Below are 60,948 nucleotides of genomic sequence, written 5' to 3'. Positions count from 1 at the left end.
TGCAGGTTTAGAGCCACACTTCAGCCAATCCTCCTCCTCGTGTAGTGCTTATGATTGAAAGCATGATTTTAAGATGATTGGGGTGGGGGGAAGAAGGTTTGCACTATTATTGCTTGGGTTAAAACACCGTGATTGATCCCACACCAGCTTCCGCTGGCCACCACACATTCAAATGCAGATGCAAGTGCTTGAGCATCTCTGAGTTATAAAAAGGGAGTTTCAGAAGCACTGCTGTCTACAGCATTTCTCAAATGCGGCCATTGTGGCTACATGCAGCCACCAGGGGCTTTTTGGGCAGCCACAGCCTCCTGGGCAGTGATGGGGGCAAAGCAGTGGACCCTCCCCCAGGGACTGCCAGCAGTGATTGGGCCCTGCCCCCTTCTGGAGACACAAAAGCCGGAGGAGCAGGTAGTAGGTGTGAATTCCCCATCTTCCCTGGGGCAAGGTCCGGCTTCAGCCCTGAGGAGGCATGGGAGGGAGGACGGGCTACCTCAGTGGTTTGAGCATTGTCCTGCTAAACCCAGAGTTGTAAGTTTAGTCCTTGAGGGGTGCATTTAGGGATCTGGGGCAAAAACTGGGGCAGACTCCAGGCACAGGGATTTGGGCTTCATTCCCCTGCCACACGGTGACAGGCTCTGGCCCCGAGCACACCCTATCAACCCTGGCCCCCAGTGACCCTTGGCCCCCACTGCCTCCGTACCAACCTCCACATCCAGGACTTAGTTTGTCCCCAGTGTAAGCCTGCTGTGAAAGTAATATTTGCATGGTTTCAGAGGAACAGCCGTGTTAGTCTGTATTCGCAAAAAGAAAAGGAGTACTTGTGGCACCTTAGAGACTAACCAATTTATTTGAGCATGAGCTTTCGTGAGCTACAGCTCACTTCATCAGATGTTTACCGTGGAAACTGCAGCAGACTTTATATACACACAGAAATCATGAAACAATACCTCCTCCCACCCCACTGTCCTGCTGGTAATAGCTTATCTAAAGTGATCAACAGGTGGGCCATTTCCAGCACAAATCCAGGTTTTCTCACCCTCCACCCCCCCACACAAATTCACTCTCCTGCTGGTGCTGGAAATGGCCCACCTGTTGATCACTTTAGATAAGCTATTACCAGCAGGACAGTGGGGTGGGAGGAGGTATTGTTTCATGATTTCTGTGTGTATATAAAGTCTGCTGCAGTTTCCACGGTAAACATCTGATGAAGTGAGCTGTAGCTCACGAAAGCTCATGCTCAAATAAATTGGTTAGTCTCTAAGGTGCCACAAGTACTCCTTTTCTTTTTGTTAATATTTGCATGTTTGTTAATATCACTTTTTTTTTAAAGCAACCAAAAAAGCAAACGAAACAACAAGAAAAAAGACAAGAATGTGTAAAAGAACCTTATTTGTGTTTCTATTTTGTTAGGTCCAGTAAAGAATAGAAACAGCTGTATCTTATTTTTATTATTGAGTCTGCAAAAATAATCCTACAGAAATAAATAATGATTTGGACATGTGCATATTTATTTGTTTTTCCTAACGTTAATTAAGTATTTTAGGAAATATGTCCCAACGGTCACCAGCAAGAGTTGGTGGCCACACTCTGAGGCCACCAAAAAGTTTGTCATGAGAAGTAAACTGCATTGTTCTGGGTGCTCCTAGCGCTTTCCCACTGCTCCAGGTGGGTCTGGCCCACTCAGCACCCCACAGAGCGGCAGGCCCCAATTTACAGCTGGGGGAGCAGAAGAGAGGCCAAGCCACTTGCCCAGGGTCACGCAGCGAGCCAGGCGCTGGCATCACTGGCACTGCCTGGCCCCGTGTGGGCTCTGGCTGAGGCTGCCCCTACCCCTGCCCTTGGACATGGGGGGAGGCGACGCTGGGCAGCCCCTGGACTCCCTGCCTCGCTGGGTCCGGCAGGCCCCGCCCGGCTGCCCAGTCCCGCCCGGCAGGAGGCGCTGTCTCAGGCCGGGCTCTCCGCGTGGCCGAGGCCGGGGGAGCGGAGCCGCGGCCTCGCTTCTCTCATGCACCGACTGAGCCGCGCGCTGCTGGGGGCCCTGGCCCGGGGCTTACCGGGCCGGCAGCCCCCGGGCCCCGGCCGGCTCCTGCCCGCTGCCCTGCGGCCGGGGAGACCGGGCGGCCTCTCCACCCGACCCTGGCGGGACCCTGCGGCCCAGGGGCCGGGCGGCGAGGAGGAGCAGTTCGTCTTCCCCGAGTACGTGCCCGAGCCGGGCCCGGCGCCGGCCGGAGAGCCGCCCGCCGCGCCGGGCCGCCCGCCGGGGAGGCCGCGGGAGAAGCGGCAGCACCGGGTGACGGGGCGGCCGGACCCGTCGGTGCCGCCCAGCGGGGTGAGCTGCTCGGGTTGCGGGGCGGAGCTGCACTGCCGAGACCCCGCCGTGCCCGGCTACCTGCCCAGCGAGAAGTACCTCCGCCTGATGGGCGGGCAGCCGGAGGGCCCCGGGGTGCCGGGGGGCTCGGAGAGGACGGGGGCCCTGGGGAGCTCGGAAGGATTGGGCGGGCAGGGGGCCCTGGGGAGGACGGGGGCACAGGGGGCCGTGGGGGGTTCGGAGGGGCAGGGGGCCCTGGGGAGCTCGGAAGGATTGGGGGCACAGGGGGCCGTGGGGGGTTCGGAGGGGCAGGGGGCCTTGGGGAGGACGGGGGCACAGGGGGCCCTGGGGGGTTCGGAGGCACAGGGGGCCCTGGGGAGCTCGGAAGGATTGGGGGCACAGGGGGCCGTGGGGGGTTCGGAGGGGCAGGGGGCCTTGGGGAGGACGGGGGCACAGGGGGCCGTGGGGGGTTCGGAGGGGCAGGGGGCCTTGGGGAGCTCGGAAGGATTGGGGGCCCTGGGGGGTTCAGAGGGGCAGGGGGCCCTGGGGAGCTCAGAAGGATTGGGGGCACAGGGGGCCCTGGGGGGTTCGGAGGTGCACCGGGCCCTGCAAGGTGTGCTGTGTCAGCGCTGCTGGCTCCTGATCCATCATCAGCAGGCGCTGCACATGCATGTGTCCCGGGAGCAATACCGCAATCTGGTGAGCGCTGCCTTGCGCAGCCCCCCACGCCACGGTCGCCCCCCCCTGGTGCTATACATGGTGGACATGCTAGACCTGCCCGACTCGGTGCTACCGGATCTGCCTCAGCTGGTGGATGCAGGGTCCAACATCCTGGTGGTGGGCAACAAGGTGGACCTGTTGCCTGGGGACTCTCCAGACTATCTGAAGCGCTTCCGAAAACAGCTGTTGACGAACTGTGCCCGCGTGGGCATCCTCCCTGCAGCCCAGGGCACTGGGGGCCAGGTTGGTAGGACTGGGAGCCAGAACTTGGTGGATGTGCACCTGATCAGTGCCAAGACAGGCTATGGAGTGGAGAAGCTGATCTCCAAGCTGCAACGCTCCTGGAAGTGCAATGGCGATGTGTATCTTGTGGGAGCTACCAATTCCGGCAAATCCACACTGTTCAATACTCTGCTGCAGTCTGACTATTGCAAGTCCAAAGCGCCGGAGGTGATCAACAGAGCAACAATCTCGCCCTGGCCAGGTGAGGGGCATGGATGGGGACTTTTATCAGTATCTGTTTGGACTATGCTTTTCAGGGCAAGGAGTGTCTCTTAGGCTTTTATATAGGAGCCTATTTCTGATTGTGGTCTCCTGGGTGTTATGTAGAAATAACTGTTCCCCAAAAAAGTTGGTAAAAGAACTTTTAAGGTTGAAAAATCAAGCACTCCAAAGTTAACAAATGTCAGCGTTAGGCTTTCCCTTAATATGGTCTCCTTGTGCATTTGCATTCTGATACAGGCATATTAAATGGCACAAACCTTTGTTAACATCGAGTTAAGGTTGTCCAGTGGTAGCTTGGGCCTTTCCAGAACTTCAAGTTCAGCAAAACTCAAAACTTCTGAAAACCAAGAAATCCAACCTTAACTCAGCCCTGTGAAGCTGGCAATAGCCACTGGGAATCATCTGCATACACTCTAAGCATTTGGTGTAGCTGTATTTAATGGGGGATGAATAAGCTGGGACAGCTTGGAAGAGCTGTGATTGTGATATGAGGAGATTTGCTGCTGAGTACCCCCAAAAGAAAGAGATGCGGGTTCCAGTCTGCATCCATTCAGTTCAGCATTGTGTAGGTTGTAGCAGGGCAGTGGAAGCTTCTTGACATGGGCATTGTCAGTAGTGAGATGGTGTATGAGAGCAGCTGTGTGTGGATTTAATGATGGGTAGGGGAAAGTGCAGGTTTGGGAAATATCCTGTGTGCAAGTGTCAAGGGATTGTAAAAGGATATGAAGCAGTTGTTAAATTTCACAAGTGTGATATTCTGTCCAGGGAGTAGGCTCATCTTTGAGCATAGGGAAAGTGCAGATAACACTTGTCCATTACAGAGGAGAGGCAAAGTGCCAGTATTTGTGTTACTGGTGTGTTTGGGCAGAGTTAAGGTTGTGTGGGGTTTTACCTTAACTCTGTATTTCTTGATTATCAGAAGTTTGAGTTTGCTGAACTCAGCGTTCTGGAGGGATGCAAGCTGTCACCAGATAATCTTAATTCTGAAGTTTTTTGCCAGTGAATTTCTTAGTTTTTTAAACAGAAATGTTTGTTGGTAAGAGGCAGTGATCATTCGGACAGTTGTCGTTCTCACTTAGGTTTGCAGTTGATATGCTACTGTGGCTAACTAATAATCAAAAGACTTAGCTTTTATCTCGTGGTTTCATCAATAGATCTCAAAGAACTTTCCATATTCCCATTTCACAGATGGGAAACTGAGGCATGGAGGTGAAGTGACTTTCCCAAGATCACCCAGCCAGCTATGGACAGAGCTAGGAATAGTCCCAGTCCAGTGGTCTTTCCACTAGGTCACTCAGTTGCTATGTGATTCCTCAGTACTCCTCCCTGCTCCTGTACGTTTTGTTATAGTGGAATGGGAAGAATGGTCATGCTTTGAAACATTTGCAGTGTGTAGCCACTAACAGGGCCGGCGAGAGAGATCTCATCCGTGTTCTAGGTCCCAAAACCTTGACAGTTTTATGACATGGTTGTAATAGTAATTTTAAGCATGTGAGGGAAGACTCGTGTGTCTCTCTCCTTCTCTGCCCTCTGCCACACCATTCCCTGCTACATACAATGCCCCCCCTCAACATTTCCAGCTCCCCCTCCCATTCCCATCCCATCCCATGAAGCCAGCATTTGGCACCAGGCATGCCAGTTCTCAGGTCCTCACCTTGGTCTCATCAGTGTCTTCTTGGTGCATGCACCCAGCATGCCTTTTTAAAAGCTCTCCATCCAGAGGGGCAGGGGGGCTTCCACAGATCCTGGCTCACATGGAAGGGGCAGAGGGCAAGAGAAAGGGGCTAGACACCCCCAGAAAGTTAAGAGGTCTCTAGAACCTGGTTCATATGGGGAGGCAAGGAGAGGGGTCAGACCACCATAGATGAGCTGGGCCCCCAGATCCTGGTGCACACACACAGGAGTAGGGAGAGGGGCTCAGGCACCATTGTGGATACAGGACATCCAGGTACCAACTCACATAGAATCATAGAAGATTAGGGTTGGAAGAGACCTCAGGAGGTCATCTAGTCCAACCCCCTGCTCAAAGCAGGACCAACCCCAACTAAATCATAGGGGGTAGACCCTCACATCCTGGTGTTCAGACATGGAAGGGGACAAACCTCTGCCCCTATTCTTCCTGTGCCTCTGCTACTCATTCTCATGTCCCCTTCCCATTGTCCCTCTCCTGAGCTCCCTCAATCCCCCTCAACTCTTGTATCACCCATCCCCATTTATCCCACCCCCCTTGCTGCAGCCCCAAGCCCCTCACTCTTATTCCCCCTTAAATGCCCTTCTCCTGCCTGCAACCATTCACATTTCCATTATTTTTTTTTAACAAAACTGCTTTGATTACATTCCCCTGATATAAAAAACAACCAATTGTGCCTCTCTGGTGTCACAAAGCAGCTATTAGACCTGGTTCAACTGTCCAGTTAAGTTAGCTTTGCATCTAGTTTGCTTCACCAGAGTGAAGCAAAATAGCTGGAGTGGGCTAGCGAATTTACCTTTCTTGATTTCCATTGGTATGTTGTCGTGGTGCTCAGAGCTGTTTACCTTACAGTGAGAATTATGTCAGTCTTCAAGGAGTGGCACATCTGTTAGTTGTAGTCCAGTGCAGAACTTTTACGCTTCTAAAGGCTTTCTTGACAAACTGAAAAACCAAAAATTAGCTCCTCTCTGCACCCAGCATGGGTGGCTCATGGGTTTCTCTGCTCTCAGTTTGACCATTATCAAATTTGCAGGCATCATCAAAATTAGACAAGGGTTAAGCAGTCAGGCAGCAGGACAGAACCAAACTCCAAAGTGACCTGGAGAGAGCGTAGTATTGGCGTCATGTATCTTACTGCTAGCCCTGGTGGTTTGCAAAATATCAGTCTTTAAACCTCTTCCCGATCCTTCAGTCTAATGGGGCTCTTTTTGGCACTGGCCTAGGGCTGAATATAGCAAGTCCTGTGTCAGTGTTATTTTCAGTTTCTCAATATATACATAACTCTTAAACTCCAGTTCACATAATTTGGCCAAATATGTGTCTCAAAATCTCTTTGGGAAAAATAATGTTTAGCAATCTTGTCCAATACTGAATAATATTCATTGAAACAGAGCTGTCTAGCTTTCAGTGTCATTATTCAGTGAATCTGGCACCTCTGGAAGGTTACCTTAGTGGTGGTGGGAGCCTCCTGTTGAGATGCTAGAGGCATAGAAGTAACAACTCTTGACCCTCGTATATTGACACTCCTCAAGGGGTGAAGTTAGTTCAGTCTCCATGCTCATTGATGCCTTTGCCTCGCTGCTAAGACCCGCAACAGGAGTTAGAATTTGTTAGAAAAGAATTTGGCTGACCTTCCATTCCCCCATAAGCTTCACCTTGGCAGACTAACACATTATAAATTATACAATTGCACAGTCTATACTAAGGTTATAAAATGCATTCCAGTGTTTTGGCTAACACATTTTAAAAAAACATCTTCCTTCCTAGCCTCAACAAGGCCATGGTGTCTTCCAGGAAAAAAACTGTAAAAAACCCATGAATTTCTAAGGTGTCGTGGAGTGTGGGGGAGTCCGGGCCCTGCACCCCTCTTCCTGGGATTCACCGTGACTCTCAGCCGGCCAGTAAAACGGAAGGTTTATTGGACAATAGGAACACAGTCTAAAACAGAGCTTGTGGGTACAACCAGGACCCCTCAGTCAAGTCCTTTTGGGGGGCAGGGAGCTTAGACCCCAGCCTTGGGGTTCCCTGCGTTAAACCACTCAGCCGAAAACTGAAACCAACCCCCCACCCCCACCCCCCCACTCCTCCTTCCCCCAGCTCCTCCTTGAGCCTTTGTCCAGTTTCCTGGGCAAAGATGTCACCTGGGTCCAACCCCCCCCCCCCCCCAGCTCAGGTTACAGGCTCAGGTCTCCTCACTCCAGTGGAGTCACCCCCTGCTCTCCCATCCCCCATGCAGACAGTCCCAGCAGAACTAGATGACATTCCCTGGTCAATCCGCCCCGCTCCCTGCTGCGTCACATAAAGTTTAGAAAAAAAATCAAATTTAAATGGCCACAGCCCTATTGTTTTCTTTGTACATCACCTTTAAAGGGCAAATTGAAAGAAACACCAAGTTTTGCTCTTACAAAATTCTTTTTGCTTTCAATAGTCTTTAAAGACATTTTTCACATATAGTTTTTGTTTTTTCAGTAAATGGAGAGCCATAAATAAGAATCATAATAGCAAAATGGGATAGGTCTTAATTGTGAAGTAAATATCACTGCAGAATTCTGCTGGTTTTCATGCAATTATGCCACAAGTAAAGTTTCTTTACAAAAGAATGTGTTCATAGGCGTAACCCTTTCATATCATGCTCAGCACTCTCTCTTCCTAGAACTCCTGTTGTTCCAATCCCGTCCTTCATTCCTTTCTTCAGTCCACCTATCACGATGGTCAGTGGTCTGATACTAACAGAAAGGTAATGCTGTAAGGATGTGGCTGAGCCAACACCAATGTGCACTGCACTTGTGGCAGCAAGAAAAATGTGAATCACTTTGCTGCAGTTGTTGAGAAAGACTTTCATTTCTAACCAGCTGTTCAGCCCAAATGCTGCTGACCTAATTCTGGGCCTTTAAAATCAAGAAGAGTTTTGCCCTTGGCTTTGATGAGACCAGGATTTGGTCTCCAGTGGCCTAGTCTACACTACACAAATGTACTATACCTGAGTACAGTTGCCAAAAATTCATGTTTTGGCAATTTTTAATCACAGTGAGCTGATGCAGCGCTGAATGTGGTTTGCTCTGCATGCTAAGTAGTGTTCAACCTCAGTTCAGCTAACATGACTGCTGACAAGATCACAGGGTGGTCATAGAATAGCAGGGTTGGAAGGGACCTCAGGAGATCATCTAGTCCAACCCCCTGCTCAAAGCAGGACCAATCCCCAATTTTTGCCCCAGATCCCTAAATGACCCCCTCAAGGATTGAGCTAACAACCCTGGGTTTAGCAGGCCAATGCTCAAACTACTGAGCTATCTCTCCCCCACCACTGTGGCGGATAGTTTCTGAGAAGAGCCATTAGCTTAGCAGTTGACTTTAGTTTTGTTGTTGTGATTGCTTTTCTGTTTCATAAAGAAGAATAGGAGTACTTGTGGCACCTTAGAGACTAACCAATTTATTAGAGCATAAGCTTTCGTGAGCTACAGCTCACTTCATCAGATGCATATCGTGGAAACTGCAGCAGACTTTATATATACACAGAGAATATGAAACAATACCTCCTCCCACCCCACTGTCCTGCTGGTAATAGCTTATCTAAAGTGATCATCAGGTGGGCCATTTCCAGCACAAATCCAGGTTTTCTCACCCTCCACCCCCCCACACAAATTCACTCTCCTGCTGGTGATAGCCCATCCAAAGTGACAACTCTTTACACAATGTGCATGACAATCAAGTTGGGCTATTTCCTGCACAAATCCAGGTTTTCTCACATCCTCCCCACCCCCATACACACACAAACTCACTCTCCTGCTGGTAATAGCTCATCCAAACTGACCACTCTTCAAGTTAAAATCCAAGTTAAACCAGAACATCTGGGGGGGAGGGGGTAGGAAAAAACAAGAGGAAACAGGCTACCTTGCATAATGACTTAGCCACTCCCAGTCTCTATTTAAGTGGCTAAGTCATTATGCAAGGTAGCCTGTTTCCTCTTGTTTTTCCTCCCCCCCCCCGCCCCCCAGATGTTCTGGTTTAACTTGGATTTAAACTTGAAGAGTGGTCAGTTTGGATGAGCTATTACCAGCAGGAGAGTGAGTTTGTGTGTGTATGGGGGTGGGGGGGATGTGAGAAAACCTGGATTTGTGCTGGAAATGGCCCACCTGATGATCACTTTAGATAAGCTATTACCAGCAGGACAGTGGGGTGGGAGGAGGTATTGTTTCATATTCTCTGTGTATATATAAAGTCTGCTGCAGTTTCCACGATATGCATCTGATGAAGTGAGCTGTAGCTCACGAAAGCTTATGCTCTAATAAATTGGTTAGTCTCTAAGGTGCCACAAGTACTCCTTTTCTTTTTGCGAATACAGACTAACACGGCTGTTACTCTGAAACCTGTCATAAAGAAGAATGAGGCCATCATACAGCCTGCGAACTTTCTTCTGTGTGTGGTTTTTTTCATTGTTTGAACCTTAACATTTAATTGATTTTATATATACTGTGTTCAGTTTGCACAGTCACAGACCTGGATAATGTTGGAATTTGTTTTACAGGCACAACTTTAAACCTCCTGAAATTTCCAATTATTAACCCTACATCTGACAGACTGTTCAGGAGACAGGAGAGACTAAAAGCAGATGCAGAAAAAACTGAAGAACAACTTAGTGATGATGAACAAAAGTATCTTAAATGCCTTAAAAAGCAAGGTTATTTAATAGGTGAGTATTATCTGAGGAAGAGTATCACCATTTGTTCTCAGATGCAAATATTGCATTATACAAAAGACTCAGTTAAGCTTTACTGTATGATAAGTCAGTGTCTAAAGTGAACTCTTCATTGGTAAACGTTGCTAGCCAACATACATTTATGATACATTCTAATTTGGGTTACTAGCAACAGCATATCAGAATAAAAATTCTTCAAATATATATTAATAATCTTCTGTAAATCCTTATTCTTGATCTTATTAACAAAAAGCTATCTTAACAAAAAGGAGGTTAAGGGGCGGCTTGATTACAGTCTATAAGTGCCTACATGAGGAACACACATTTAATAATAGGCTCTTCAATCTAGCAAAGAAACATATAACATTATCCAATGGCTGGAAGTTGAAACTAGACAAATTCAGACTGGAAAACAGGCATCATTTTTTTGACAATGAAAGTAATTAACCATAGGAACAATTTACCAAGGGTCATGGTGGATTCTCCATCAATGGCAATTTTTAAATCAAGATTGGATGTTTTTCTAAAATATCTGCTCTAGAAATTATTTAGGAGAAGTTCTTTGGCCTGTTATAAAGGAAGCCAGACTAGATGATCACAATGGTACCGTCTGTCCTTGGAATATGTGAAAATCTAATATGCAGGATCTCTAACTTTCTACAAGTCATAACTTAAGATGTTTTTTGTGTCACCAGTTTTCATTCTACCCGATAAGAGGTGTGTGTGTGTGTGTGTATATATATATATATATATATATATATATATATATAATGTTTCTTCTGGACACCACACCAATGCATCAATTCAGTCCTTGTCCTTCTGGTGTAGGTGATTTAATGGATTTCCACAATTGCATCGCAGCTCTTTCGCCTTTTCCAAAATAAAAAAGACTAATACACTTAATTGTATTGGCTGTTCATTGGTAGTGTGCAAACTGATAGTGTGTCTTGTAGAAATGGGCTAAAAGATTACAATTACCTTCAAAGAGAATGCCATCCAAAGACACTTTAATATAGCTGGAGATAGGCCCAGCTACTGAGTTAGGTTTTAGATTTCCAGCAAGTTCAGAAATGTTCAGATCTGGAGTTTTTGTTCAGGCATATTCCTCTGTGACTGGGGTCCCAGGGGGGCCATACTAGATCACTCAATCAGGGCAAACTGCACAGAAGGGGGCAGACAATTCCCCAAACTGGTAGTTATTTCTAATACTTAGATTCACCAAGCCAGCAACAAAACAGCTTCTACGATACCTAACTGGTTACCCAGAAGCCAAAACACAGCTCCCTTAAAGCAACCCAGCCTTGAGCTCCCACCCAGACAGCCAGTTCAAATATTATGAAGATTACTGAAAATCTTCTTCATCTTATAAAAAGTTATTCCAATCCCAAAGGATCAGATACATCGCCCACCAGGTCAGTGAATATTTCAGATCTTACCCAAATACACGCTTACCACCAATTCTTATGAATTAAACTAAGATTTATTAAAGAAGTGAGAGTGGGTATTGGTTAAAAGATCATTCTACACACAAACTTGAATAAAAATCTTAGGTCAGTTTCATTGTAGGGATGGTGAGCTTTAAAGTTGCAAAGAGTTCTTTCAGAATTAGTCCATAGGTTACAGTCCAATGTCCAATATCAGGGTGATCCAGATGGGACTGGAGATCTCAGTCTTGGGACTCAAACTTCCCCTGGCAAGCTTAAGCAAATCTGAGATAACAGGGTCAGGGCCCAATAGTTCTTTTTATAGTTTTTTGGCAGCCTCTTGACAGCGTGCAGTCTTTGGGTGAACAATAGTAGCTTTGAAGTAACCTCCTATTTCTTAAGCATCACCAGTAATTAGCTACATGGATTAACGTAAGGCAGCTGTCCATCTCCCCCCAGTTACAGGTAGTTTACTACATACTTCAAAGAGAAATGAAGATAGTAATATTACTACATTCACAGTTCATCTAAATGTTAATATCTTCTTTTGATCTCTGAATTAACAGAATACAGCAATGGGAACCATTCGGTTACATTGTTAATTGCTAATGATGTATTTGTAAACATACACAAAACCACAACTATTATCTACTAATTTATCTCTAAAGGTTGAATCTGGGTCAGTTAGCCTGCTAGTTGTGTAATCCTTTCTGGCCCTGTGTCACACCATAATTAAAACACTTCTTATTAACACTATGTATAGAGCGAAGACTTAGAAAGCATAAAAGAAACCGTTATGTGTAAATGGATGTATACTATATATAATGTGGGCTTTCTTGATTGTGAGTCTGAACTAACAGTTATAAAAAAGAAAAGGAGTATTTGTGGCACCTTAGAGACTAACACATTTATTTAAGCATAAGCTTTCGTGAGCTACAGCTCACTTCATCGGATGCATGCAGTCGAAAATACAGTGGGGAGATTTATATACACAGAGAACATGAAACAATGGGTGTTACCATACACACTGTAATGAGAGTGATCAGGTAAGGTGGGCTATTACCAGCAGGGGAGAGAGAAAAAAATAAAAAAAACCTTTTGTAGTGATAATCAAGGTGGGCCATTTCCAGCAGTTGACAAGAACGTGTGAGGAACAGTGGGGGGGGGGGGGGGGAATAAACATGGAGAAATAGTTTTACTTTGTGTAAAGACTGGGAGTGGATGTGCTCATAGCTTTGTGCAGTTGTAAGCTTTGCAGGCCATTTTCCCCTTGCGGAGACTGAAATTGCCACAAATCAAGGGCCTTATGCTGCAAAGATGCACATGCTTACATTTATACAAGCAGTTCCATCCAAGTCAATACTCTCACAAGTAGAGTTAAGCACATGTATAAGTGTTTGAAAGATCAAGGTCTTAAATATATATAAAAAAAAGTCTAATTTACAAAGTGTTTTGTGCAATGCCTAGAACAATGGGAACATGATTGGGGTCCTTAGGGTTATTGTAATACAATAATAATAATAGCACATTATAGCGGGTCCATGATCTGGGGGACTGCTAATAGCACTGGATTTCTCGTTTTTTGTTGGACAAGAAGGAAAATTAAAATACAGAAACATAAGTCATTTTTTAACATCCTGACTTTTGAGCATTTAAATTTGTAAGCATAAATCACATTTATATTACTTTATCATGTGTTTTTTATTTATTTTTCGGTTGTAAGGAAGAAAAATTTCCAGTTGAAGAAAATGTAAAGTAACATAAATTATTAAAAATACTTTTCTTTTTTAATGTAGGAAGAGTTGGAAGAACATTTCAACAACAGAAGTCAAAAGCTGTCATTGACTTTGATCCTGATGAGCTCTCTTTTAACATGGAAGAGGAGCCTGTCTTTTCATCTGACAAGCCTAAAGAGAGAGTGGAATTTACACACAATGAACTGAAAGATGCTCGCTGGTTTTTTGACACGCCGGGGATTGTAAAAGAAAATTGTGTAGGTGCTCTGTCTGTCTGCATTTGAGAAGATAGGTATTTGGGAGAGGGAGTACTGTCTTAGTTAACTGTCAGTGCAGGAAAAGAGATTTTTTATATCCTTATGAAATAAGACTCTAGCATCCAGGTAATCATTTACTGCCTCCCAGTGTATCAGAGTATTGTGTAATAAGTAGAGCTGAGCGAATAATGGATTTTATTTTACCTTTTTTTTTTTTTTTTTTTTTTTTTCTTCGGCGCTGAACCAAAATTTGTTGGGGGGGAAGAAGCCATTTTGAATCTCGTTTTATTCAAAAAATTTTATTGAATCAAAAAACTTTACATAAATTTGTTTCTAATTGACTGAAGTGTTTTGGTCAACTTGAAACAAATTTTTCCTAGTTTTTCAATTTAGCCATTTTTAGGGGGTTTTCACTCATTTTGAAATGGTCAGAATGAACTTTTTTAACTTTTTTGATATTTTTTTTTCTTTTTTCAGCCAAAACTATTCATCAAATTCAATCTGAATTTGCAAATTGTTTTAGAGCCTCTAATACTGCATTGTTTAGGATAAATTTCTATTTCCCCAAAATAATTTGCCCACTTTTAGTACTAAGGCCTGTCTTATATAGCAAAATTTATCACGCTGGGTGGTTCGCTGTACCTAGTAGTGCCATAACCACCTTCCAACATGGGTATTTACCAATGGAGATTGAACCAAGCGCTATTTATAAGCATGTTAGTGAACTTTTTACAGACCAGTTTTTTGTAGATGAGCCCTGAATGTGTCTCTCTGTAGTAGTACATTTCTGTAGGAGGAATGAATGGCTCGGAGTATTAAAAACAGGATCTGGTGGCAGGATATAGGATTATATCTTTAGGTCTGGTTTTGAGTGAGAATCAGATCACAAGAGACTTGTCTGTTCTAAAAAAAATTATATTGGTTTAACTGAATTGATTTAAAATCCATCTAGTAAAACCAGTGCAACCCCCTAATGTATAACCATTGCTTAAATAAGTTTGCTTTGCATTGGTCGTTTACCAAATAGAGCTAATCCCATTTAAATCTACATTGGGTTTTATTTAACTAGATCAATTTTTAAATAGATTTTAATGTTTAAACAGATACGATTTTTAGTCTAAGAGTACCTAGGACTGAGACTTTCAAAGCTGCTTAAAGGGTTTGAATGATAAATTCATGGGAATAAGAAGTCCAAATTCCCTAGATGGATTTTAAAATTTTGGCCTTAAAATTAATAGAGCCACTGGAAATATGCTCTGTAGAAATCCTGCACAGTTACATGGACTTAGGATCTGTCTATGGTGTGACAGGGTCAGGCCAGGTGGCTACAGGAGAGTGATGGAAGGCAGATATATTAGCCCCAGGTTAAGCAGGTCCCCTTTCCATGGGTAAGGAAACAGGGGCGGTTCCAGAACAATCAGGAACTTGCTGGAACCAATTAAGGCAGACAGGCTAATTAGGACACCTGGAGCCAATTAAGAAGCTGCTAGAATCAGTTAAGACAGTCAGGCTAATCCAAGGCTAAGCCTTGGAAACAAGCAGGGAGAACTGGAGGTCCTGGTGATGTCAAGGAACTATGACGTGATCGGAATAACAGAGACTTGGTGGGATAACTCACATGACTGGAGTACTGTCATGGATGGTTATAAACTGTTCAGGAAGGACAGGCGGGGCAGAAAAGGTGGGGGAGTAGCACTGTATGTAAGGGAGCAGTATGACTGCTCAGAGCTCCGGTACGAAACTGCAGAAAAACCTGAGTGTCTCTGGATTAAGTTTAGAAGTGTGTGCAACAAGAGTGATGTAGTGGTGGGAGTCTGCTATAGACCACTGGACTAGGGGGATGAGGTAGATGAGGCTTTCTTCCGGCAGCTCACGGAAGCTACTAGATCGCATGCCCTGATTCTCATGGGTGACTTTAATTTTCCTGATATCTGCTGGGAGAGCAATACAGCGGTGCATAGACAATCCAGGAAGTTTTTGGAAAGCGTAGGGGACAATTTCCTGGCGCAAGTGCTAGAGGAGCCAACTAGGGGGGGCGCTTTTCTTGACCTGCTGCTCACAAACCGGATAGAATTAGTGGGGGAAGCAAAAGTGGATGGGAATCTGGGAGGCAGTGACCATGAGTTGGTTGAGTTCAGGATCCTGACGCAGGGAAGAAAGGTAAGCAGCAGGATACGGACCCTCGACTTCAGGAAAGCAGACTTCGACTCCCTCAGGGAACGGATGACCAGGATCCCCTGGGGGACTAACTTGAAGGGGAAAGGAGTCCAGGAGAGCTGGCTGTATTTCAAGGAATCCCTGTTGAGGTTACAGGGACAAACCATCCCAATGAGTCGAAAGAATAGTAAATATGGCAGGCGACCAGCTTGGCTTAATGGTGAAATCCTAGCGGATCTTAAACATAAAAAAGAAGCTTACAAGAAGTGGAAGGTTGGACTTATGACCAGGGAAGAGTATAAAAATATTGCTCGGGCATGTAGGAATGATATCAGGAGGGCCAAATCGCACCTGGAGGTGCAGCTAGCCAGAGATGTCAAGAATAACAAGAAGGGTTTCTTCAGGTATGTTGGCAACAAGAAGAAAACCAAGGAATGTGTGGGCCCCTTACTGAATGAGGGAGGCAACCTAGTGACAGAGGATGTGGAAAAAGCTAATGTACTCAATGCTTTTTTTGCCTCTGTTTTCACTAACAAGGTCAGCTCCCAGACTGCTGCGCTGGGCATCACAAAATGGGGAAGAGATGGCCAGCCGTCTGTGGAGATAGAGGTGGTTAGGGACTATTTAGAAAAGCTGGACGTGCACAAGTCCATGGGGCCGGACGAGTTGCATCCGAGAGTGCTGAAGGAATTGGCGGCTGTGATTGCAGAGCCATTGGCCATTATCTTTGAAAACTCGTGGCGAACCGGGGAAGTCCCGGATGACTGGAAAAAGGCTAATGTAGTGCCAATCTTTAAAAAAGGGAAGGAGGATCCTGGGAACTACAGGCCAGTCAGCCTCACCTCAGTTCCTGGAAAAATCATGGAGAAGGTCCTCAAAGAATCAATCCTGAAGCACTTGCATGAGAGGAAAGTGATCAGGAACAGCCAGCATGGATTCACCAAGGGAAGGTCATGCCTGACTAATCTAATCGCCTTTTATGATGAGATTACTGGTTCTGTGGATGAAGGGAAAGCAGTGGATGTATTGTTTCTTGACTTTAGCAAAGCTTTTGACACGGTCTCCCACAGTATTCTTGTCAGCAAGTTAAGGAAGTATGGGCTGGATGAATGCACTATAAGGTGGGTAGAAAGCTGGCTAGATTGTCGGGCTCAACGGGTAGTGATCAATGGCTCCATGTCTAGTTGGCAGCCGGTATCAAGTGGAGTGCCCCAAGGGTCGGTCCTGGGGCCGGTTTTGTTCAATATCTTCATAAATGATCTGGAGGATGGTGTGGATTGCACTCTCAGCAAATTTGCGGATGATACTAAACTGGGAGGAGTGGTAGATACGCTGGAGGGGAGGGATAGGATACAGAAGGACCTAGACAAATTGGAGGATTGGGCCAAAAGAAATCTGATGAGGTTCAATAAGGATAAGTGCAGGGTCCTGCACTTAGGACGGAAGAACCCAATGCACAGCTACAGACTAGGGACCGAATGGCTAGGCAGCAGTTCTGCGGAAAAGGACCTAGGGGTGACAGTGGACGAGAAGCTGGATATGAGTCAGCAGTGTGCCCTTGTTGCCAAGAAGGCCAATGGCATTTTGGGATGTATAAGTAGGGGCATTGCCAGCAGATCGAGGGACGTGATCGTTCCCCTCTATTCGACACTGGTGAGGCCTCATCTGGAGTACTGTGTCCAGTTTTGGGCCCCACACTTCAAGAAGGATGTGGATAAATTGGAGAGAGTCCAGCGAAGGGCAACAAAAATGATTAGGGGACTGGAACACATGAGTTATGAGGAGAGGCTGAGGGAGCTGGGATTGTTGAGTCTGCAGAAGAGAAGAATGAGGGGGGATTTGATAGCTGCTTTCAACTACCTGAAAGGGGGTTCCAAAGAGGATGGCTCTAGACTGTTCTCAATGGTAGCAGATGACAGAACGAGGAGTAATGGTCTCAACTTGCAGTGGGGGAGGTTTAGATTGGATATTAGGAAAAACTTTTTCACTAAGAGGGTGGTGAAACACTGGAATGCGTTACCTAGGGAGGTGGTAGAATCTCCTTCCTTAGAGGTTTTTAAGGTCAGGCTTGACAAAGCCCTGGCTGGGATGATTTAACTGGGAATTGGTCCTGCTTCGAGCAGGGAGTTGGACTAGATGACCTTCTGGGGTCCCTTCCAACCCTGATATTCTATGATTCTATGATAATCAGGGCACCTGGTTTAAAAAGGACCTCACTAGTGAGAGAGCGTGTTGCTAGAGGACTGAGGAGTACAAATGCTATCTGGCATTAGGAAGAAGGTCCTGTGGTGGGAAGGTGTTGGGAGGAGGCCATGGGGAAGTAGCCCAAGGAGTTGTAGCTGTCACACAGGTGTTACACGAAACACTGTAGACAGCTGTGATCCACAGGCCTCTGGCTGGAAGCCGGAGTAGAGGGCGGGCCCGGGTTCCCCCCATCTCCCCAACTCCCTATTGGATACAGGAGGAGTTGACCTGGACTGTGGGTCCCACCAGAGGGGAAGGTCCCTGGCCTGTCCCCCGACTCACTGGGTGGACCAGCAGAGACGGCGAGGATTGTTCTCCTTCCTTTTCCCCATGCTGGCCAGTGATGAGGTTAGCCGAATGAACGGCAAGTTTGAGCTACTAGCAAAAAGTGGCCAAACTGAGGGCTGCCGTGAATCTCTGAGGCGAGCAAATCCGCCAATAAGTGCAGGACCCACCAAGGCAGAGGAGGAACTTTGTCACAATGGATATAACTGTTTTCTACAGAATTGAAGTTAACCTTTTTTTAAAAAAAATTAGTAGTAGTAGTTTGACTTTCTACCCGCATATTTTGTACCAGTAGAATTCTTTTGGTTAGAGGGATAATAATTATTATTTTTTTACCAAATTAGTTAAACCAGTACAAACCCTAGTGTAGACACAGCTATATCAATAGAAAGGAGTCTTATACTGTTATAGCTTATTCCCCAACATATAGGGGAATGAGTGTTACTGGACGAAGCACCTTTATACCAAGATAACTACAGCCACACTAGGCAGCTGGTACTGCTTTAACTATACCACTATAATTAAAGTGGTTCAACTTCTGTGTAGAGACACGGCCTAATTATGACGATAGACTTTCAAATAATGTTAGACTGGCTGATCCAAAAAACTTGAGAGGTGTGAACTGCCCCATTCATCTCAGTAGCATCCTCAGTCAGACTTCAAAATGATTGCCCTGTTGAGATGTATAAAGGAGCTCACACCTTATTATTACTCTCAGCTTCAGTCAGGCTCCAGGACTGTAATAACTTGGATAGGCATCTCCTGCCTCAGCCATCTCAACAGGGTAAATATTCTGACACCTACTGCAGATTTACTGTTAACATCAATTTCACTGCTGGTCAGTTTAGTATATACATCTAGCTCAATCACAAATTATGGGCTTGATGCTGGAATTTTATAGAGGAGCTCAGAATAGATGGTTACAATGCTTCCTTCTGGCCTTAATATCTTTTAATTGAGTAGAAGCACCTAGCTAATGTGTGTGGTTTGGATTCACTTGAAACGATGTTTGATATGAGTAAGTTTTATAGACACAAATGATTAATTGTACTGCATCTAGCACAATGGGGACTCGATCATGATTCAGGCCTCAGGAAGTTAGTTAATAATGGCACACAAAATACTACATTGAAAGAGTGTTAGGGTTGCAAAGTCAACCATTCAAAAGTTTGGAAATGCTAGATTTAAGATTGCCCATGTAAACTTAATCCAGTCCCCTGGTGCGTATGCATTATAAACTGTTTTTTTAATTACATGATCACACTTCTGTCCACAGGACCCCGCCTTATTCAGCATGTAAATTGGATGGTGCTCAATGAATGAGCAGCTTTTCAATTTTCATTTTACCTTTGATGAATAACGTGTGGCCCCAGGCACACTATACCAATCCTGCTCTGAAGACAGGATTATTAATTATGTCATGGGCCTTTTCGTCTTGCTCCTATAGTATCTGACTACTTCAACAAACATAAATTAATCTTCACAATGCCCCTGTGACATGATGGGGGGGCATTATTCTAATTTTACAGAAGGGAGAACTGAGAGACAGAGACATTAACATGAAAAATACACACTAAGTGGGATCCTCACTTTGAGATATCTAGGACCTGACTTTTCAGAGAACTTAGGGCTTGGCTATACTTACATTTTATAGCGCTCTAACTTGCTGGCTCAGGGGGGTGAAAAATCACCCCCCTGAGCACAGCAAGTCAGAGCACTTTAAAGCACTAGTGTAAACAGGCTCGGAGTGCTGGGAGACACGCTCCCAGCGCTCGGAGCTAATCCCCTCGTGGAGGTGGATTACCAGGAGCGCTGGGAGAGCTCTCTCCCAGCGCTCAGGCGCGTGACCACACCCGCACTTCAAGGCATTGCCACAGGAGCGCTTTGAAGTTTCCAGGGTAGCCATGCCCTTAGTATTTTGTAGCACTTTATATGTTGGGAGAACAGTTGCAGATGTGACCATTCAGCACGCCTGGAAATCAGACACCAGTAGTCTCACATTGGGCACCCAGAACATGAACCTACAGGTTTAGTGACCCCCTGTGAAAAGTTTGGATTAAATGACTTGCCCGGTATCTCATAGGACCTGTGTGCCCAAGACGGGGAGAAAATCCGTTCTCCAGGGTGCTGTTCAGCTGCCGAAGCTATGACACCATCCTTACTCTTTCTGTAGTCCATTGCCTCATGCACCTTCCAACTTCTGCAACATATGAGGCAGGGGTCATACAGACAACAGCTTCCTTCACTACACAGCTGTGATCATCCCTAACCACCGGGATGATCCTGTGCACTAAATGAGTCAGGGGTCCTGTGGAAAAACTAGTATGTGATCATGTGATTAAATATTGCATCACAGTGCATAGGTACAGGGGAGTCAAATTAAGGCTACATGAGCAATCTAAATTCTGACATTTCTTAATTTTTGAGTACTTGACTTAGCAACCTTAACATTCTTTTAATATAGTTCTTGTGTGTAATTTCCTAGGTTTTTAATATCAAACTGGGGGGGTGGGGGGCGGGAATGTCTATCATGTGGAACCCTATTGGTTCCCATGTAGTTCATCAGCAGGGTTCAGACCTTTAGTGCTACAGCACAGACGTCTGTGACTTGAGCTAATGAAGTAATTGATAGATGATGACACCCTACTACTGCTATGTGCACCATTTACAAGAGCAGGGGATGAGACATGTTTTTCCAGTAGGACTCGCAACTATTTGCTGACAGCAGAGGAACATGGAGACTCAGAAATCCTAGATTATTATATGCCAAGTTCCAGGAGAAGTGTGCTTTAGTGGTTATAGACTCTTCTGTTTCTGACCTAGCTCCTCGCCTCTCTGCATCCAGTCATGCTGACTGGGCCTCCTCATTACTGCCAGGGTGCCAGCAGCAGGAGCATTGGGAGCACAGAAGAATCTCCCAGCTCTCAGTTCCAGCACCACAGTGGCCCCTGGCTGTCAGGAATTGAATGAGCACAGAAAGTGAATGGACTTGTGTTCAGTAACTTCCTATAGATATTTCTAATTTTGATTAAGCTTGGAGTGCCTGTAACGTGGGGAGGTATGAGACATGCCAGAGTTCGGATAGAATTTCCTCTTGTCATGCTGTTCTTTTTGGCTGGAGAGGAGGAGGGTTGTCTGGGCACCAATTTTGGGGTGGGGAGCAGGAATTTTCAGTCTTTGCTTTCTGTACATTTTTGTGAGGGTTAGCTGATGTAGATAGATTTGCCAGTAGGCTAGTTCACTCTATGAATTATTAAAGATGTTCAGTTTTATAAGGGAGCAAGAGAAAACACCTAAACTTCTAGAAACAGAAACAAAGGGTTTTCGATAACTGTCAAATTTAGCACTAGGTATTATCTAATACTCTGGAATATTATCTGCGGAGCTTGCAGTCTAGAAGGCTCCTACTATTTCAGAACTGTTGCAAAAGTTGCCAAGATTTTCAGACTAAAGTTGGCTCCATCTACACTACAAAAAGAGTGTGTAGAGACCCAGTCACACCATAGTAGTTGCTGACAAAACGGTTCTGTCTTTTAATGTAGAGTCAAGACCTAACCATGTTGCCACACTGTGGTACACACTTGAATGTTAGCGAGGCTGTGGCATGATTAGGTGCATGGTTATAAGAGTATGGTTCTGTTTGTGCTGAAAATTCCAAGTGTGTGAGAAAGGGATGCTGTCAATATGGAATCTAGTCAGTGCTTTAAAGTTAAAAGTAATGTTGGGTACTGCACCTGGGCCTGGATCCCACTGCCACATTTTGTGCTTTTCTAGTCACTTTTTTCTCTTTTTAACATTTTTTTTCTCTCTCTACTGTTCCTGTGTGCGAAAGACCCACACAGACCGGGGAAGCTGACTGTGCGGGGTTGGTGGGGAGGTGAAACTGACTGCACACATAGTCTCATTAAATGTACAAAGTATGCCGGAAAGTACCTTTCAGTTATAGTCACCATAAGCATTACTTATAACAATAGTGGGAAAAACATTTCAGGCAGAGGTTTATTTTTTAAGCTGGAGTCTCTTGCTGTGCCTGGCCCATCAGACACAGTAGTTCCTGCTTTTTAAGTTGGAACTCTATTGCACGTAAACCTATGCTGAGGAGCTAATCTCTCAGTTACATTTCCAGAGAATTTATTCTCAAAGTATTTTTCGCTGGTAGAGATGGGGACAAGAGATCTCTGAAACCTTAGTCAGTTTAAAACGATTTACAGTTTTATAGCAGAAAGCTTGCTAATACCTGAAATAGCCTCCTTGAACCCAGAATCGCCATAACGCTAACTGTAAGAAATATTGATCCAAAATTCTGTTTAACGTACCTTGAACTGCTGGCATATTAAGCTTAACAAAATCTGCTGTGGTAGAGCAGGAAACAATTGGCTGATTATTATTAGTGGCTTCATAATAAAAGTGATAAAGAGTAATTCCTGAGTGGAGACAGTGAGAGTTCCGCACAATGCAATGTGTTTCTACTCTGGGGATCTCAATCTCATTTCAGGTTGTTCCACAAATAAATAGTATTTGTGTGGAAGCATAGCAGGAACCATCCACAATCTTCGATGTAACACAAAGTAGCAGTAAGCTGATTCTGTGAACATTGCAGAGGACAAATTGGCTTGAGCTCTTTAGACTGTAAAGCCTTAGACTCATATTGTTAGTTTGGAGTGTCCATGTTACAAGCCACTTTAAGTCACTATGTGTGAATTGTTAAAAAAGATGAGCACTTTCTTGCCGTGGCTGAACTGAATATGCAGTCCTACTTGTCTGTAATTTCTGTATGAGATCATTTGAGACAGATGTTCTCCATTCAAGTATATTTGGTCATCTTTCTTTTTCCCCATAAAGCAAGAGCATTGGTTTCATCATTTTTGTAAAGGCATCCAAAATGAGTTATGGTCATACAATTTGCTTTTCAGGTTTTAAATCTTCTAACAGAGAAAGAAGTAAAGCTTGTCTTGCCAACACATGCCATTGTTCCACGGACCTTTGTACTTAAGCCTGGAATGGTTTTGTTTCTAGGTGCTTTGGGACGCATAGACTATCTGCAGGTAAGGGAGAGTGGATTTTGTAATGTTCTGTGAATAAGATCTTGTTTGTGCTTTGTAGTGTTATAACAAGTTACAAAACACCTTCACCAGCAGGCTGTTTGTGTAGCTTTCTTCACCATTTCTTTGGTAGCTGCTGCGCTTAAGATTTCCACTAATGAAACACAAACCTTGTTGTGTAAAGTAAAAAATGCTTTAGAAAAAGGCTGTGCCATATGATAGCCCAAAGTGAAGATTTCTGTACTGTAGAGGAGCACCTTGCAGCATGCTCCAAAGAGGTCCTGAGCTTTGTTCTAAATGAAATCGGAGAATTGCTTTGGGACTGACGTGTCACTAAAAGAACAAGGGTACAAATCCTTGCAAGGTGGCTAACAGTGCTAGCATGTAGCCAAAATGAATCAACTTTAAAGGGACACTGTCCAGTGGTTACATGAAAGAGCTACATAGGTAGGGAAATTGATTAAGGGCATTTCTGCTTTTCCTTCCACATTTATAAGAATTGTTTAATCAAGGGAGAAGGGAAAGATGATGACACCAAACACTATTCAATGAACAAAGTAGAAAAAATAAACTGGAAAAATACTGTCCTTTGCTAATCCTTTTCACTCACAGCAGTTCTAGGTAAAACCTCCTTCATATAGACGTGTGATTGTTACTGGGATGATTTCCCTTAAAGTTATTTCTGTTAGATGGTGGTTCAGTCATGTTAAATACTTGTGCTAATTCCCCTTAGTGATGCTTTGCTTCATTTTGAAAAGAGAGGCTATTAGAATAGGGCAAGGAGTGAGCTTTTTCAAAAGTTATTGTAGAAATAAATTTGATTAGTGTTTCCTCCAGGTTTAAAGATATATCTAATAGTAAAGGGCAGAGCAGATGGGTGTATGTGTCTGGGGTCCATTCTCCCCTTTCTACACTTGCATTATTAATGAAAGTTTTATTTATTCCATTTCTAAAATGCAGCTGTCGATGCCCATCCAGTGCTCTGCATACCTATCACATAAATAAAGAATAAAAAAACCCACCAAGAACTGCCCATAAATAGATCCACCTCAGCCAACCCCTCCTCAACAGCCTTAGGCAAGGTCTACACTAGAGCGCTTTGCCTGTATAACTATACCAGTATACTATCCAGGCAAAGCGCTCCTTGTGTGGGTGTGGCATATACAGGCAAAACTGAATTTTTGCTGATATAGCCTATTCTAGGACCCACCATCTGCACCCCGAGTGAAATAAACTATTTTGGTAAAGGCTCAGTTTTGCTGGTATAAGTGCATCTGCGCTAGGGGCTTTTGCCAGCACAGCTATGTCAATCACAAATCTTTACACCCTTGATCAACATATCTGTGCTGGCAAAAGTGTGTAGTGTAGCGCTGGGCTTGTGGGGAGAGTTGTATGCATGTATCAGCAGGAGACTAGATTCCTTGGTTTGGATTTGATGTAATCCTCTTTTTCCACTGCAGTTTGGATGTACAATTCATTTTGGTAATTTTCATGCTTAAATTTGATATGGAGGTATTATTATTTAGAAGTGTGTGTGTGTGTGTGTGTATATATATATTTATATTTAAATCTGGTTCTTACACCTGTAGTCAGATTCGTTTCATATACAATGGTCACAGGGAAGCAGGGAAGAAATTGCATCTTATTTAGTCTTTGTAGAATTCTAGGTACCCCAAAGCAGAGTCTGGTAAACAAGAGGGGTCTGGGAAATGGTCTGAGAGGATCAGCTGGGCAGGAGAAGTCTGTCACACCATCCAGAAATTAGCCTGCCAGTTTTGTTCACATTGGCAGTACTTTCAGTATTGTGAACTAAGCTAGTGTAAAGATACACATTCTGTAACATTTGACTATCATTTTATTTGCATGACCTGAGTGGAGGATTGTTTTGTTTTTGTTTGTTTGTTTATTTAAGTGCCATTCCAATTATCCAAATTCCTTTTCTCTGAAAATCCTAGTTATCCATATCCACAGTGTGTCCCCCATGTAGCCATATGTTAGTTAATAGCACTTCCATTTATCTGAACACATAGTTAGAATCATAGACTTTAAGGTGAGAAGGGACCATTATGATTGTCTAGTCTGACCTCCTGCACAACACAGGCCAGGGAATCTCACCCACCAACTCCTGTAACAAACCCCTAACTTATGTCTGAGCTATTGAAGTCCTCAAATCGTGGTTTAAAGACTTCAAGGTGCAGAGAATCCTCCAGCAACTGACCCATGCCCCACTCTGCAGAGAAAGGCGAAAAACCCACAGGGCCTCTGCCAGTCTGCCCTGGAGGAAAATTCCTTCCCGACCCCAAATATGGCGATCAACTAAACCATGAGCATGTGGTCAAGACTCACCAGCGAGACACCCAGGAAAGAATTCTCTGTAGTAACTCAGATCCCACCCCATCTAATATCCCATCACAGGCCATTGGGCTTATCTACCACAAATAGTCGAAGATCAGTTAATTGCCAAAATTAGGCTATCCGATCATATCATCTCCTCCATAAACTTATCAAGCTTAGTCTTGAAGCCAGATATGTCTTTTGCCCCCACTGCTTCCCTTGGAAGGCTGTTCCAGAACTTCACTCCTCTGATGGTTAGAAACCTTATCCAAGCCATTCAGATAAATGTGAGTGCACTGTATTTGTATTAATGTAGCATGGAAGTATTGTGCGTGATTGCAGAAGTTCTAGAATCAGGAAGGTTCAGGGCTTGCTTTAGGACTAGAAGCTTTGAGGTGGCACAGCTGTTGTATTTTTGTATTGGACGCTCACTCCATTATTTGGAGAGAAGTCATTGTTTATCATAGAAACAATACAGATGCATTTCAAAGACTAAGACCCTGCCTATCTAGGTGAGAGAGAAGCGTGTAATGGAACTGCTTTTAAACAGAAGGTGTGGGAAGGGTGGACAGTAACTTGTAAATATCTTTACAGCATTGAGTGTGTTTAACAATCACCTCTCATTAATTTTAGGGAGCAAAATCCTCCTGGTTTTCTGTTGTGGCTTCTAACCTGTTGCCAGTCCATGTTACTACCCTGGAGAAAGCAGATGGCATCTATCAGAAGCATGCTGGAAAAACATTACTGAAGGTAAGAGGGCAGCTTGACACCTTCTATACCGTGTTCCGGTATGTGTAAGGAGTAAGGTCATGTAGCTTTTGTAGCTCAGCAGGCATCTGTTACTGGTTTCCCTATGCTTGACTCAACAGAGGCTTTGTTAAGTCCATGCTAGAACTCTGTGCATTGTCTTGTCAGTGATTCTTCCCCTTTCTGGGAAAACCAAATAAAAGAGTATATGCATTATTCCTCCCCTGACTGTGGGAAACAGATACAAGAATGAAAATCTTAATGCTAGTCACAACACACATTTGTCCTGTTTAGAATTAAACTAATTCATCAAGAGAACTCCCTCTGTGCATGGACAGAGGAACATGGCATGGGCAGAGCTTAGGACTTTAGTCTGGGGCTTTGGGAGACCTGGGTCACATTCCCTGCTCTGCTTGTGTACAAGGGACCATATTCGTACATTAGACAGACAGTCTTGGAGGTAGGGATATAACTTTTTTTTTTTTTTTCAGAAGCACACAAATTACTACTGAGCAGTCTTCATTAAAGTTAAAAAATGACTGGTGAGGTTTAGGCTTATACTTGCCAAGGCATCATATTCTGGCTCAGGGAGAAAGCCGCTCTTTCTACAGCGCTCATGAGGCAACATCTGGAATACTGTGTTCTGAGCTAGGTGCACTGATGCCAGAAAAACATGGACAAATTGGAGCTACTCAGGCAGGAGTTCAGAGACAAGCAACAAAAACTGAATGTCTGCTATGGAAAGATATAAATTGGCAAAACACAAAGGGAGAGAAATATAAAAGGCAGAGGGGTCAGGGACTACAAATAGGAGCAACAAGGTGGAATTAAGAAATAGAAATACTGTACCTGGAAGTGATGTAAATCCCATCATTTGGGACTTCTGAACCTAGATAGGGGAGAGATCAGAAAAAAACATTGTATGGAATTGTCCCGGGGATGGACTAGATTACTGAGACATTACTTGTAGCTTTGTTCTTCAAAGATTTCAAATTGACACCTAGTTCCATAGCCCTTCTGTAGCAAGACTTACATGTTTTTTAATATATTTACATTTTATTTTCTATATCTTGTTTGATAGTGTAATTTGAAGTGCTTTTAGACTAAAATACATTCTGATGCATGGCATAGAAATATTTGTTTTTTTAAAAAGCAATACTCTCATGATTTAGGCTTTATCTAGAAAGGTGTGGAGTTGGCACATTGGTTAATGTGCTGTGTAAAACATTCAGAAGTCTAGCATAGACAAGCTGTGTATACGTTAACATATATTAGCTGATTAAGTTAAAAGTCTGTGTTGCCCCCTTCTCCACTTCCCCCTGATTTGCCTCAACCAGCTAATGTGTTAATACTATAGCCTTGCCATTTCAACACTAGGATTTTAAAATGTGTTAGCTATCATGTTTTTAAAATGTATATTTTTGTCTTCCTGTAAGCAGGGCCTCTGTGTATATGTATGCGTATCTCGATGTTTTTTAACTTGTTTCCTTGGCAATACCACTAAAACTGAAACACTCTTTCTATAGTAAATATTCAGGATCCCCATACTACATGGTACATTTTCCACTATCTGAAGCAGTTTTAAGCTGTCTCTTCTGGTATTGATCTTCACTTGCAAAGCAACAGTGCAACTCACTGCTCATGCTGAATTCACTTCATGAATTATTGCGCCATTTACAAAAATAAATGTTTCAGAGATTGACCAATAGACATACGTTTTTGTTCTTTTGTAGTAATTAGTAACTTCGACTATTTCATTGAACTAGCTTGGAACTGAATCCTGACACTTACCCAAATAGGACAATCTCTGATACTGTAATAGCTACTTTGTCGCATCTCTGAGGCACGTTCGTTTGATATCTAAGTGAAATCTGTGTCACCTTGACATTTGTTTCAACAAACTGTCCCTTAACTGTACAAAAGCCATTTTTAATAGAAGTGTTGTGCGAGAGCAGATACTCTTTAAATTTCTCCAGCGTTTGAGTCAGTTAGAATTGAAAGAGTTAAGTTGCTGCATTTCACTTTGTAACTTGTTCTGTAACTTGAGAAGTTTAAAGATGTCTTTCTTGTTAGCTTTTAAACCCTTTCTCCTGTATTTTATTGTTAGGTTCCCATGGGGGGTGAAGAGCGAATGAAAGAATTCCCACCGCTTATTCCTCAGGAAATTACGCTGGAAGGAATTGGCACCCGTGAGGCAGTGGCTGACATAAAGTTGTCCTCTGCTGGTAATTCTGCATTTCCTCCTCCACATGCAGGGAATCCACTTCTGCCGTGCACCCTTGTTCTTGGTTGTAATTTTATAATGGGTGCATCATGTGACTTGCAAAGGTCTTCTGACTAGGAAAGGTGACACAGTGTCGACCAAAATGCCTGCTGCCTTGTATGTCATTATGAACAGTTATTCTCTACTTTGGGGGTAGATGTTCAAAAGTGCTCGGCACCCAGTATCTTCCATTCTTCATCTAAATGGGATGCTGAATCTGTGTGCAAATCAAACCCTTTGACTTATTTAAATTGGTGTCCCTTTCCATTTTTTACATTTCATATGGTTGATTCCCATTTTGTTTGAAAGAGGTTGTAACTAACTGGATTCTGTTCTAATATCTGTGCAGGTTGGGTTGCAATAACAGCTCACTTGGCAGACAAACTACAGCTGCGAGCCTATAGCCCTGAAGGGACAACACTGATGATCCGCAAACCTCCTCTGTTGCCACATATCGTTGTCATCAAAGGGACCCGCATCAGAGGAAGTGTGTCCTATAGAACTAAAAAGCCACCTCCCCTAGTGGAGAACTTAAAGGCAAATGGAAAAAATAAACAAATTTAAAAAAGGGTATCTAAAATTTAAGAAGCACAGGAGCTGGAACGCCCTTGGACATATGTGTTGCTTACAGACAATTATGAAAACAATTATTCATTGAACTCTGTAGAAAACATTCATTTTGATTTTAAGACTGGCTTCTGTAAAACATGTTTGAAAGACCTTCCAAATGCAGGTTTGAAGTTTGTATCAGCCTACTGCATAGTGCAGCTCATGGGATCATGTGATTTTCACTCTACTTCCCATTAACAGATGGCCTGTCTCATTCAGACTCTTTAGTTCTGCATTCAACAGACAGATTTGGCATCACTTCACATTATTGCTGTTTCCCCTACAGTGGGTGGAGTAAGGCTGCCATCAGGATGGGAGGGTAATCTCAGTTACAGCAGGAGGGAGGGCTTTAGTGAAGCTGTCAGAACATGTACATCTTTCTGGTTGCTACCAATATTTGGACAGGAGACACATTGCTTGTTTTTTGGCTTTTTGCATGAAATTAGTGATAAAGATTTCAGAAAGAAGCCCCTAGAGTCCATCCTACTAGGTCTCTTTGCAATAATGTAAAACTTTACAGATAAGCAAATGACACCCAGGGGACCACTGTGTATAGCTGAAGGGAGGAAATCAGACTTATGCCTCAACTGAGAGCTCCAGCAAAACATCCCCATGCTGTGACTAGCCCTAAATGTACAGTCATCTGTCTCTTCATCATGACAACTGTGACGGGTTGGACCCCTTGGGAAGCCACCTGATGTGCTGAGATACCACTGAGTCTACCTGTTCTGTCAGCATAGGCCCCCTTTAACGTGTCCTGCTAAGCCAGGCTCTTAAAACCTCCTCTAACACACACACACACACACACACAGGCAGGGCCACACCCAGCTGCAGATCAGCTCTGGGAAGACTCAGCTTCAGGGATTTGCTGTAATGTCATTTATAGGTGTTTTTGGAAAGTTCTGGGTTTCTGTTCCCAGGTTGCCAGAAAATATTTTGGTGTGTAGCATTGTGTACATAATGCAGATGTCAATATTTTTTAAAGTCTAGGTGTCTTGGCATTTAGCCACCAATGCCATGAGGCGGTGTGCCTCGGTTTCCCCTTCCTCACAGCAGTCTAGATCAGTTATGTTTTCTCCACTATGCCAAGCTCTAAGCCTGTCCACAGGTACTAGCTGAGAAGCAGTATTCTCATAGGACTTTCTTGTTACCACTCCTAGTCTGTACCAAAGATTTTTCCAAAAATCATGGATCTTACACATTTTTAAAGTATTTACCACCAGTATCAAATTCTTTGTCTTAACCCACAGTGTGTGTAGTAAGAGACATAAAGTTACCAGCACATTCATGACAGAGAGGTGCTTCCAAGTATGATTATCATACCACGCCTTCTCTCTAAACAGATCAGTTTGTTCAGCATTTATTGTATTTCTCATCCTCTCTGTAGAGGTTTTCTTTGGGTATGTGTTGGGGGTTTTGACAAGGAAAGAGTGTAAGGAGACCTTGTATGTTACTGGCCCACTCCCTGTGGAGTTGCATTTCCTCCCTAGGGTTAAACCCATGTGGTGTTCATCCCCATCACTCACTGTCTGATGCTTAGCTGTGGGGAGGGGTTTACCTGCCCAGGAAGTGGCTGTCTCCACCCCTTCATCAGATGGATCATTAGCATGTTCACAGACATCAAAATGCTTGGAAGAACCCTCCCTCCTCCTCCCCCTCCCCTGCCGCCTTAAAGAGTCAGTTTTCACAAGTACAGCAAGAAAAATATTTTGAAAAAGTGGGTCCTGGATTGGGGTGCCCTCCATCACCTCTCGCTGTTCCCACGAGGTCAGCTGTATGGCTGCTCCCCTCAGAAAGGTCAGATACACAGTTCCCCCTTAAAACTTGAGCCACAGATGAGGTGCCTGGGATTACAGATGCAGATCCAGCAAATTTCCTCTGGGCAAACCCTTCTCTGCAATGAGTGGGGAGACACTCCTGTACTCCCCCCACATTCCTTCTGAACCTCTTTCTCTGGGCCCCCCCCCCGCCAAGGCACACACCCTGTGCTCCCTGGAGAGCAATCTGTCCCCTGTTGAGCTGTGAGCTCACAGCTAGCAGCCATGACAGGCCCTTCATTGGCAAGCCCTGTACCCTCCTCTGTCTTGGAATTGGGCTGGCCTCCAGTTACAGAGCCCATGGAATCTTCACCCCTTGCAGCGGTTTCTTGGATCGTATCTTCCCCCTCTAAGGCTTCCTCCAGGACACATCTCCATATGCATCCTAGAGCAGGATTTTTCTCTTGCTTAACTGCAACTTCCTGGCAGCTAGCAATCTGGACAGTCTCCCTACCATCAGGCAAAACACTCCTATCCCCTGAGGGAACAGTCACTGCACTGGAGCTGGTTCTACCCACCCCCACCCCTTGTGGCAACTTGATTTGCAGGGCAGTAGAGGAATTAAAGAGACTCATTTCCTCAGCAGTTTCTGTAGCTTTGCTCCTTCCCACGGGGTTCCAGCACAAGATTTCTCCTCACTGCTGACAGACCCCTGGACAGCCTGAGCCACATTGAAAAAGTCGTTACCCAAAATAATTTGTGTTGGGTTATGAGAAACTGCAGCCTTGGTTAACTCAGCTTGCAAATCCCCAGCTTCCATGTGCACTTTAGCCAAAGGTATAAGGATTTGGGGGGAGGGATATCTCAGTGGTTTGAGCATTGGCCTGCTAAACCCAGGGTTGTGAGTTAAGTCCTTGAGGGGGCCATTTAGGGATCTGGGGCAAAATTGGGGATTGGTCCTGCTTTGAGCAGGGGCTTGGACTAGATGACCTCCTGAAGTCCCTTCCAACCCTATGATTCTATGATTTTGTGACCCCTACTAACAGAAGCTCTGCCATCTGTCCTGGCAGTATGTCTGTCTCCTGAACCAGGTCTCTCTCCTGACCACAGAGATTTCTGCACCAGTATCTCTCCACGCAGGGAGCTCCTTGCCATTTACTCTGACAGCCTTCATGTGCTTACTGCCTGGCTGTGCGTGGCAACCTTTACAAATCCTGTGTGATAAGTGGCAATTGCCTGAGGTGTGTCTGTGTTCTGGGTCACAGCATTTCCATGACTTGCCTGCTGCCAGTTCCCACTCAGCACAGGGCATTGTGGAATTACAATGATAGCACCTTCTGGGCTCCACTGCTTTCACAAGAGATTTGGCACAACTGGAGGAGTGAACTTGGGGAGGTGAGTGTCCAGCCTCCCTCCACCCTCCTTCTTCCCAGGGTTAAAACAGGGTCTTTGCTTCTCACCAAACTTAAAACCCTCTGCCTGTGCTTTATTCCTACTAGGTGCTTGAGATTGCTCAAATTTATCTGCAAAAATTGCAAGTTCATCGACTGTTTCCACCTTCTTATCCCATAAATACTGTTTTAGATCATCACTAGACATATTCAGGAACTGTTCCTGAGCAATCAAATCACACGTTCCTTCAAAGCTTGTAATATCTTTTCTCCTCACCCACTTATCCAGTAAATCTCTCATTTGGTTCACATAAACCACAGTACTTAATCCAGCCCCTCTCTTAAGGCTTCTAAATGTTACTCTATAAATTTCAGGTGCAATCTGAAACTGTTTCAAAACCAAATCCTTAAATTTACCATAATGGAAGCACCACCCATGAGCATCTTATTGAGTATGTCCAGAGCTCTCCCAGTCAATTTTGCACTAAAGTGGTCATGTTTTGATCATCAGAAATCGCTTGGAGCATACACAGTCCCTCAAAGGTGATGAAATATTCAGCAATGTCACCAGATTCATTTTATGGTGGATACAACTGCTCCCACTTGTGGATTTTTGGAGAGGTGGAGTCCCTGGTGTGGGGTTCTGTCTCCTCCACTCCATTACAGCCAGGTCATGCTTCATTTCTTTGTGTCTCAGTTCCATGGCTTGCTTCTGGGCCTCAATTTCTTTGTCTTTCAATTCCAGGGCTTGCTTCTGGACTTCTGTTTCTTTGTCAGCCTCTGGCTGTCTCAGTTCCATGGCTCTCTCATGAGCTGCTTTCTGCTCATCAATTTCCATCTGCTTCAATTCTAGCTGTCTCTGTTATATTTTTTCATTTTCCTCTACCTGCAGCTCCAACTTCTTGGTAGATTCACTTTCACTCATTTTCATACTTTTCTGTTCCTACTTCTCTTGCCTGAAATAAGCAAACAGAAAATAACAAACCAATAACCACTTTGTCTGTTCTCTAGTCACCACACTTAAAACTCATTTAAAATCACCACCAGTGTTTCAGGGCAGTAAGCAGTGCACACTATCCTGCCCGACTACGCCACTGACGGGTTGGACCCTTTGGGAAGCCACCTGATGTGCTGAGATACCACTGAGTCTACCAGTTCTACCAGCATGGGCCCCCTTGCTGAGCCTGGCTCTTAAAACCTCCTCTAACACACACAGGCTGGGCCATACCCAGCTGCAGATCAGCTCTGGAAAGACTGAGTTTAAGGGACTTGCTCCAGCACTCAGATGTCCACCTCCCTTGGAGGGCAGACCCAAAGACATATTATGAAATTTGCTCCCTCCCTCAATGTGGGGACAGGTGTGCACACTTCTTGCCCCTCCCCCCAGCTAGAAATTACAGAAATGGATCAATAATTAACAAATTTTATTAATTATGAAAGGCAGATTTTAAGTGGTAAAAGGGGTAACAGAACAAAGCAGATTACTAACAAATGAAATCAAACACGCAAACTAAGCTAGTTTCACTAAAGAAATTGGTTACAAATAGTATTTCTCACCCTAGATATTGTTGCAGGCAGTTTCCAAAGTTTCTGTGGTTCAGAGTTCCAGTTATATTCCTTTTCAGACTGGACCCCTGTCTCAGTCTGGACTCCCACTTTGCCTTCCCTTTTGCAGTTTTTCTTCTTGGGCAGACAGGCCATGGAGAGGAGGAGTCCTGTTTGCCTTCCTCCCCACCCTTAAATAGGATTTACATAAGGCGGGAATCCTTTGTTTCCCAAACTTGACCCCCTTACAGTGGAAAGTTACAAGAAGTCCCAGGTATGTTTTAGTATCAGATCACAAGACCACCTGACTCTGTAGGATCACAGCATCCATGAGTCAGGGGCAGTATGGAGCATCCACAGGAAGGCCAAGCTTTTCACAGTCCATTGTTGTTGCTGATGGGCCATCCGCGCTGTCTGGCTTTTCCATGTTGTACCAGAAGTGTTAGCAGTGGGTGTCACCCAAAGTAGCATAGTTGAAATACAGAAACATAGTCAATATTCCTAACTTCAGATACAGAAATGATACAGGCATACAAATTGGATAATTGCATTCACTAAATCATAACCTTTCCAGTGAGAACTCACATGAGCCATTTTGCATAAAATACATCTCAGTTATGTCATATTCATATGCTGCTACTAGACAATTTAGCACCACTAATCTGCAGGAAATGGGCACTAGTTCAATCTTACCAATCATGAATTTATTCCAAACCAAAATGAATTGTGTAAAACTGGTTTTTCACTTCACAAATAAGCTATTATACAAATACACAATATTTCATGCTATCAATGTAAGGAGAATGTGAAGCAAAGCTTTGAGAAGGCATTTCAACCACCACTGGATTAAAAAAAAAGTTCTCAGAATGAACAGCCTCTTTATTGGTCAGGCCTCAACAAGAATAGTCACAATAAAGCAGGCATGGAAACAGCCTCTGGCTCAATAAACTAGCTTAAAGTGGGAAACTGAAAAATGGGTTTGGCTGCATTCTGCTGTAAAAACTGAGTTATTAAAATGTAAAACAGACATGAAAAGTCCAGGAAACAAAACTCAAATGGGGAAAGAGCAACAAACCTCCAACTAAACTATGGCGAAACAGAAGTGAAGTGAAGCCTGCTCGATGCTCCATTTCTGGCTACAGGCAGATAAGAAGGAACTGAGGGGGGGGGGGTTGCCCACGTAGCCTTCTATATTCTTGATATGGGGCATGAGGATGTGTAGGGTGCATGGCTGAAGAGGCACTGCTACCAAAAATCTCCTGTCAAAGGCAGGTGGGGGTGCATGTGCACCTGAAGTGGAACACCCATGGGGGGCACATCTCAAAGAACTCCAGCTACTGCACAAGGTGAGTAACCTCTCCTTTTACAACATTCCTCCAAGGCCGTAAGTCTGCTAACAATACAAACCAAATGATGAGCTTGTCCACATGCTGGAATAATAATTGTGAAATTTGTCACTAATGTAAAGCTGGCCCATATCCAGCCTACCCCCCCCAAGCCCAATGGGTATTTGCTAGTTTACTTGTCCTATCTCAATATGATATGAAAAATGTTTTGTGCAGCTAGTCCATTTGCTTCAAAAATGTAGCCTTACTTTACAACCATCAACAGTGAAACAATGCAGTGTATATTGGGAGTTCTTCTAAGGGGAAAGACTTGCTATCCAGCAAGTGGGCGTGCTGCAGATTGTGACCAAATTTGGTCCCCGTTCACTGAGTATTTGAAAATAAATTACCCAGAGCAAAAAGGAGACTCAAGATCATATCGTTGCTTAAGGGGAGTGGTTAAATGTTCAAAAGCACCTAAGTCCCATTGACTTTCAGTAAGACAAAGGCTCCTAAGTGACTTTTTTAGGGATTTAGGGACTTTTGAATATTTTCCCTGGTATATACTGTCTCCAAAGACTAAGAAGTCGGTCTCAGCAGAGCTGTGTATTTTTGTAATAAAGGCAGGGTCTGTAGTATTTTTATTCCAGATTACAAATGGACTTTACAAGCAGGTATTTCTCCCCTCACATTTCAGTGTTTGAATGTTGGTTTTAAAAATTAAACAAGGAAAAAAGTTACATTCCTGACTATATATATCAAACTTGGTATCCTGGTGGACTGCAGTGTGGAAGCAATTATGCCTGGAGAAAGTATGCAATGTCTTTTATGAGCCTTCTTGTGATTAAATTAAATTGAAATTGATGGCCTGCTCTGAAATTCTTCTTTCAGGACGGGTTTTATGATTGTTTTACACTTGTGGCAGAGAATAAGAGGGGCAAGATAATGTTTCACATGTCTGTGTAGGCAATAGTTAACTTAATTCTACTGTAAAAGCCTGTTGGGAGCAGATGGGTTGACTGTGTCAAGAAAGAGTCATGGGGCATGGATTATGGGTGCTGAGCACTTTTGAAAATATGGCCTTAAATGCTTTCTTAATATTACCTTCCCCTATAAGCAATTATTCATAGCTGCCCCAGGGATGCCATGGGATTATGAATGGGAGAAGAGGTGGTTTTTGTAATTGTGAATGGAAGGAGAGGAGGGATGTCCATGAGACAGTCTCCCCACTAAAATGTGGTTTGACCTATCTGTTTGAGGCCAGTCCCATGGGAATGATTGAAAAACCTTGTGATAACACATCTTTGGCCCTCTGTAATGCACTCCTCTTGATACAAACCAGCACCCTATTGGCCACTTTTATGGCTGCTGCACAGTGTACCAAGAATTTAGATCTACCACTATAACTAGGTCCTTTCCTCCACTATCACTCACTGCTGTCCAGACTTTTAATTAACTTGAGTATTATCGCCATCTAAGCACATGCATAAGAAAAAGCTTTGGAAGTTAACATTAAAAAATGAAGCTGAGATTACCCAGAGATCTTAGCAAAAACCTGTTTATTGCTCGGGATGGAGAGTAAAACCCAAGGACATAAAGCTAAACTTCTAAAGAGGAGATTCAAACAAGATATTAGCAAGGGCTTTTTCACCTACAGGATTGCTGGCTTGAGTACAGTCTATTTAAGAAAGGAACACAGAAATAACCTGATGGGGCTTTTCCATATCTTATCTAGCCCAACCTCCCTAGGCCAGTAGGAATTTGTTTTGTGCAGTATTTTTCTATGAGACTTCTCTTTTAGGGTGAGATTTCAGATTATAACATACATTTCAGGTTATAGTGACTGAGAAGCATGGTTAGTCCTCCCAGGAGGAAGTGGATAGACTTGCTGGGTCTGCTATTGTCTTGAAGGAATGATTTTTATGACAAGTATAATTGCCAAGAAAATATGCTGACGTTCTCTAACATATCTTTTGAGTTCTTTGTACTAATACCTATACATCAGTCTGATGAAATCCTAAAGGCATCTCAATGTATGTTTGTAACTGATCCACAAATAATTCATTTTCTGGAGCACTAGTTAAGGAGAAAGACGAATGGCAGGAGTGCTACTGTGTATCAACTTGGACATCTAGAGCAGTGGCTCTCAACCTGGGGTACACGTACCCCTGAGAGTACGCAGAGTCTTCCAGGGGTACATCAACTCATCCAGATATTTGCCTAGTTTTACATAAAAAGCACTAGCAAAGTCAGTACAAACTAAAATGTCATACAATTACTTGTTTATACTGCACTATATATATATATATACACACACACACACACACACTATACACTGAAATGTAAATACAATATTTATATTCCAATTTATTTTATAATCATAGAGCATTCATAACCATACAGCTAAGGGTAGCCTAGAATTCCTTCTTACCTGTAAGGGGTTAAGAAGCTCAAATAACCTGGTTGGCACCTGACCAAAAAGACCAATGGGGAAAGAAGATACTTTCAAATCTGGGGCAGGGTGGGGAGATGGCTTTGTTTGTGCTCTTTGTTTGTGTGTTCTTTCAGGAAGCAGAGAAGCATCAGGTCAGAAAACTCCTCCTAAAATGAGTCTCAATATTGCAAAAAGAGTAAGTAAATAAGGCAAGGTGCGTTAGATTATCTTTTGTTTTTAGCTTGAGAATTTTCCCTTTGCTAGAGGGAGGTTTATTCCTGTTTTTAGTAACTTTGAAACTAAGCCTAGAGGGAGCTCCTCTGTGTTTGTGAATCTTTTGTTACCCTGTAAAGTTATCTTCGATCCTGATTTTACAGAGGTGATTCTTTCACCTTTTCTTTCAATAAAATTCTTCTTTTAAGAACCTGATTGATTTTTCAGTATCCTATAGACCCAAGGGGTTGAGTCTGTGCTCACTTGGTAACCAACTGGTTAGGATATTATTCTCAAGCCTCCCCAGGAAAGGGGGTGAAGGAGTTTGGGGGGATATTTTAGGAAAACAGGAACTCCAAGTGGTCCTTTTCCTGAATCTTTGTCTAACTCACTTGGTGGTGGCAGCAGTACCCATCCAAGGACAAGGAAGGCTTTGTGCTTTGGGAAAGTTTTAACCTAAGCTGGTAGAAATTAGGGGGTCTTTCATGAGGTTCCCCACATCTGTACCCCAGAGTTCAGAGTGGGGAGGGAACCCTGACAGAGTAAATATAAGAAAGTAAGTGATTTGTCAGTAACAGTGTGTAGTGTGTTGTGACACTTTTGTATTTTTATGTCTGATTTTTTAAGCAAGTAGTTTTTAGTGAGGTGAAATTTGGGGTACACAAGACAAATCAGACTCCTGAAAGGGGTACAGTAGTCTGGAAAGGTTGAGAGCCACTGGTCTAGAGAAACTAAACAGATAAATAAACCTTTTCTGCTGACCAGCAAATCAGATTATGCCTGACAGCACGATGCTAAAGGGGATTTTATTCAGTCCTTGGTAGCTTTACAGCTTTCAGCATGGCTCCGCTTCTAGTCCATGCAGTCCGTGAATAGCAGAGAAGATGAGGATGTGCCTGTGAATGGGAGGGTTCTTCAGACAGGGAAAATCCAGGGGTTCACACTGGGACTGTATTTGGAGAAATCGTTAGAACAAGGCTTACTGTGCGACCCAAGGGAAGAACAATATTTCATCCAAGCATGGGGGATCTAGACACAACTGAGCTGGAACTGTTAGCCATAGTGGGTGAGACAAGATGGGATTCTCTGTCTAAAAGATGTGCTGTAGCTCAACCAGGTGGGCTTGATGCAGGCATTGTTGTGTGAAATCCTCTGGCCTTGTGCTTTGCAGGAAGTCAGTGTAAAATCATCAGTCCTTTTGAGTCTTGAAACTGATGAGTAATGGAAAAACTCCTTTTACCTTCAGTTGGGCCAGGATTTCACCTGATGAGACACTGTCAGACTTGACCAAGAGCTTACATGCCCTTAGCTATCTACAGCTGATTTGTTGTTGCTGCTGTAGTTAAGGCTGCCCACTTGGTCCGGTGATTACTCCTGTTTTCAGGCTCTCTCAGCTTTCACCAATCTGGCTGATGTTTCCCAGGCTTGGTCTCTGCCCACTCTGATTTTTTTTTTTTTGAGCCAATGGGTCCCAGAGCCAGATGAACGCGTAGGCACCGACTTCTAATGGTGCCGGTGGGTGCTCGACCCCCTCTGCCACTGGCCCCGCCCCAACTGCACCCCTGCCCTGCCCCTTCCAACCCCTTCTCCAAAGTCCCTGCCCCAACTCTGCCCCCTCCCTGCCCCTATTCCAACCCCTTCCCCAAATCCCCAGCCCCGCCTCCTCCCCTGAGTGTGCCACGTTCCCACTCCTCCCCCCTCCGTCCCAGAGCTTGCTACAGCTGTTCGGTGGCGGCAAGCGCTGGGAGGGAGGGAGGGAGGAGCAGGGACATGGCGCACTCAGGGGAGGAGGCGGTGAGGCAGGGGGGTGGGGCAGGGCGGAGAGCTTGGCTGCCAGTGGGTGCTGAGCACCCACTAATTTTTCCCTGTGGGTGCTCCAGCCCCAGAGCACCCATGGAGTCGGCGCCTATGGATAAAGGCACTGCCCCATCCTAGGGACCCCTGGGACAGATTTCCCCAAGTGATCAGCACCTGCAATTGCAATCAGATTTCCTAAAGAAAACCTGAAGCTGAGATTAGTGCTGGTATCAAAAGGTCCCCCCGACTGCCAGGCTGTGGGACATACAGATTGTCATGAGCAGCTGGAGAGCACGTGAACCAGTGCCCTAGCACTGATAGGCCTCGTGTCTCTGCTCACCACTCTGGAAATCAGCCAGCCCCTCTGGAAGCAGGGATTGTCACACCATCACTAGAGCAGCGCTTCCTCTCAGGACAGGGAGTGCAAGAGCAGGAACCAGAAGCACCGTTAGGACACTGTCAGAGATGGCAGCCATGCCCCAGGCAGTGAGTGCCGCACCCACAGCTGTGTCTAGTTATGGGAGGATTGTGTTGCTTCACCCTATCTGCAAGCCGCGACGTGCTGTTTCAGCTGGCAGCCTGTGATCCTTTACTTTGGAATGCTTCCCATTCGGCTCTGACTATCCAGGAGCAAAGAGAACCGTTTCCCATCTCTCTCCAGCACAGCCATGCTGCGCTTTTGCTTTGTTCCACCAGGTACATACTCATTTTCCAAAACCATGGCTCACAGGAGACTCCTGACTTGGAAATGGATTGGAACAAATAACACCTAAAGCGCCATTACCTGAGCCAAGACCCAGTTCTGACATCACTGGGAGCTGCAAGCAGCAGGTCCGTTGTCTGTTGGACATGAGTGGCAAATACTTTTCAATAGGCCTTCTAGTTAGGCCGGACTGTGTGTGGCCCCATCAGTCCCGGCTCAGTCCCTCATACTCATTAACTAATCTAGCCTCCCTCTGCCCCATCAAGGTAGGCAAGCAGCACTACCCCCATGTTACGGACAGGGAACAGGCACAGAACAATTAATGGTTATCAGCCAGGATGGGCAGGGATGGTGTCCCTAGCCTCTGTTTGCCAGAAGCTGGGAATGGGCGACAGGGGATGGGTCACTTGATAATTACCTGTTCTCTTCATTCACCCTAGGGCACCTGGCATTGGCCACTGTCAGAAAACAGGACACTGGGCTAGATGGACCTTTGGTCTGACCCAGTATGGCCGTTCTTATGCAGATGCACTTTAGACCCAGGCTAGCTGGTCATTGGGGACTGTATTGGCAAACCTAGGATTGCAGTTTTAAACAGTATCTGCAGTGGGGTTTAAGTGATGTTAGCTAAGACACGCATTTTCCTAGTCTAGCCAAAGCCTAAGTGATTTGCCTAAGGTCACATGGGACACCTGGGAGCCAGGAATCAAGCCCAGACTTCCTGAATCTTAGTCCAATACCAGAGCCACAAAATAGCCTGTACCTAGGGAAAGGTGCACTGAGCTGCAAGCCAGACCATAGATTCAGATTTCCTGTTCTGCTGACAATATTGTTTCACAACTGTTATTACTAATGAAGTCTTAATATTCCCACCCTCGGGTGCCACAACTGTCATCTCCCCTCTCCCCCATTTTACATATAAGATGACTGATGTTGTACAAGGTCGCTTCTAGTGGAGTTGAGAATATAACTCCAGCCTCTCATGTGGCTTCATTCTGACTGCCTGGGGAGGTGGATTTGCCTCAGCAAATAGAATCATAGAATCATAGAATATCAGGGTTGGAAGGGACCCCAGAAGGTCATCTAGTCCAACCCCCTGCTCAAAGCAGGACCAATTCCCAGTTAAATCATCCCAGCCAGGGCTTTGTCAAGCCTGACCTTAAAAACCTCTAAGGAAGGAGATTCTACCACCTCCCTAGGTAACGCATTCCAGTGTTTCACCACCCTCTTAGTGAAAAAGTTTTTCCTAATATCCAATCTAAACCTCCCCCACTGCAACTTGAGACCATTACTCCTCGTTCTGTCATCTGCTACCATTGAGAACAGTCTAGAGCCATCCTCTTTGGAACCCCCTTTCAGGTAGTTGAAAGCAGCTATCAAATCCCCCCTCATTCTTCTCTTCTGCAGGCTAAACAATCCCAGCTCCCTCAGCCTCTCCTCATAACTCATGTGTTCCAGTCCCCTAATCATTTTTGTTGCCCTTCGCTGGACTCTCTCCAATTTATCCACATCCTTCTTGAAGTGTGGGGCCCAAAACTGGACACAGTACTCCAGATGAGGCCTCACCAATGTCGAATAGAGGGGAACGATCACGTCCCTTGATCTGCTCGCTATGCCCCTACTTATACATCCCAAAATGCCATTGGCCTTCTTGGCAACAAGGGCACACTGCTGACTCATATCCAGCTTCTCGTCCACTGTCACCCCTAGGTCCTTTTCTGCAGAACTGCTGCCTAGCCATTCGGTCCCTAGTCTGTAGCTGTGCATTGGGTTCTTCCGTCCTAAGTGCAGGACCCTGCACTTATCCTTATTGAACCTCATCAGATTCCTTTTGGCCCAATCTTCCAATTGGTCTAGGTCCTTCTGTATCCTATCCCTCCCCTCCAGCGTATCTACCACTCCTCCCAGTTTAGTATCATCCGCAAATTTGCTGAGAGTGCAATCCACACCATCCTCCAGATCATTTATGAAGATATTGAATAAAACCGGCCCCAGGACCGACCCTTGGGGCACTCCACTTGATACCGGCTGCCAACTAGACATGGAGCCATTGATCACTACCCGTTGAGCCCGACAATTTAGCCAGCTTTCTACCCACCTTATAGTGCATTCATCCAGCCCATACTTCCTTAACTTGCTGACAAGAATACTATGGGAGACCGTGTCAAAAGCTTTGCTAAAGTCAAGAAACAATACATCCACTGCTTTCCCTTCATCCACAGAACCAGTAATCTCATCATAAAAGGCGATTAGATTAGTCAGGCATGACCTTCCCTTGGTGAATCCATGCTGGCTGTTCCTGATCACTTTCCTCTCATGCAAGTGCTTCAGGATTGATTCTTTGAGGACCTGCTCCATGATTTTTCCAGGGACTGAGGTGAGGCTGACTGGCCTGTAGTTCCCAGGATCTTCCTTCTTCCCTTTTTTAAAGATTGGCACTACATTAGCCTTTTTCCAGTCATCCGGGACTTCCCCGGTTCGCCACGAGTTTTCAACGATAATGGCCAGTGGCTCTGCAATCACAGCCGCCAATTCCTTCAGCACTCTCGGATGCAACTCGTCCGGCCCCATGGACTTGTGCACGTCCAGCTTTTCTAAATAGTCCCTAACCGCCTCTATCTCCACAGAGGGCTGGCCATCTCTTCCGCATTTTGTGATGCCCAGCGCAGCAGTCTGGGAGCTGACCTTGTTAGTGAAAACAGAGGCAAAAAAAAAAAATAGTCATACATCATGGCATTTCAGTGTAGCAAAATAAAACACAGGCTGCAAGAAGGTAGTGATGGCAGCCTGTGATCCTTTACAGTTGGCGAGGGACTGGAATGCGGGAGGCCTGAGGTCTGACTGGTTCTCTGACACAGGCTTCCATGGTGGTGGTGCTCAAATCACTGAAAGCAGGATTTTGGGAAAGAAGAGACGTCCCATCCACGAGAGATTTAGGACAAAGGATGGTCATGTCATTATGGCACTGGAGTGAGACTCGAGAGCGCAGTTTAGTTCCCAGTTCTGACACAGACTCGTCTGTGTGACCTTAGCCAAATTGTTTAATCTCTCTGTGCCTCAGTTTCTAAATCTGCTTAGAGTTCAGGGAACACTTTTGATTGGTGCAGTGCAGGACCTTTTGGGGCAAGAAAGAAACCCAAGGTTTAAATGTCTGTTGGAATGCACTGGAACAGAGGGAGCAAGGGGCAGGGAGAAGAAAAAAATGAAAATACTTGTTAAAAAAAATAGGTCCCTTCATCTTCTAGAGATGACTGCTTGCACCTAAGGCGAGTGTGACATCACAAACGTTTTGGGCAATACATCAATTACAATGAAGCTTTGGTATGTATGATTACATATGCAGTGTGACAGGTTTCAGTCGGTCCTCCGAGCTCCTAGGGGCGATGGAGAGCTATGATCCCACTGGCAGGCCTCAGTCGCACCTTTTGGGCGCTGGGGAATTAGCGGGGAAGGTGTGCCGGCCCGAGTCCACGGCACGCCCCTCAGGCAGGGGGAGCGGGGAGCGCCGGCCCGAGTCCGCGGCCCGCCCCTCAGGCAGGGGGAGCACCGGCCCGAGTCCGCGGCCCACCCCTCAGGCAGGGGGAGCGCCGGCCCGAGTCCGCGGCCCGCCCCTCAGGCAGGGGGAGCGCCGGCCCGAGTCCGCGGCCCGCCCCTCAGGCAGGGGGAGCGCCGGCCCGAGTCCGCGGCCCGCCCCTCAGGCAGGGGGAGCGCCGGCCCGAGTCCGCGGCCCGCCCCTCAGGCAGGGGGAGCGCCGGCCCGAGTCCGCGGCCCGCCCCTCAGGCAGGGGGAGCGCCGGCCCGAGTCCGCGGCCCGCCCCTCAGGCAGGGGGAGCGGGGAGCGCCGGCCCGAGTCCGCGGCCCGCCCCTCAGGCAGGGGGAGCGGGGAGCGCCGGCCCGAGTCCGCGGCCCGCCCCTCAGGCAGGGGGAGCGCCGGCCCGAGTCCGCGGCGCGCCCCTCAGGCAGGGGGAGCGCCGGCCCGAGCCCGCGGCCCGCCCCTCAGGCAGGGGGAGCGCCGGCCCGAGTCCGCGGCCCGCCCCTCAGGCAGGGGGAGCGGGGAGCGCCGGCCCGAGTCCGCGGCCCGCCCCTCAGGCAGGGGGAGCGGGGAGCGCCGGCCCGAGTCCGCGGCCCGCCCCTCAGGCAGGGGGAGCGCCGGCCCGAGTCCGCGGCGCGCCCCTCAGGCAGGGGGAGCGCCGGCCCGAGCCCGCGGCCCGCCCCTCAGGCAGGGGGAGCGGGGAGCGCCGGCCCGAGCCCGCGGCCCGCCCCTCAGGCAGGGGGAGCGCCGGCCCGAGTCCGCGGCGCGCCCCTCAGGCAGGGGGAGCGCCGGCCCGAGCCCGCGGCCCGCCCCTCAGGCAGGGGGAGCGGGGAGCGCCGGCCCGAGCCCGCGGCCCGCCCCTCAGACAGGGGGAGCGGGGGCCCGAGTCTGCGGCCCGCCCCTCAGGCAGGGGGAGCGGGGAGCGCCGGCCCGAGCCCGCGGCCCGCCCCTCAGGCAGGGGGAGCGGGGAGCGCCGGCCCGAGTCCGCGGCCCGCCCCTCAGGCAGGGGGAGCGCCGGCCCGAGTCCGCGGCCCGCCCCTCAGGCAGGGGGAGCGCCGGCCCGAGTCCGCGGCCCGCCCCTCAGGCAGGGGGAGCGCCGGCCCGAGTCCGCGGCCCGCCCCTCAGGCAGGGGGAGCGCCGGCCCGAGCCCGCGGCCCGCCCCTCAGGCAGGGGGAGCGCCGGCCCGAGTCCGCGGCCCGCCCCTCAGGCAGGGGGAGCGCCGGCCCGAGTCCGTGGCCCGCCCCTCAGGCAGGGGGAGCGGGGAGCGCCGGCCCGAGTCCGCGGCGCGCCCCTCAGGCAGGGGGAGCGCCGGCCCGAGTCCGCGGCACGCCCCTCAGGCAGGGGGAGCGCTGGCCCGAGCCTGCGACGCGCCCCTCAGGCAGGGGGAGCGGGGAGCGCCGGCCCGAGTCCGCGGCCCGCCCCTCAGGCGGGGGGAGCGCCGGCCCGAGTCCGCGGCCCGCCCCTCAGGCAGGGGGAGCGCCGGCCCGAGCCCGCGGCCCGCCCCTCAGGCAGGGGGAGCGGGGAGCGCCGGCCCGAGTCCGCGGCCCGCCCCTTAGGCAGGGGGAGCGGGGAGCGCCGGCCCGAGCCCGCGGCCCGCCCCTCAGGCAGGGGGAGCCCCGGCCCGAGCCCCGCCCCTCAGGCAGGGGGAGCGCCGGCTCCTGCTGGTGAGAGTGAATTTGTGGGGGGGGGGGGGTGGAGGGTGAGAAAACCTGGATTTGTGCTGGAAATGGCCCACCTGATGATCACTTTAGATAAGCTATTACCAGCAGGACAGTGGGGTGGGAGGAGGTATTGTTTCATATTCTCTGTGTATATATAAAGTCTGCTGCAGTTTCCACGGTATGCATCCGATGAAGTGAGCTGTAGCTCACGAAAGCTCATGCTCAAATAAATTGGTTAGTCTCTAAGGTGCCACATTACTCCTTTTCTAATTACAACACAGAATACCAAGTGTACAGTGCTCACTTTATTTTTATTGCAAGTGTTTCCACTGTAAAAAGACAAAACAAATAGTATTTTTCAATTCACCTAATACAAGTACTATAGTACAATCTCTTTATCATGAAAGTTGAACTTACAAATATAGAATTATGTACAAAAAATACTGCTTTCAAAAATAAAACTGACAAATTTTAGAGCTTACAAGTCCTCTCAGTCCTACTTCTAGTTCAGCCAATCACTCAGACAAACAAGTTTGTTTACATTTGCAAGAGATCATGCTGCCTGCTTCTTGTTTACAATGTCACCTGAAAGTAAGAACAGGTGTTCTTATGGCACTGTTTTAGCTGGTGTCACAAAATATTTACGTGCCAGAAGTGAATGCTTCAACCACTATTTCAGGGGACATGTGTCCACGTTGATGACGGGTTCTGCTCAAAAACCATCCAAAGCAGTGCGGACAGACGCATGTTCATTTTCATTATCTTGAGTCAGATGCCACCAGCAGAAGGTTGATTTTCTTTTTTGGTGGTTTGGGTTCTGTAGTTTCTGCATCGGAGTGGTGCTCTTTTAAGACTTCTGAAAGCATGCTCCACACCTTGTCCCTCTCAGATTTTAGAAGGCACTTCCGATCCTTAAATTTTGGGTTGAATGCTGTAGCTATCTTTACAAATCTCATATTGGTCTCTTCTTTGCATTTTGTGAAATCTGCAGTGAAAGTGTTCTTAAAATGAACAACAACACGTACTGGGTCATCATCCGAGACTGCTGTAACATGAAATATATGGCAGAATGTGGGTAAAACAGAGCCAAAGACATTCAATTCTCCCCCAAGGAGTTCAGTCACAAATTTAATTAACTCATTTTTGTAACGGGCGTCATCAGCATGGAAGCATGTCCTCAGGAATGGTGGCCAAAACATGAAGGGGCATACGAATGTTTAGCATATCTGGCACGTAAATACCTTGCAAGGATAGCTACAAAAGTGCCATGCAAATGCCTGTTTTCACTTTCTGGTGACATTGTAAATAAGAAGAGGGCAGCAGTATCTCCTGTAAATGTAAATAACCTTGTTTGTCTGAGTAGACTTGTAGCCTCTGAAGTTTTACATTGTTTTATTTTTGAATGCAGTTATGTAACAACAACAAAATCTACATTTGAAAGTTGCACTTTCAGGACAAAGATTGCACTACAGTACTTGTATGAGATGTATTGAAAAATACTATTTCTTCTGTTTATCATTTTTACAGTGAAAATATTTGTAATCAAAATATAGACTTTGATTTCAATTACAACACAAAATACAAGATATACATGAAAATGTAGAAAAACATCCAAAATATTTAATACATTTCAATTGGTAGTCTCTTAACAGTGCAATTAAAACTGCGATTAATTGTGATTAATTTTTTTAATCACGATTAATTTTTTGAGCTAATTGCATGAGTTAACTGTGATTAATCAACAGCCCTACATTATACAGTAGCATGACCTATGTTCACTTACATGTGCAAAGCCAAGATTTTTAAAAATTGGAGCCTACAATTTCAGCTCCTTGCTTCTTATTTATGCTCCTGAATAAATAAGTAATCTGACTTTTTAGAAGTGCTGAGCACCCAGTACCTCCTAAGAACCAGCTATGGAGCTCAGAGAAGAAGGGCTTTTGTCAAACCCCAGATTGATGGAGAGAGCATGTTACTTTAAATCATGGTGGAGAAGAACTGCTGCTCCAGTAGGGAGAATCAGTGTGTTATTTAAAAAGGGCAAACCCAACAGCCTTGTGTCTCTCCAACACGAAGCAAACAAGTAATCCCTGGCCACAGATTTATTACATGGGGGTCCAGTGTCTGGCTTCTCTAAATCTGGTTTGCAACAGCGTTGAGTGTGGCCAGGCTGTTACATGAAGCCTCCACCGTCCCTCTTTGGCCCTTTGGCACAGACCTGTGCAAAAACAAGTACAGAAAGTGGCTTCTGCATCCCATCTGATCTTCTGATGAATAGGTCAGCTGGGAGCAAACCAAAATTGGCCACTCTGCAGGCTACATGCTGCCAAAAGAGGTGGGCATTTTCAAATGAAGGAATCACTTGACCGTATCCAGGAGTGATGTAAACCATTTTAAGCTTTAGCCTGGTGGCATTCGACATGCACTAGCCTGCTCCTCTGACATTGTTAGCTACCTACTCACGTGTGCACATGGGTATTACTTATTTCTCAACAGTACTGTAAGATTTTGTATTAAAAAGGCTTGGTCACCAAATTTTCTGAGGGGGAAGTGTGGAAGAAAACCTCCCTCAGAATTAGTAGCCCAGCTGCTAGGGCACTCAGCTGGAATGTGGGACACCCCCTGGTTCAAATCCCCCCATAACCTGCGAGGGAGAAGAGGTTTGAACTGGGATTTGCCACCTGATGAAGCAGGTGAGTTGCCCTTATCCTCAGTGAGGCCCCCAGCCATGGGGCTAACACTTAGGAAGGAGGTGGTCCTCGCCCACATGTTTTCTGTAAGCTTGTCTATAGGGGCGCAGTCCAGCATGTGAGCTCTGAGCACACTTCCTGGCTCAGGCCCTGCAGGTGCCTTAGGCAGGGGAATACCTACTTTCGCCTGGGTTGTGCAGTGCCCTGGGACTGAGAGGTCGGGAGGCCTGGCATGAGGCTGCAGGGTGCATGCTCAGAGGCAGAAACATAGGTACCTAGAGAAACTTTACAGCAAAAATATAGGTGCCAAGGGAGCTTAGAAATCAACAGGGTTTAGTGGCAGCTGAGCGGGGGTTTTGTGAATCCCCGTAGGGCCGAATTCTGGGTTTTAAGCACCCAAGTCCCTTTGTGCATCTAGCCCCAAGTCACCAACCTTTGAATCCTGGAACAGTAAGTGGCCCTGTGCTCTCATTCACCTCCACAGGCCTCTTGAAGGAAAAACACAATAGGCAGCCTTTCAGGAGAACCCATCCAGGTAATGACTGAGCCTCAAAAACGCCTTCCTGGCCCCAGGACGCAGTCAGTTAATCTTAGTGGCACTGGGCTTAGCCTAGTCAGGCCCCTCTAACAATCCTGTGTGTTGACTAGCAGGAGGGATGGGTTACAGCCGGAGCCATGCTATAGTAAGAAAGCTGGCTTCTCTGCCCCCCATTTACAGTGGGTTTGCATCAAGCTGGCCAGGCAAAATCTTGGCTAAGCATGCTGCTAAGAGCCACTAATCCACTACCCCCACCCCCAACTTTTCCTGTGTTGTCCCAACAGCCCCATTCCACATGTCCCACCCTCAAGCTGTCTGATTGCTATTTGCTGGTGGCTATGCCTTCTGGACAGCATGATGACACCAGTATGCAGCCAATGGCAAAATCCCCAATGCAGATGCACTCTCTGGATCGGTGACAAAGCACGTATGCTGTCTTCTAACCTCTCCCCACTAGCCTCATCTTTTTCCCTAACCTCTCTTTTACCTTCTGTATCGTAAGTGATCATTTCATGACAACTAAGTCTGTGTTCCATCCTGCCAGACCTGTTGCATCATCTCAGCCTTGCTGCCTGAACTTGGGCAGGTCCGTGACTGGGGCACTCACCCGGCACAGAACAAATGAGATCAGAACATTAAATTTACCTTCATCCCTATGTAATATGCCATTCCCAGCACAGGGTCTCCAGCCTTCAGCTGACAGACCCCTATAGAGTCAGCACCTCGACAGCCCCAGGCCGTGAAGTGCATTCACCACTAGGGGACACCAAAATCGCAAGACTTCCAGCAGAGCAAGCCATTTGTGTGAGCAAGACAGGCTCTCAAGAATGGCTGTGAGTAAGAGGCATCTGTGGGTGGTAGGGTGGCAGCAGCCCACCCTGCATTCATCACTTTTGAGAGAGCGGCTAGTATTCTGAACAAAACAGACACACGCACCTCAGCACAAACAGCTCAGTCCCACAGGAGACCAATGCTGTGGCAGTAGCCCTCCTTGACATCAATGGGGGTTAACTGTGGAGGGCTACAAGACCTGGGGCCTATTGAAATGATGCATACAGCTCTTGATGGCTGGCTGGCATGATAGACCCATGCCAGTTGGGTTCAGCAGAGGAGCCTTATAGGGGTCCAGGAAGTGCTAAAGGATCCGCCCCCAGCCTAACAGGGGGGTCCACAGGACCTGGAAAACCAAATAATTATGGGGGACAACTAATGAACAACAGGGACAGGAGTGCGGTCAAAGGGTCAAACAAAGGAAACCGGATGGGGACACTGAGCAGAGAACCCCGGACAGTGCCCACTGCTCCTCAAAGGCGTCAAGGGAGTCAGTGGACGCCGCCCAGAGGAACTCTGCCCGGAGACGTGAATGGATGGAGGATCGGACATCGGTCCCACAGTCACAGGAGACTCCATCGGCCAACCTCCTCATCCTGGTTTTATAGATGGCCACTTTAGCCAGGGCCAGGAGGAGGTTGACCAGGAGGTCCTGCGACTTAGTGGGGCCACAGACAGGGAGTGCGTAGATAAGGAGGTGAGGGGAAAAGTGCAACCAAAATCTTAACAAAATATTCATGAGGAGCCGGAATAGGGGCTGCAGCCTCGTGCAGTCCAGGTAGACATGTGCCAGGGTTTCCCTCACACCACAAAAGGGGCATGTGTCCGGGATTGGGGTAAACCGCGCCAAGTACACGCCCATGCTCATGGCCCCGTGAAGGAGCTGCCAACTGATATCCCTGGCAGACCTCGGGACCAAGGTGGAATATAGGCTGGCCCACCTGGGCTCCTCACTCTCTAGAGGTGGCAGGAGGTCCCGCCACTTTGTGTCTAGACGGGACGCGAGGGTGAGGACGTGAAGGGTGTGGAGTACGAGCGTGTATAGATGTTTCCTTGGTGCGGTCTGGAACCGGACTGGCTGCAGCTCGTGTAGCCAGCTCACGGTAAAGGGGCGGAGGGGTCGGTTGGGTCCACGGGGTAGGGGCCCGATGAAAAGGTCCGGAGGGCCTGGGGTTGAGGGTGAGCGGGGCACGCCCTCCCTTAGGACCCGGTCGAGATAGACCCGAGCAATGGCAGCAAAGCAGCCCTCACCTCCTGAAGTACGCACAGGGGAGTACGAGGTCTGGAGAGCCCCATGTGCTGAGTGAGCGTCAGGGGATCCAGCCAGTCTCCCCAGTCGTAGTCCAGGAGGTCTCCGATTCTGGTGACTTCTGCCAGGACCAACCTCTGGCGCACTGAGGGGGACTCCGCCACCTGCACACGGAGCTAGGGGTTGTGTAGCAGGGACTCCACAAATAGATCTTCCCCCACGGAGGCCTCCACGGACCTCGTTGCTGTGAACAGTTTCCAGGTCTGAAGGAGGTCCTGGTAGAAGACCGGCAGCCTGGAGAGGTGGAGACAAAGGAGCTGCCGGTCGTATCGGAGCCCTCGGAAGCGGCGCAGGAAAGCGTGCGCCAATACGCTCCACACTGGACTACCTGCACCATAAAGGAGCCTCTGCAGGGCCTGGAGGCGGAAGACATGGACCTGAGTGCGGAGACACTTCAGGCCCTGTCCTCCCTCCTCCAGGGGTAGATGGAGAACCCCTGCAGAGACCCAGTGCAGTCCTGACCAGAAGAACTCCAGAATCAACGTCCGGAGGTTGGCCAGGAAATCCGGGGCCGGGACCAGGGTGTTGAGCAGGTACCAGAGCACGGACAGGACTAGTTGATTAAGCACCAGTGCCCGGCCCCGAAGGGAGAGACACCGGAGTAGTCCTGTCCATCTCCGGAGCCGCTCTACCACCCTGCCCTCTAAACTGTGCCAGTTCTCCAACGGAGACGGATGCGTGGCAGAAACGTAAATGCCGAGATAGAGCAGCGGACCCGCGCTCCACCGGATGGCCTGAAGCGTGAGTGGGAGGGAGCTCGCCTGCCGCCAGTCCCCTACCACCAAGCCAGAGCTCTTGACCCAGTTGACCAGGGCGGAGGAGGCTGCCAAGTAAATGGCCTGGCAAGCCTCCACCCGCACCAAGTCGCCTGGGTCCTGGACCACAAGGAGCACATCGTCGGCATACGCTGACAGGACCAGCCGCAGCTCCGGCTCCTGCAGCACCAACCCTGTCAACCTCCTGCGGAGGAGACAGAGGAAGGGCTCAATCGCCAGAGCGTACAGCTGGCCCAAGAGGGGGCACCCCTGCCGTACTCCTCGCCCGAAGCTGACCGGTTAGGTCAGGGTCCAGTTGAGCCTGACCAGACACTCTGTGGAGGCTTACAGCACCTGGAGAAAACCCACAAACTGGGGTTCGAAGCCAAACGCTCGCAGAGTGCTCAAGAGATACCCGTGGTCCACCCTGTCGAATGCCTTCTCCTGATCCAGGAACAGGAGGGCGAACGACAGACCGTCCTGACACCCGAGTTCCAAGAGGTCTTGGACCACATACCGGTTGTCGAAGATTGTGCAGCCCGGGACGGTGTAGGTCTGGTCTGGGTGGATCATGTCCGCCAGCACAGACCCTAGCCACAGCGAGATGGCTTTCACTATGACCTTGTAGTCCGTGCTGAGGAGCAAGATGGGACGCCAATTTCGTAAATCACAGAGGTCCCCCTTCTTTGGCAATAAGGCGAGCACGGCTCACCTGCACGAAAGAGGGAGGATCCCCCTCTGCAAAGACTCAGCCCAGATGGTGGCTAGGTCTGGGCCGAGGACGTCCCAGAACACTCGGTAGAACTCCACGGTCAGTCCGTCCATGCTCGGAGATTTATTGGTGCGCATGCGGCAGAGGGCTTCCGAGAACTCGGCCAGAGTGAGAGGCAGCTCTAGCCGGTCTTGGTCGCCTGCGCTGACCATCGGGAGTTCATCCCAGAGCACTCTGCAAGCGTTAGGATCAGTCAGATCCGGGTAGAAAAGGCCTGCGTAGAAGGCCCTGGCCCTCCCGCACATCTCCACTGGATCCATGAGGGGGTTGCCGTCCTCTGCGAGGAGACAGGTGACGTGCTTCTTGACCCCCCTCTTTTTCTCCAGGGCATAGAAGAAGTGGGAGCCGTGATCCATCTCCTGAAGGAGGCAGATGCAGGGTCGAACAAAGGCACCCCGGGCCCGATGGTCCTCGAGGGCCCGGAGCTCCTCCCACTTCTCCCAGCACGCCCTGCAGAGGGATGGATCCTCGGGGCTGGCGGCCAGATGCCTCTCCAGCTCTAAGACCTCCCATTCCAACTGCCATATCGCTGCACTCCTCCATCAGCTGGCGCCCCGGGTGTAGTCATGGCAGAAGAGCTGGGCGCGCACCTTCCCCAGGTCCCACCATGCCGTGCCGAGGGAAAAGCATGCCACTGCCCTCGCCAGGCCAGCCAGAACTCCCAGAAGGATTCCAAGCAGCCCACATCCTCCAACAAGCTGTTGTTAAAATGCCAATAGGCCGGCCCCGGCCTCTCTGCGCAGAGAGAGACCATCACAGTGGCTAAGTGATGATCGGAGAATGGGGCTGCCGGATGCTGGAGAAGTGGGCCTGTGAAAGGTGAAAACGTGATAAATAGATGTGGTCCAACCGGGAGTTGTGCGACTGATGGGCCTCCACCCGGACAAAAGTGAACGTTGAGACGTCGTCCAGGTGGTGGTCGCACCAGACGTCCACCAGAAAGTGATGGTCGACTACCTCCCGGAGGACGTCCACGGCAGCTGGGCACTGCTTGGTCCCCGAGCAGTCCCGCTCCTCGAGGGTAGTATTAAAGTCCCCGTCCAGGACCAGGCACTCGCGAGGATCCAAGGTGGTGAGGAAGGCGGACGCCTGCTGAAAGAAATGCAGCCGCTTCAGGCCCGATGTTGGGGCGTAGACATTGACAAGATTGACCACGAGCCCCTCCATATGGACCCGGAGGTGCAGCAGGTGGCCCGGCACAGCCTCGGCGACCCCCAGCACCTCGGGCCATAGGTCGGGGGAGAACTGGGTCGCCACTGCAGCCGTACGAACTGTGAGATGGCTAAAATAGATCCTGTCCCCCCATTCCAGCTCCTGCTATCTTCGGCGGCCGGATCCGTATGGGTCTCCTGCAGGAAAACCACAGAATACCCCCCTTCCCGAAGGAAGGAGAGCACCTGGCACCTGCGGAGACCCATCCTACAGCCCCGGGTGTTTAGCGTGGTGATGGTGAGAGATGCCATGAGGAGGGCTGGGGGGGATCCTCGCCAGCAGCGATGCTCGTGGTTCCCAACAGGCGGCACAACAATCCGTGGCCTACCCAGTAGGTAAGTAGGGAGTCATGAAAGAGGCGGACCCACTGGTAGGCCATGGTGGCCTGCTTCCCAGTCCTTTTATCCTCCCCCATGAGGGCTCTTGCGGCCCGGAGTATTTGATGGAAGTCCCCCCATCGCTGGAGGGCGAGCTGCACCTTGTTACAGGAGCCCCGGACATCCTCAAGGAACTCCCACAGCTCCCCTCGCAGCGTATGGGGGGCCGGGGTCACTAGCCCCCGGCTTTCCTCCGGAGGGACCACTGACACAGCCCCATGGCCCACCAAAACGGGCAGGCAAGGGGCGGACCCCCGACGTGGCACCCGATGGGCTGGTGCCATGCAGCCCCCCTCAAACCCCGGCTTGATTGGGGGCGGCGGAGGAAAGATAGCAGCCCCTAGTGAGTCAGGACTGGGAAATACAGAAGCCGCTCCCTGGGGCTATCCTCTAGGAACGAGGAGATGACGGCCCCAGGGGCGGCAATGATATCACAGGAGGTGGAGGGGACAGGGATGGGGTTGACATCAGGGGCAGGGCAGGGATCCAGAGTAGGAGCAGGGCAGGGGTTGGGTGCGGAGTTAGGGAGAGGGGCCAGGCCGCTAGGAAATGGCCCCCCTCGATCGAGCTCAGGGAGCTGGGGGCGGGGAGGGGGGCCCTCCGTGACTCTGGGCTCCGGCACCATGGCCAGCGTAGTAGCTATGGCATCTTCAGTGCGGTCCCTGCCCGGGAAGGAGGTCGGTCACCCCACGCCCACGAGGGACAACCCGTGGGGCTCAGGTCCCAGCTGCACGGCGCTGGCAGTCACCTCAGTGGGCTCAGCGGCCAACAACAGGGTGCCACCCGTGGCTGGGCAGATGGAGGAGCCCAGGGAACCCTCAGAGGCGCGAGCAGAAGCGGCAGTTAGGGGGAGGGAGCATGGAGAAGGTGGGGCCGGGGTGAGGTCGCTCAGATTGAGGCCCGCTGGCAGAGGGTTGTCCTCCCCCGGGTGACCAGGGTCAGACCCAGGGCCTCGATCTCCTTGTAAATGGAGGGGAGCTCTCCTTCCACCACCCCGGAGGTCTCCCCGCCAGTGCCCGAAGTGACGCTCGCCTCGGGGCTCACAGGGGCTCCGGATGGTAACGGGGCAGGTGGGGTTCCATCTGGGGCCTTGGAGGGGAGGGACTCCAATGGAGGGACGGTACTGCCCTCCCATGCTGCCACGTTTTCCCCAGCCAGTACGAGGGGATGGCACGCACCCGCGGGCAAGGCAGAGGGCTCGGCATCGGTGCCCCCCTTTCTGGTCTTCCGGGGGGCTTCCGCATCGGTGGAAAGGAGTGGAGCTCGAGCCTTCCGCTTGCCCCGCTTCCCCTGGGCTAGGGCTCAGCCCTCCATGGCATCATCGGGGGGGGCGGCTAACAGGGGTTGGGTCGGGGGGTGGGGACGCTGGCTCAGGGACCGTGGGAGGCAGCGGTGGGGTGGAATGAGAGAGGGAAGATTCCCCTTGGGGCGGGCCCTCTCCCATGCTCGGCAGTATCCCTGACGCACCCTCCTCCAGGGGCCCCGCTGGATTGTAGGCAGCAGAGGCAGGGCTCTCCCGCTCGTCTGGGTGTGCTGGGGGAGTGCCCCTTGGGCCCGAGCGGGAGCAGTGATGGACTGAGTAGGAGGAAGGGCGGCTTCAGGAGCCGGGCAGCCAGGGGTGTCAGCGATGATGGGGCCGGCACCCTGCTGGGGCTCAGGGGTCCCGGATGCCTCTTCGTGCCGGGCCAAGGGGCAGTCCCTCCGGACATGCCCCATCGCCCGGCAGAGGAAGCACCGGGCCTCCCCCGTGGAATAATGAACCCGGTAATGGGCCCCCTGGTAGGGGATCAAAAAGGACCCCTCAAGCACCTCTCTGTCCCGCGCCGCTGGCGGCAGTTGCAGCTGCACTTGCCGGTGGAACGAGAGGACGTGACAGAGGGCGGGGTCCTGGCGGCCCAGTGAGAGAGGGCTCAGGACAGAGATGGGCTTCCCCAGGGTAGAGAGGGCGGGTAATAGGGCAGCATTGGGAAGGAAGGGAGGGACGGAAGTCAGGACCAGGTGGATGCCCAGGTCGTCCAGCGGCTCCAGGGGGACGAACACGTCCCCCACCGCCAGGCCCTTCTCCACCGCCTCCTGGGCGGCGACCTCTGATGCCAGGAAGAAGACCACGTTCCCGTACATTTTGGAGGCCGCCACAATGGCCGTGGGCCCCACCACCCTCGCCAATGCCAGCACGTATGTCTTCATGTGGGGCGAGGCGGGCACCAGGAGGCAACGGGTGCCGTGCTTCCTGGTCATGGTGGGAAAGGGGCCCCGGCTGCTATAGCTGGTAGCGGAGGCGGTGGGAGGGAGAGATGACAAAACAGCGGGTGGGGGAGCTGCCGCCACCTGGGCGTAGGCCCTGGGGGGTGGGGGAGGGACACCCGCAGAGCTGCTGCAGGGAGCAGCAGGGAGAGACACTGCGGCCGATGGCGGGGCCGTGGCAGTGGAGGCAGTCCCTACCATGGAGGGCCTGGTTTTTTTTGGTGGGTCCCTTCCCCTTTTTCTTGCCCTGGCCCTTCCCGCCGGATGGGGGGGCTCCTCCAAAATCTGAGGGGGTGAGGGACATGGCAGCAGTGAAGGTCACCCCAGTGCCCGCCGCTGCCAGCACCCCGGCAGGGGCAGTGACAGGTGGTTTGGCAGCGGTGGTTGAGGTAGAGGCTTGGGGGGGTGACGGAGGGGCAGGCAAGGGAGGGGTTTCTGGGGCTGCTGGAGGGGCCCCACCCGCCATGTCCCCCACCATAATGAGCAGGAAGGGAGGGGAAACACCAGAGAGAGGAGGGGAAAGGGGAAGCAGGTCAACCACTCCTCCCTGCTAGGCTGTAGGCAGGGGAGGAGGGTGCCAAAAGGGGTGGGCTGGACAGGGGGGCTATCAAGGGCTTGTGGAGGGCAGTCACCAACTCAGGATAGGAATCCGGCTCCTCTAGCTGCACTAGGGGACGGGGGTTGTCATAAATATAAAGGGAAGGGTAATCACCTTTAAAATCCCTCCTGGCCAGAGGAAAAATCCTTTCACCTGTAAAGGGTTAAGAAGCTAAAGGTAACCTCGCTGGCACCTGACCAAAATGACCAATGAGGAGACAAGATACTTTCAAAAGCTGGGAGGAGGGAGAAAAACAAAGGGTCTGTGTCTGTCTGTGTGATGCTTTTGCTGGGGACAGAATAGGAATGGAGTCTTAGAATTTAGTAAGTAATCTAGCTAGATATGTGTTAGATTATGATTTCTTTAAATGGCTGAGAAAATAGCTGTGCTGAATAGAATGAATATTCCTGTCTGTCTGTCTTTTTTGTAACTTAAGGATTTGCCTACAGGGATTCTCTATGTTTTGAATCTAATTACCCTGTAAGGTATTTACCATCCTGATTTTACAGAGGTGATTCTTTCTTACTTCTATTAAAAGTCTTCGTGTAAGAAAACTGAATGCTTTTTCATTGTTCTTAAGATCCAAGGGTTTGGGTCTGTGGTCACCTATGCAAATTGGTGAGGATTTTTACCAAACCTTCCCCAGAAAGTGGGGTGCAAGGGTTGGGGGATTTTGGGGGGAAAGATGTTTCCAAACAACGCTTTCTTAATAAAAATAAACACAGATAAATGTTTGGTGGTGGCAGTGGAAGTCCAAGGGCAAAGGGTAAAATAGTTTGTACGTTGGGGAAGTTTTAACCTAAGCTGGTAAAAGTAAGCTTAGGAGGTTTTCATGCAGGTCCCCACATCTGTACCCTAGAGTTCAGAGTGGGGAAAGAACCTTGACATGGTGGCAGAGCGGTGGGATTAACTTGAAATCAATTTGAGATGTTTTTGAACCAGAAACACAGATTTTAAAAAGGAAATTTTTTTTTTCCTTTGGGGCTGCTGGAAAGCAGGTCCAACTGAAAGCAGGTAGTTTTTTCTTTGCTTTGGGGTCAGAACAGAGACAAAAGGGAATTACCTTTTGTGAATTGCAAGTTTTCTTTGCTTTCTTTGCCTTTTCTTTGCCTAACCTCCTGTAGGAAATTCACAAGTATTCACAGACCTGAAGTTGTTTTTTTTTCCTAAGAGCAACTAGAGGGGATTTCTACCTATTTGCCTGAAGACAAAAGTGTTAGTTTTGGGGTTTTTTAGGATTTTGATTTTTTTTTTTTTAAACAAGGAGCACAGATTTGAAAAGGAAATTTTTTTCCTTTGGGCTGCTGGAAAGCAGGTTTCCAAGTAGTTGGAGGTTTTTTGCTTTGATTTGGGGCCAGAGAGTAGACAAAAGGAAATTGTCTTTTTGTGAGCTGCAGGGAACTTCACAAGTCTTCACAGACCTGAAGTTTGGTTGTTTTTTTTTCCCCTAAAAGTAACTAGAGGGGTTTTTCTGCCTATTTGCCTGGAGACAAAGGTGTTAGGGTTTTTGGTTTGTTTGGTTTTGGGGTTTTTTTTGTTTTTTTTTTTTAATTTTTTTTTTTTGGATTTTTCTGTAGGCTGATAATCACTATCAGAGAATATAGGTATCCTATTCCAGCACAGCAAAATTTTACAAGCCAAGTTTTGTTGGTTTTATTTCTAACCCTTGGGTGTAAAGTTAGTTAAAAACAGAGAGGTAAAGATGACAGACACCAAGGCACTACACAAATTGGAGTTAGCCAAACTGGAGGCAACGAAAGAAGCTTAAAAAAAAGCCCTAGAAGCTGCTCACAGGAGAGCAATGGAGGCAAAGGACAAAGAAAGGGAGGCAGCAAAAGAGGCAGAACAACACCAAGCAGCTGCTCACAGGAGAGCTATGGAAGCAAGGGCCAAAGAACTGGAGGAGAAGGAAAAAAGAGAGGAAGCATGTGGAGGAGGAGAAGGAAAAAGAGAGGAAGCATAACTTGGAGATGGAGAAGGTAAAGGCTCAGCAGAATATACCAACAAACCCTAGCAATCCTTCTCCAGGTACCACTTCCCAACCCAGAAAGTCCCCACCTACAAGGCAGGCGATGATACTGAGGCCTTCTTAGAAAACTTCGAAAGGGCCTGCCTTGGGTACGGCATCTCTACAGACCAATACGTGGTAGAGCTGAGGCCACAGCTCAGTGGATCCTTAGCTGAGGTGGCGGCTGAAATGCCTAAGGACCACATGAACAAGTATGAACTGTTTAAAACCAAGGCGAGAGTCAGTATGGGGCTAACACCCCAGCATTCTCGTCGGACGTTCAGAGCCCTAAGGTGGAAACCAGACATGTCATTTACCCGACATGCCTACCACATTGTGAAACATTGGGATGCCTGGATATCAGGAGCAAGTGTTAAATCTCCAGAAGAGTTGCCCTTCCTAATGCAAATGGAACAATTCTTAGAGGGTGTTCCTGAGGAAATAGAAAGATACATCCTAGATGGGAAGCCCAAAACTGTAATTGAGGCAGGAGAGATTGGAGCCAGATGGGTGGAGGTGGCAGAGAAGAAGAAAACTGGTCGCAGTTGGAGCGGAGACCAGAAGGGACAACCCCAGACCACACCCTATTACCGGGGGCCGCCCAAGGCCCCACCTACCCCCCAAAGAACCCTCCAGACCCCTTATCGTCCCACCACCCCGTTCTCCAGCAACCCTCCTCGCCCCAATGACCCGTCAGCTGGACGATGTTTTAAATGTAACGAGCTGGGGAATATAAAGGCCAGCTGCCCCAAGAACCCCAACAGATTACAGTTCATTGCACCGGAATCACATCAGAGATCCGCAGGCCCAGATACCTCTCAGATACCCTTGGAGCGGAGGGAAACTGTGAATGTGGGATGGAAGAAGGTCACCGCGTGGAGGGACACCGGAGCACAAGTGTCAGCTATCCATGCTTCCTTAGTGGACCCCAATTTAATCAACCCAGAGATCCAAGTGACGATTCAACCCTTCAAGTCCAACTCTTTCAATTTGCCTACCGCCAAGTTGCCTGTCCAGTACCAGGGCTGGTCAGGAACGTGGACTTTTGCAGTCTATGATGATTATCCCATCCCCATGCTGTTGGGGGAAGACTTGGCCAATCATGTGAAGCGGGCCAAGAGAGTGGGAATGGTCACCCGCAGCCAGGCTAAACAAGCCGTGACACCTAACTCTGTTCCGGAAACTTCTGTCAGGACCCGGTCAGAGGTGATGGACCCGGACCCCAGGCCAATGTCTGCAACAGCAGTAGTGGATCCAGTCCCAGAGACCCAGACAGAACCAGTCCCAGAACCGGAACCAGCAGAACAACCAGCACCAGACCCATTGCCAGCACTGAATCCAGTACTTGCAACCCCAACACCAGAGGGCCCCACCGAACCTGAACTGGCAGCAGCCCATAACCCTACACAAGAGGCTCAGCCGGAGCCTGAACCCCAACATAGTGCCCCAACAGAGAGCGGTTCACAGTCAACGGAAACAGCCCCATCCCTGGCATCGCTTCCAGAGGGACCAAGCATAGGTCCACAATCCAATGAGGAACTGATGTCTCCAGCATCAAGGGAACAGTTCGAGACCGAACAGGAAGCAGATGAAAGCCTCCAGAGAGCTTGGACGGTGACACGGAGCAACCCACCACCTCTCAGCTCTTCTAATTGATCCAGGTTTGTTGTAGAAAGAGGACTTTTATCCAAGGAAACTCTTTCTGGTGGACACCAGGAAGACTGGCATCCTCAGAGACAGTTGGTAGTTCCAACTAAATACCTGGCCAAGCTCTTGAGCTTAGCCCACGATCACCCTAGTGGCCATGCTGGGGTGAACAGGACCAAAGACCAGTTCGGGGGGAGTCATTCCACTGGGAGGGAATGGGCAAGGATGTTTCTACCTATGTCCAGTCTTGTAAAGTATGCCAAAGAGTGGGAAAACCCCAAGACCAGGTCAAAGCCCCTCTCCAGCCACTCCCCATCATTGAAGTTCCATTTCAGCGAGTAGCTGTGGATATTCTGGGTCCTTTTCCGAAAAAGACACCCAGAGGAAAGCAGTACATACTGACTTTCATGGATTTTGCCACCCAATGGCCGGAAGCAGTAGCTCTAAGCAACACCAGGGCTAAAAGTGTGTGCCAGGCACAAGCAGACATTTTTGCCAGGTTAGGTTGGCCCTCCAACATCCTCACAGATGCAGGGACTAATTTCCTGGCAGGAACTATGGAAAACCTTTGGGAATCTCATGGGGTAAAACACT

The 60,948-nt window shown here is 48.1% G+C and overlaps 1 protein-coding gene across 1 annotated transcript; it reads left to right on the top strand.

Annotated features, from left to right (window-relative positions):
• The first annotated feature begins 1,766 nt into the window (after nt 1–1,766).
• On the top strand, nt 1,767–29,127 carry NOA1 (nitric oxide associated 1). The gene is made up of 7 exons (XM_073342904.2): nt 1,767–3,512; nt 9,748–9,912; nt 13,139–13,335; nt 22,935–23,066; nt 26,031–26,147; nt 28,252–28,369; nt 28,757–29,127. The coding sequence occupies exons 1-7, from the start codon at nt 2,006–2,008 to the stop codon at nt 28,969–28,971; spliced, it is 2,451 nt and encodes an 816-aa protein (XP_073199005.2). The 5' UTR covers nt 1,767–2,005; the 3' UTR covers nt 28,972–29,127.
• The last annotated feature ends 31,821 nt before the right edge of the window (nt 29,128–60,948 follow it).

The sequence above is a fragment of the Lepidochelys kempii genome, chromosome 4, assembly GCF_965140285.1.
Source record: "Lepidochelys kempii isolate rLepKem1 chromosome 4, rLepKem1.hap1, whole genome shotgun sequence".
NCBI classification, from domain to species: Eukaryota; Metazoa; Chordata; order Testudines; family Cheloniidae; genus Lepidochelys; species Lepidochelys kempii.
This window is presented reverse-complemented; position numbering and strand designations above follow the sequence as displayed.

Excerpts from the sequence above, each read along its gene's own strand:
- NOA1 (XM_073342904.2), top strand. The coding sequence starts at position 2,006 with ATGCACCGACTGAGCCGCGCGCTGCTGGGGGCCCTGGCCCGGGGCTTA. Across the intron at positions 3,513-9,747 it reads AACAATCTCGCCCTGGCCAG|GCACAACTTTAAACCTCCTG; the intron begins GTGAGGGGCATG and ends TTTGTTTTACAG. Across the intron at positions 9,913-13,138 it reads AAAGCAAGGTTATTTAATAG|GAAGAGTTGGAAGAACATTT; the intron begins GTGAGTATTATC and ends TTTTTAATGTAG.